A 72,089-nucleotide genomic window follows, 5' to 3' on the forward strand; every position below is an offset into this window, starting at 1 on the left:
GTTGGGGGAGATTTGTAATTTTTTTTACAGGTAAAAGAGCTGATTACTTTGGGGCAATGCCCCACAAAAGACCCTTTTAAGGGCTATTTGTAATTTAGTGTAGGTTAGGGCTTTTTTATTTTGGGGGGCTTTTTATTTTGTTAGGGGGATTAGATTAGGTGTAATTAGTTTAAAAATCTTGTAATTTGTTTATTATTTTCTGTAATTTAGTGGGGGGTTTTTGGTACTTTAGCTAATTTTATTTAATTGTATTTTATTGTATTTAATTTAGGGAATTAATTTAATTATAGTGTAGTGTTAGGTGTAATTGTAACTTAGGTTAGGTTTTATTTTACAGGTACTTTTGTATTTATTTTAGCTAGGTAGTTATTAAATAGTAATTAAATATTTAGTAACTATTCTACCTAGTTAAAATAAATACAAACTTGCTGTAAAATAAAAATAAATCCTAAAATACAGGGAGTGCAGAATTATTAGGCAAGTTGTATTTTTGAGGATTAATTTTATTATTGAACAACAACCATGTTCTCAATGAACCCAAAAAACTCATTAATATCAAAGCTGAATAGTTTTGGAAGTAGTTTTTAGTTTGTTTTTAGTTATAGATATTTTAGGGGGATATCTGTGTGTGCAGGTGACTATTACTGTGCATAATTATTAGGCAACTTAACCAAAAACAAATATATACCCATTTCAATTATTTATTTTTACCAGTGAAACCAATATAACATCTCAACATTCACAAATATACATTTCTGACATTCAAAAACAAAACAAAAACAAATCAGTGACCAATATAGCCACCTTTCTTTGCAAGGACACTCAAAAGCCTGCCATCCATGGATTCTGTCAGTGTTTTGATCTGTTCACCATCAACATTGCGTGCAGCAGCAACCACAGCCTCCCAGACACTGTTCAGAGAGGTGTACTGTTTTCCCTCCTTGTAAATCTCACATTTGATGATGGACCACAGGTTCTCAATGGGGTTCAGATCAGGTGAACAAGGAGGCCATGTCATTAGATTTTCTTCTTTTATACCCTTTCTTGCCAGCCTCGCTGTGGAGTACTTGGACGCGTGTGATGGAGCATTGTCCTGCATGAAAATCATGTTTTTCTTGAAGGATGCAGACTTCTTCCTGTACCACTGCTTGAAGAAGGTGTCTTCCAGAAACTGGCAGTAGGACTGGGAGTTGAGCTTGACTCCATCCTCAACCCGAAAAGGCCCCACAAGCTCATCTTTGATGATACCAGCCCAAACCAGTACTCCACCTCCACCTTGCTGGCGTCTGAGTCGGGCTGGAGCTCTCTGCCCTTTACCAATCCAGCCACGGGCCCATCCATCTGGCCCATCAAGACTCACTCTCATTTCATCAGTCCATAAAACCTTAGAAAAATCAGTCTTTAGATATTTCTTGGCCCAGTCTTGACATTTCAGCTTGTGTGTCTTGTTCAGTGGTGGTCATCTTTCAGCCTTTCTTACCTTGGCCATGTCTCTGAGTATTGCACACCTTGTGCTTTTGGGCACTCCAGTGATGTTGCAGCTCTGAAATATGGCCAAACTGGTGGCAAGTGGCATCTTGGCAGCTGCACGCTTGACTTTTCTCAGTTCATGGGCAGTTATTTTGCGCCTTGGTTTTTCCACACGCTTCTTGCGACCCTGTTGACTATTTTGAATGAAACGCTTGATTGTTCGATGATCACGCTTCAGAAGCTTTGCAATTTTAAGAGTGCTGCATCCCTCTGCAAGATATCTCACTATTTTTGACTTTTCTGAGCCTGTCAAGTCCTTCTTTTGACCCATTTTGCCAAAGGAAAGGAAGTTGCCTAATAATTATGCACACCTGATATAGGGTGTTGATGTCATTAGACCACACCCTTTTTCATTAAAGAGATGCACATCACCTAATATGCTTAATTGGTAGTAGGCTTTCGAGCCTATACAGCTTGGAGTAAGACAACATGCATAAAGAGGATGATGTGGTCAAAATACTCATTTGCCTAATAATTCTGCACTCCCTGTAGCTACAATGTAACTATTAGTTTTATTGTATCTAGCTTAGGGTTTATTTTATAGGTAAGTATTTAGTTTTAAATAGGAATAATTTAGTTAATGATAGGAATATTTATTTCGATTTCTTTTAATTATATTTAAGTTAGGGGGTGTTAGGTTTAGGGTTAGACTTAGGTTTAGGGGTTAATAACTTTAATATAGTGGCGGCGACGTTGGGGCGGCAGATTAGGGGTTAATAAATGTAGGTAGGTGGCGGCGATGTTAGGGCCGTCAGATTAGGGGTTAATAATATTTAACTAATGTTTGCGAGGCGGGAGTGCGGCAGTTTAGGGGTTAATATGTTTATTATAGTGGAGCGACGTTGGAGGCATCAGATTAGGGGTTAATAAGTGTAAGATTAGGGGTGTTTAGACTCTGGGTTCATGTTAGAGTGTTAGGTGTAGACTTTTATTTCCCCATAGGAATCAATGGGGCTACGTTAAGGAGTTTTACGCTGCTTTTTTGCAGGTGTTAGACTCTTTTTCAGCCGGCTCTCCCCATTGATTCCTATGGGGAAATCGTGCACGAGCACGTTACACCGACTGACTTAAGCAGCGCTGGTATTGGAGTGAGATTTGGAGAAAAATTTTGCTCAACACTCACTTTTTGTCTTTTAACGACAAGTTTCTAAAAACTTGTAATACCAGCGCTGAAGGTAAGTGAGCGGTGAGGTAAAACTGTTGGTTACCACTGCACAGCCTCTAATGCAAAACTCATAATCTAGCCGATAGTATTGCATTGTACGATACATGTAAATGAAACATTGCATGTACATGTATTGGCATCGCTGCTATAGTTTTAATATAAGGTTTTTTTGTCCTTATTAGGTATATTACAGACATGACATAGATGTAGGCATTTGAGTGGCATTTGGTGGGAGCCGCCATCTCTTGTTTACATATTTTTCTACACAGAATACAGCATTATTCATATTTTCATTATAGGTGGTGGTTTCAACAGGCAGCTATTTAAAATGACAAAATAAAAGTAAAGGAGTTATTTATAAACAATTGAGTAGACACTAGCAGGTAAAATGGGTCATTGGGAGCACACTAAAAGTGAAACAATGTATAGTACAATGTCCCTTTAAGCCTGTTTATACACAACAATATGGGCTAGATTACAAGTGATGTGCAAAATTACGCCCGCATTAAATTAGGTGCGTATTACAAGTTGAAAGTAAACATGATCACACAAGCAAAAAATAAATTTGTGCTTGCCGGTTTAGCTTGACTGAAATCCTTGCGTAAAAGGTTCGGGCTAAATAAAAAGTTACACCAAACACAAAATAAATACAGGTGGCCCTCATTTTACAACGGTTCAATTTACACCGTTTCAGAATAACAACCTTTTTTTCCAGTCATGTGACTGCTATTGAAAAGCATTGAGAAGCAGTGCATTTATTAAAATAGCCAGTAGGTGGAGCTGTCCGCTTGTGTTGCAGCAAAGTCAAGCAAGCTGAAATTAATCAGTTTAACCTGAGCTATCGAGCAGATTTCAAAGGAACAAGATCTTCCTGTCTATAAATCAGTCCAGATTGGAATGCATAGAAAGAACTATTTGCAGAAAAATACAAGTGAAGTCTGTTATGTGATTATTTTATTAGATTTATAATGCTGTTTAGCAAATGTTTTTGTTCATTTAACTTAGTTTAATTATATATTCTGTGTTGTGTGATTATTTAATTAGGTTTATAATGCTGTCTAGCATTTAAAGTCTTCATTTCAAAGCTTTAAAAATAATGTATTAGGTATTACTTTTGACAATATTGAGAGGGGCCTGGAACCTATCTAACTCACTTCCCATTGACTAACATTATAAACTGGGTTTCAATTTACAACAGTTTCGATTTACACCCATTCCTTCTGGAACCTAACCCTGGCGTAAACTGAGGGCTACCTGTACATTAAAATAAATTGTTACACTTATACATACACTATCTAATAGAAAATATTCATAGAAATATTATAAAAAAGGGTTCAAAGGTATGTAACGAACACACACACACACACACACATATATATATATATATATATATATATATATACAGGGAGTGCAGAATTATTAGGCAAATGAGTATTTTGACCACATCATCCTCTTTATGCGTGTTGTCTTACTCCAAGCTGTATAGGCTCGAAAGCCTACTACCAATTAAGCATATTAGGTGATGTGCATCTCTGTAATGAGAAGGGGTGTGGTCTAATGACATCAACACCCTATATCAGGTGTGCATAATTATTAGGCAACTTCCTTTCCTTTGGCAAAATGGGTCAAAAGAAGGACTTGACAGGCTCAGAAAAGTCAAAAATAGTGAGATATCTTGCAGAGGGATGCAGCACTCTTAAAATTGAAAAGCTTCTGAAGCGTGATCATCGAACAATCAAGCGTTTCATTCAAAATAGTCAACAGGGTCGCAAGAAGCGTGTGGAAAAACCAAGGTGCAAAATAACTGCCCATGAACTGAGAAAAGTCAAGCGTGCAGCTGCCAAGATGCCACTTGCCACCAGTTTGGCCATATTTCAGAGCTGCAACATCACTGGAGTGCCCAAAAGCACAAGGTGTGCAATACTCAGAGACATGGCCAAGGTAAGAAAGGCTGAAAGACGACCACCACTGAACAAGACACACAAGCTGAAACGTCAAGACTGGGCCAAGAAATATCTCAAGACTGATTTTTCTAAGGTTTTATGGACTGATGAAATGAGAGTGAGTCTTGATGGGCCAGATGGATGGGCCCGTGGCTAGATTGGTAAAGGGCAGAGAGCTCCAGTCCGACTCAGATGCCAGCAAGGTGGAGGTGGAGTACTGGTTTGGGCTGGTATCATCAAAGATGAGCTTGTGGGGCCTTTTCGGGTTGAGGATGGAGTCAAGCTCAACTCCCAGTCCTACTGCCAGTTACTGGAAGACACCTTCTTCAAGCAGTGGTACAGGAAGAAGTCTGCATCCTTCAAGAAAAACATGATTTTCATGCAGGACAATGCTCCATCACACGCGTCCAAGTACTCCACAGTGTGGCTGGCAAGAAAGGGTATAAAAGAAGAAAATCTAATGACATGGCCTCCTTGTTCACCTGATCTGAACCCCATTGAGAACCTGTGGTCCATCATCAAATGTGAGATTTACAAGGAGGGAAAACAGTACACCTCTCTGAACAGTGTCTGGGAGGCTGTGGTTGCTGCTGCATGCAATGTTGATAGTGAATAGATCAAAACACTGACAGAATGCATGGATGGCAGGCTTTTGAGTGTCCTTGCAAAGAAAGGTGGCTATATTGGTCACTGATTTGTTTTTGTTTTGTTTTTGAATGTCAGAAATGTATATTTGTGAATGTTGAGATGTTATATTGGTTTCACTGGTAAAAATAAATAATTGAAATGGGTATATATTTGTTTTTTGTTAAGTTGCCTAATAATTATGAACAGTAATAGTCACCTGCACACACAGATATCCCCCTAAAATAGCTAAAACTAAAAACAAACTAAAAACTACTTCCAAAAATATTCAGCTTTGATATTAATGAGTTTTTTGGGTTCATTGAGAACATGGTTGTTGTTCAACAATAAAATTAATCCTCAAAAATACAACTTGCCTAATAATTCTGCACTCCCTGTATATATATATATATATATATATATATATATATATATATATATATATATATATATATATATATATATATATATATATACATACATACATATATATGTTTAAATATGTGTATGTATGTATCTATACATATGTATATATGTCTATACATGTGTATTTATGTTTATATGTGTATACATATATATATACATTCATATATACATATGTATATATACTTTGGAGCCCTTTCCACTCAAATATCTAGTGTAGTGTTGGGTTAGTGCTCTCCATTGAAGTCAATGGGGAGAAGAATTTAACCTGATTGTAATATCTGAAGTCCTACAGTTAGCGCACGTAGGGTTTCACTCGCGTGACAACTTTTCACTTTTAACTTGTAATGTGTGTGCTACCCCGTGTGCATTACAAGTTTACTTTCATCGGTATTTGAGCTCAAGCATGAGCTCTAAATACTGCTCCACTTGTAATCTGGCTCTATGTGTTTCATTCAATTTACTGAATTTCTAACATTTGTTCAATAGCACCTATAAATGAAAATACAGACATAAGAAAAAAAATGGGCACCTGTGTTTCAGTTTGCATTATATTATATATTGTATATAGTATAATATTTTTGTAATTTTATTTTAAAAACTGTAAAATTTCAGACACTATGAAATGTGTGAAATCTATTTAAATGTCCAAATCAATTAACATTGTAAAAGAGGTTTTACTAAACACGGAAAAATGAATTGCACACTTCTTTTTCTAATGTATATCAAGCAGTGTCTTCCCTTCCTTTAGTGTGTTTAATTAGGTAACTTTTATATTGGATTAGCAATAATTGATTGCACAAGTAATTAAGAAAGTTATAAACAACTCTCACTGCTTAATGAAATGCTATAGCCTAAAGTTATATTTTTATATTCAGCAATCGCTCTTCAACCTAGATGCTAATACATAGACTAGTAAAGACTCTGTAACCCATTTTGTAAGGGCTTCAGGCAATTAACTTGATTTTCCTGCAGTGAAGCAGAGGAGTTTTACCTAGTATATGTCTATGATGATTTGTAATCAATCAAAAATTCATTCCTTTACAGCTTATTGCTGCAGAAAAAAATAACACTCAGAAACATTAGACAAAAATATTAAAGTTTAAAAAAAAAATCTCCAGCAGGTAAGATGAATCATTGTGAACACATTAAAGATAACAGCATTTTACAGTACAATGTGCCTTTAACATGATGTTTTCCCCAGAGAGGGAAGTACAGGGGCCACCTCAAGTTCTCATATACCATCTGTTGCTCCTTTGTAAATAAAATGAAAGGCTGAAGTATCAATCTCTTCTTTCCACAGTAAGACAACTAAGATCAAGAAACTCCAGATTCCTATCCTCACACCCAATGCAGACACGGTACAGATAAGAAGTGATGTCGCGATTAGTTCGCCGGCGAATAGTTCCCGGCGAACATAGCTTGTTCGCGTTCACAACGGCAGGCGAACATATACGATGTTCGATCCGCCCCTATTCGTCATCATTGAGTAAACTTTGACCCTGCAGACACATTCCAGCCAATCAGCAGAAGACCCTCCCTCCCAGCTCCTGGACAGCAGCCATTTTAGATTCATTCGGAAGCTGCATTGTTAGTGAGAGGAGGGACAGTGTAGCTGCTGGTGATTTAATAGGGAAATTGATAGCTAGGCTAGTGTATTCATTGTCCACTACAGTCCTGAAGGACTCATCTGATCTCTGCTGTACGGATAGAACCCCAAAAAGCCCTTTTTAGGGCTAGAACATAATTTTTTATTTTTTTTCCCTGTGTAATCTAATTGCAGTTGCCTGCCTGCCAAGCCACTTGTGTAAATTTAAAAAAAAATAACTTTTTTGACTGTGAAACATCAGTCTGCTGTTGTAAACTAATTGCAGTTGCCTGCCTGCCAGCCTGTGCACCAGGCCCACTTGCCCAGTGCCACTACTCATATCTGGTGTAACAGTAGTGTAAATTTAAAAAAAAAAATGTTTTTGACTGTGAAACATCAGTCTGCTTGTGTAATCTAATTGCAGTTGCCTGCCTGCCAGCGTGTGTGCCAGGCCCACTTGCCCAGTGCCACCACTCATATCTGGTTTAACAGTAGTGTAAATTTAAAAAAAAAAACTTTTTTGACTGTGAAACATCAGTCTGCTAGTGTAATCTAATTGCAGTTGCCTGCCTGCCAGCGTGTGTGCCAGGCCCACAGCGTATACTGTGCCCAGTTGCCCAGTGCCACCACTCATATCTGGTGTAACAGTAGTGTAAATTTTTTAAAAAAAACTTTTTTGACTGTGAAACATCAGTCTGCTAGTGTTATCTAATTGCAGTTGCCTGCCTGCCAGCGTGTGTGCCAGGCCCACTTGCCCAGTGCCCCCACTCATATCTGGTGTAACAGTAGTGTAAATTTAAAAAAAAAACTTTTTTGACTGTGAAACATCAGTCTGCTTGTGTAATTTAATTGCAGTTGCCTGCCTGCCAGCATGTGTGCCAGGCTCACAGCGTATACTGTGCCCACTTGCCCAGTGCCACCACTCATATCTGGTGTAACAGAACATCAGAAACAGAAACAGAAACATCAGTCTGCTTTTTTGTGTCAGGCTCACAGTGTATACTGTGCCCACTTGCCCAGTGCCACCACTCATATCTTGTTTAATAGTAGTGTAAGTGTACATTTAAAAAAAAAAAAACTTTTTGGACTGTGAAACATCAGTCTGCTTTTTTTGTGTCAGGCTCACAGCATATACTGTGCCCACTTGCCCAGTGCCACCACTCATATCTTGTTTAATAGTAGCGTAAGTGTACATTTAAAAAAATAAAAACTTTTTGGACTGTGAAACATCAGTCTGCTTTTTTGTGTCAGGCTCACAGCGTATACTGTGCCCACTTGCCCAGTGCCACCACTCATATCTTGTTTAATAGTAGTGTAAGTGTACATTTAAAAACAAAAAAAAATGTTTTGCACTGTGAAACATCAGTCTGCTTTTTTGTGTCAGGCTCACAGCTTATACTGGGCCCACTTGCCCAGTGCCACCACTCATATCTTGTTTAATAGTAGTGTAAGTGTACATTTAAAAAAATAAAAACTTTTTGGACTGTGAAACATCAGTCTGCTTTTTTGTGTCAGGCTCACAGTGTATACTGTGCCCACTTGCCCAGTGCCACCACTCATATCTTGTTTAATAATAGTGAAAGTGTACATTTAAAAAAATAAAAACTTTTTGGACTGTGAAACATCAGTCTGCTTTTTTGTGTCAGGCTCACAGCGTATACTGTGCCCACTTGCCCAGTGCCACCACTCATATCTTGTTTAATAGTAGTGTAAGAGTACATTTAAAAACAAAAAAAACTTTTTGGACTATGAAACATCAGTCTGCTTTTTTGTTTCAGGCTCACAGCTTATACTGGGCCCACTTGCCCAGTGCCACCACTCATATCTTGTTTAATAGTGGTGTAAGTGTACATTTAAAAAAATAAAAACTTTTTGGACTGTGAAACATCAGCTCACAGCGTATACTGTGCCCACTTGCCCAGTGCCACCACTAATACCTTGTTTAATAGTAGTGTAAGTGTACATTTAAAAAAATAAAAACTTTTTGGACTGTGAAACATCAGTCTGCTTTTTTGTGTCAGGCTCACAGAGTATACTGTGCCCACTTGCCTAGTGCCACCACTCATATCTTGTTTAATAGTAGTTTAAGTGTACATTTAAAAAAATTAAAACTTTTTGGACTGTGAAACATCAGTCTGCTTTTTTGTTTCAGGCTCACAGCTTATACTGGGCCCACTTGCCCAGTGCCACCACTCATATCTTGTTTAATAGTAGTGTAAGTGTACATTTAAAAAAATAAAAACTTTTTGGACTGTGAAACATCAGTCTGCTTTTTTGTGTCAGGCTCACAGCGTATACTGTGCCCACTTGCCCAGTGCCACCACTCATATCTTGTTTAATAGTAGTGTAAGTGTACATTTAAAAAAATAAAAACTTTTTGGACTGTGAAACATCAGTCTGCTTTTTTGTGTCAGGCTCACAGCGTTTACTGTGCCCACTTGCCCAGTGCCACCACTCATATCTTGTTTAATAGTAGTGTAAGTGTACATTTAAAAAAATAAAAACTTTTTGGACTGTGAAACATCAGTCTGCTTTTTTGTGTCAGGCTCACAGTGTATACTGTGCCCACTTGCCCAGTGCCACCACTCATATCTTGTTTAATAGTAGTGTAAGTGTACATTTAAAAACAAAAAAAACTTTTTGGACTGTGAAACATCAGTCTGCTTTTTTGTGTCAGGCTCACAGCGTATACTGTGCCCACTTGCCCAGTGGCATCACTCATATCTTGTTTAATAGTAGTGTAAGTGTACATTTAAAAATAAATGACAGGCAGAGGCAGGCCACCCCGCAGGTGCCGTCGTGGTCGTGGTGCTGTGATTCCCTTTGGCCCTAGAATAATGCCCAGTGTTCAGAGGCCACGTCCCATGAACTCGAAAAGTTCTGAGGAAATAGTTGACTTTTTAACACAGGACAACCAATCTTCTATAGCTTCCGCTCCGAACCTTGACGCACCATCCTCCTCCAGCTTATCTTCGGGCACCTCTCAAGTTACCACTCGCCCGCCTGCCGCAACCACCAACACTAGCACCACAGCCTCTTCACTTGATCTGTCAGAGGAGTTATTTACACATCAGTTGGAAGAAATGAGTGATGCGCAACCATCATTGACAGAGGATGTAGATAACAGTGATATGTCTCAGTCAGGCAGCATTACAGACATGGACGTACGGTGTGATGATGATGATGTTGTACCCGCTGCTGCTTCTGTTGTTTATTTATCAGATACAAGTGAAGCGGTTGATGATGACGATGCGTCCGTGGATGTCACGTGGGTGCCCGCTAGAAGAGAAGAAGAACAGGGGGAAAGTTCAGATGGGGAGACAGAGAGGAGGAGGAGGAGACAAGTTGGAAGCAGGGGGAGGTTGTTGCAAGGAGCTAGTGGCACAGTCAGACAGCATGCATCGGCACCCAGGGTCAGCCAGACAGCACGCTAATCAACGCATGCTGTTGCCACCACCAGAATGCCGTCATCGCAGAGTTTAGCAGTGTGGCATTTTTTTGTGTGTCTGCCTCTGACAACAGTGATGCCATTTGCAACCTGTGCCAAAAGAAGAGTCGTGGGAAGTCCAACACCCACATAGGTACAACTGCTTTGCGAAAGCACATGATCGCACATCACAAACGCCTATGAGATCAACACATGAGTAGAAGCAGCACACAAACTCAAAGCCGCCATCCTCCTCCTGGTCCAGCATCTTCAGCCACGTCAACCACTGCTGTCCTCCTTGCCCCCTCTCAACCATCCGCCACTCCGTATATTTTCCGGAGCAGTTCCTGCTCATCTGCTCACAGTCAGGTGTCTGTCAAGGACATGTTTGAGCGTAAGAAGCTAATGTCACAAAGTCACCCCCTTGCCCGGCATCTGACAGCTGGCTTGTCGGAACTCTTAGCCCGCCAGCTTTTACCATACAATCTGGTGGAGTCTGAGGCATTCAAAAAATTTGTAGCTATTGGGACACCGCAGTGGAAGGTACCCGGCCGAAATTTCTTTGCACAAAAGGCAATCCCCAACCTGTACTCGATTGTGCGAAAGGAAGTAATGGCATGTCTGGCACACAGTGTTGGGGCAAGGGTCCATCTGAATACTAATAGCTGGTCTGCAAAGCATGGTCAGGGCAGGTATATCACCTACACTGCGCATTGGGTAAACCTGCTGACGGCTGCCAAGCATGGAATGCGTGACTCTGCAGAGGAGTTGGTGACACCGCCATGACTTGCAGGCAGGCCTACTGCCACCTTCTCTACTCCTCCTACTCCATCCTCTTCCATAACCTCCTCGGCTGAGTCCTCTTCTGATGCTGCGTCTTGCTCCACATCAACGGCAACCCCCCCCCCCCCAGCTCCCCATGTACTATTCCACATCCCGGATACGGCAGTCACGCCGTCTTGGAGTTGACTTGCCTGAAAGCAGAGAGTCACACCGGACCAGCACTCCTGTCTGAACTGAACACACAGGTGGATCAGTGGCTGACTCCGCACCAACTGGAGATCAGCAAAGTGGTTTCTGACAACGGAAATAATTTGGTGGCGGCATTGAAATTGGGCAAGTTGAAAGAGAGGTATAGAGAGGAGCGCCAGTGAAGTCAAGGTCTGGTGTGTGTATGTGAGAATTGTTTTCACACTAAAATAGAATAAAATAAATACAACCCTTTGTGAGGGCTGAGTACCTATGGTAGGCCACAGAGGCTAATATGATAGTAAGACAATTGTAGATACATATAAAGGATACGATACAATTTATTACAAACACAAATTAAATCTAAAGACATGGATCCATGGTACATAAAAATGTATAAAAACAATTTAAAATAGTTATCCGTAGAATTCAAAGGGGGATATATCCCTCCAAGGACAAAATGTCCCCAAGATGGTATACAAAGATTGGTAGAAGTTGTTAAACTAGACTACCCTCTGCTTCATATGGTTATACAAACATTAGTTAAACAAACATTAGTTAAACAGATTTGTGGGATAGTGTCCACCAATATGGGAAATACAGTCTTAGGTAAATTAAAAAGTAGCTGAGTAATGATAAATCATATGTGAATCGAGACACAGTGAGGAAAAAAGTGATCAAAAAGTGTGATCAAAACATAATAAACTAGTGTGTACACAATCTAGTGTAAAAAACGGGATCTCAAAAATGATAACATAAAAATGGTGTGTTGCAAATCACATAACAAACGATGTGTGGTGGAGAAAAAATGAATAAAAATCTATCAGAAGGAAGCAAAATAGTGAATATCTGAATGATGTAAAAATTTAGAGTGAGTGGATAGTTATAAAAGCATGAACAGTATATTACAAAGTGTCACAAATATAAAATATAAGATACAGCGTGTAATCACATAAATGTCCATAAAAAATAGGATAGTAATGACGTTATGGCAATCCTGATGGAAAAGTGTATCCAAAAGTAATACTGAAGGTAAGTTATTCCAATAAATGTTCCTTATCCTCCAAAGAATCCTAATACTCCAGTTAAAAATAGTGAAAAACAGTTCCAAAGCCTCCGTATCAAGGCAAAAATTAAAAACAAAAATAACAATATAAAAGCTGGGAAATCCTCAAAACCTAAGGATAGAGAAAAAAAATAACATAGTATAATACTGTTAAAGTGTAGATAAATCACGAAATATAGCTCACCATATAGTTGTCAACGCGTTTCGGCCCACAGCTTGGGCCTTTCTCAAGACTAGTATATAGTGGTGTGAGCATGGTCTTTTATGTCTGTGTGTGGCCAATCAAATTTTACTTCAAATGGCGCCAAAAAATACCGCAATTGGCACCGGAAGTGCTACACCGGAAGTGTTAATTTCATACCGGATGTAGTATCCTTGGTTATAGTCGCAAAACTATATATCACCATAATGTGTATTTGTATTTATTGTAGCTAAATTTGTTATCAACTGTGTGTGTAGTGTGTCTCCTAATGGCCTTTTGCAACTGTTATCCCCCATGTAAGTCTCTCTTGGTCTTACCGGGTGTTTGGCTAAACCGGATGTTTATCCATATCCTCCAGTTCCGGCTTGGGACTTTTCCTCCAAACCGGAAGTCGAGGTTCATGGGACCGGAAGTCTTGGTTCCTCTACTTCCGGTTTGGGATGTTACGCCAAACCGGAAGTCAGGATGCATGAAATCGGATGTCTACTGTTTCACTGGGTTTATTTATTCTAAGGCTCAGACATCATCCGTTATACCACCTAAGTGGCAATAGGAATTGTCTTGGAAATTTCTTAATATCCGTTATAGAAGTAGTTATATTAAATTGTATAGGTTAGTGTTGCGATAGATACAATTCTCACATACTTGGATGTTATGCATAAAGGGTCCATTAAAACAAATGTGTGGTCTATAAAAACATTAAATGCCTAAAAACATGTGTGGTTCTCCTTCTTCCATTCTCTTACCCCATTTATTACTACATATTGGTATACCTGGGGGATGAATGGGGAAATTTGGGATATGGGAGACATGGAGATATGAAGATATGAGGGGAGCTTAACTAGGTTTCGTCGAAGTGTGAAATAGTGAGTGGCTTGATTTGTATTTGAAATTACTAGTGGGACTTCTATAGTAGTTAGGGGATGTCAGGAGATAGAGATCTATTAATCGGAATGTTACTGAACTGTACAATAGGCTTGTATTGGTTCTTAGTAGTGTGTTCACTCTAATATGTCATAGGGGGTGGTCAATATCACACATACACTGGAGTCCGTGTATTATATTTAGGTGAATGGGCCATACTTGTCCTCTGTTGCTTTTAAATTGGTCTATACTGTGCACTAATCTTGAAGTGCCCTCATGTTACTGGGTGGTACATATATTTGGGTGACGTGCCCTGATCTTAAAATGTGTCTTTTCTAACAGTCTCAAGTGTAGAAAGTTGGTGTATAGCAAATTGCCCCATGTAGTCTTCTAATGGTCTCAAGTTGAGGGAATTTGGAAATTGCCCCATATAGGGAGACTAAATGCATTATAGGTTGCTTCGTGTGTCTCTTATGGATTATGATAGTTATATTGAGCATGAGCATTATGTGGCTCATCATATCACTAGTCTCAATGTAACAGTTAGTTCAGATTCAATAGGTGGGAAAGGTCTTCCTTGTTGTTTAGACCTCTGGGATAAAGACAATCTAGTTCAAATATCCATCTCGACTCTGATGTCAGTAGTTGCTTCTCATAGTCTCCTCCCCTCCAATTGGGTTTTACTTTTTGGATCCCATAGAAGCTAAGATCTTTCATGTTGCCTTTATGTTGAAATGCAAAATGCCTGTATAATGCAGTTTCTGTGCTGCCATGTTCAATTTGTAATAGGTGTTCCCGAATCCTATCTTTCAGGCACCTAGATGTCTGGCCCACATACTGGAGACCGCAGCTGCACTGCACTATGTAAATAACTCCCTTGTTGCTGCATCTGATCAGGTCTCTGATGACATGTTTCTTGGTGGAATAGTGGGAGAGGAAGTGTTTTGTCTTCAGGCCTCTCTTGCATGCCTTACAACTGGGGCACGGAAAAAAACCTTGGATGTGTTTGCCTGATATGTCTCTCTCCTCTGTTGTTCCTAGACGTGGGATGCTTGGAGACAGTATGGTCTTTAGGTTGTTGGATTTCCTATAGATAAATCTGGGTTTATCCATGAGGGTCTCTCCTATGATGTCATCGTTTTTGAGTATATGCCAATGACTTTCTATTATTCTCTCTATAGATCGCCTATTTTCGCTATACTTAGTGATAAAAGCGACATCTATGGAGTTGGTGTTGATTTCGATCGCTTTTTCCTTATTCTTGTATTCAAGTAGTTCTTTGTGATCTCTTCTCCTAACTTCTTCTATATCCTTGTTAATTTTGTCTTCTCCATATCCTCTTTCTAGAAATCTTGACTTTAGTTCTTCTGCCTGTATTTCCCATAGGTTAGGGTCTGTTTTTAAGAACTTAGAAAGTCTACTAATACAAGAAGTCAAATACAAGGCGGAAATCAGTTTCCTAAGAAAATGCCTGGAGCTAAATATTATCCCGAAGGGGCTAATAATCAAGAAAGAGTGTACATTTCAATCAGATAACCCAGATTTCACTACACAATGGTGTAATATACTTATAACAGCATCAAGGTAACTTATGGAAGCCATCATTGAACATAGAGAGTCCATTCTGAAACAAGTAGATATAGAGATCAAAACCAATGAGGATGATCTGATCGGGCCAGAGGGTCACCCGATAGACACCAAGGAAATAACTGAGAAAAAAGAAAGTTTGGAAAGGAGGGTATCTAAGATTAGAGAAGATATCATTAATAAGAAAAGCAAGAAACTAAACAGAGAACTCAATCTCATTAAGAACAGTGATGTAGGTCACGCCACCGAAGACACAGAGACAGAAGCCCCACATCCAAATAACTCGGAGGGAAGACCACCCGCTGATGAAGAATGGACAAAAGTCACTTATAAGAAGAATAGACCCAAACCAAGATTTCAGAACAGAGGTGATCAAGTTTATAGTCAAGAACCCAATACCCCGAGAGAAAGACACCACCAATTTGAACACAGACAATATCAGAACCAATCTAGGTGGGAAAGGGAAGGACCACCACATGTGTTCAACCATTGAAACCAGTGGGGTCATCAGCGACATCCTGGTGGGGCAATGTATAGGAGGAACCACTACAATGAGGACTTCCACACCAATAGGGAATCGAACAGTCACTTCTCCCACAGACCATACCACCACAGGGAAAGTTTCTATTCCCCACGCTGGAATCCAGACGAGAGATTCACGTATGGATATAACCAACATCCGAGATGGAGGAATAGTGACAGACCCGTGTATGGGAGTAACTATACCCGACCAAATGAGAGAAGATATTTCTATACTAGACCCGATGAAACACCTTACTCACCTAACAGATCTAATCAACATCAATATCAGAATAATCACTATCAGCACTCCAATTACTCCAATAATAGGAGAGAATACCAGGGTTATAGGAATACACCCAATGGTAACCAACCGAGATCTATGGATACACAAAATCGGGTGACCATACAGCAAGACTCTAGACCCATGACTGGTACACCAAAAAACATGGTAATGAATGGAAAACCAAGCACAACTCTTACTAACCCAACTTCAGGACATCATTTTTTAGAAGAACACCAGATCACAACCAAGGAATTAGAAAGGACTTCAACAAAAAGGAAAAATCCAAGTGCAGACGACTTCCAACATCCTATGGAGAAAAGAAAAGTCACAGAGGAAAGAGGGGCGGAAGGAGAATGAATGCCAATAAGAAAAAACCAGAGCTTAAAAGTCCTGAGAAGAAGAATACCACCAAAGGAATCTTTAATCTCAGCACCATTGCTCTAACAGACAAAGAAAATTCGGTTTTAAACTATGGGCTCTCCTTCGCCCCCTCCAAAAGTCTCAACAAGTTTGATACATTTGTTAATATAAAACAGTTTATAAGGAAACTGACACTAAAACGACACTTCATGAAATCTCCCCTCGAATATGGTAGCAGATCCCTAGAATCAAGATCTAGTACCCAACCAGGTCCAGATCCATATCAACATTCCGACCTCAAACCCAGGTCATCTTTTTACCCTATTCAAAGCAAGGGCGGTGCTATAGAAGCCTTCGAGACTATAGTATGCAGTGACCTAAAGAACATCAGCCAAAACCAACTGAATAAGTACAAACACAACCTCACGAAGAGCCAAATGCAAACTATAAGATCACTAGAGAAGAATAAGAACCTGGTGATCAAACCCGCAGACAAAGGCGGCGGAATTGTAGTCCTGAACAAAGAGGACTACAGCACCGAATGCAGAAGGATTCTATCGGATAAGGAGACGTATGAGGTCCTGAGAAACAATCCTGTAGCAGGATATAAAGATGAATTAGAAGGCATATTAGGGGAAGCACATGAAAATGAAATCCTTAACATCAAGGAATACAGGTATATTAGCATCAAACACCCTATTACCCCTGTCTTCTACTACCTCCCTAAAATTCACAAGACACTCATCAACCCCCCGGGAAGACCCATAATATCAGGGATTGGGTCCTTGACCAGCAACCTGTCCGAATACCTAGACAGGAATCTACAGAAATATGTGTTACAACTACCTTCTTACATAAGAGATTCCACTCAAGTTTTAAACATCTTGGAGAATATAGAATGGATGGAAGAGTATCTACTAGTCACCTGTGACGTCACCGCCTTGTACACAAGTATACCACATGAAGGAGGTCGGGAGGCGATAGAATACTTTCTAAAGAAAGATAACACAGTACCGGAGCTTCAAAAGAGATTTATCTTGGAGGGAATAAGCTACATACTTACACACAACTATTTTAACCATGAAGGGAAGTTCTTTAGACAGCTGTGTGGTACAGCCATGGGGACCAGGTTCGCGCCGAGCTATGCGAATCTTTATATGGGCAGATGGGAACACATTTTTTGGGAGTCCTGTTCAGCCGGCGCGGACCTGGTATCCTATCACAGGTACATAGATGACATCCTGATGATATGGAAAGGCTCCAAAGAAGATCTGGAACACACCATCAAGGTCATGAATGATAACATCTGCAACCTGAGATTCACCCATGAGATCAGTAGCACTGAGATTACCTTTCTGGATTTGAAGATAACAGTAGAAGATGGGAAACTTAAGACCTCCACATACTTTAAACCTGTGGATTGTAACAATTACATCCACAGTGATAGCTGCCACCACGCAAGATGGAAGGAGAACATACCCAAGGGACAGTTACTGAGACTCAAAAAGAACTGCTCAGACCCTAACCTATGGGAAATACAGGCAGAAGAACTAAAGTCAAGATTTCTAGAAAGAGGATATGGAGAAGACAAAATTAACAAGGATATAGAAGAAGTGAGGAGAAGAGATCGCAAAGAACTACTTGAATACAAGAATAAGGAAAACGCGATCGAAAACAACACCAACTCCATAGATGTCGCTTTTATCACTAAGTATAGCGAAAATAGGCGATCAATAGAGAGAATAATAGAAAGTCATTGGCATATACTCAAAAACGATGACATCATAGGAGAGACCCTCATGGATAAACCCAGTTTTATCTATAGGAAATCCAACAACCTAAAGACCATACTGTCTCCAAGCATCCCACGTCTAGGAACAACAGAGGAGAGAGACATATCAGGCAAACACATCCAAGGTTTTTTTCCGTGCCCCAGTTATAAGGCATGCAAGAGAGGCCTGAAGACAAAACACTTCCTCTCCCACTATTCCACCAAGAAACATGTCATCAGAGACCTGATCAGATGCAGCAACAAGGGAGTTATTTACATAGTGCAGTGCAGCTGCGGTCTCCAGTATGTGGGCCAGACATCTAGGTGCCTGAAAGATAGGATTCGGGAACACCTATTACAAATTGAACATGGCAGCACAGAAACTGCGTTATACAGGCATTTTGCATTTCAACATAAAGGCAACATGAAAGATCTTAGCTTCTATGGGATCCAAAAAGTAAAACCCAATTGGAGGGGAGGAGACTATGAGAAGCAACTACTGACATCAGAGTCGAGATGGATATTTGAACTAGATTGTCTTTATCCCAGAGGTCTAAACAACAAGGAAGACCTTTCCCACCTATTGAATCTGAGCTAACTGTTACATTGAGACTAGTGATATGATGAGCCACATAATGCTCATGCTCAATATAACTATCATAATCCATAAGAGACACACAAAGCAACCTATAATGCATTTAGTCTCCCTATATGGGGCAATTTCCAAATTCCCTCAACTTGAGACCATTAGAAGACTACATGGGGCAATTTGCTATACACCAACTTTCTACACTTGAGACTGTTAGAAAAGACACATTTTAAGATCAGGGCACGTCACCCAAATATATGTACCACCCAGTAACATGAGGGCACTTCAAGATTAGTGCACAGTATAGACCAATGTAGAAGCAACAGAGGACAAGTATGGCCCATTCACCTAAATATAATACACGGACTCCAGTGTATGTGTGATATTGACCACCCCCTATGACATATTAGAGTGAACACACTACTAAGCACCAATACAAGCCTATTGTACAGTTCAGTAACATTCCGATTAATAGATCTCTATCTCCTGACATCCCCTAACTACTATAGAAGTCCCACTAGTAATTTTAAATACAAATCAATCCACTCACTATTTCACACTTCGACGAAACCTAGTTAAGCTCCCCTCATATCTTCATATCTCCATTTCTCCCATATCCCAAATTCCCCCATTCATCCCCCAGGTATCCCAATATGTAGTAATAAATGGGGTAAGACAATGGAAGAAGGAGAACCACACATGTTTTTAGGCATTTAATGTTTTTATAGACCACACATTTGTTTTAATGGACCCTTTATGCATAACATCCAAGTATGTGAGAATTGTATCTATCGCAACACTAACCTATACAATTTAATATAACTACTTCTATGATATCGGATATTAAGAAATTTCCAAGACAATTCCTATTGCCACTTAGGTGGTATAACGGATGATGTCTGAGCCTTAGAATAAATAAACCCAGTGAAACAGTAGACATCCGATTTCATGCATCCTGACTTCCGGTTTGGCGTAACATCCCAAACCGGAAGTAGAGGAACCAAGACTTCCGGTCCCATGAACCTCGACTTCCGGTTTGGAGGAAAAGTCCCAAGCCGGAACCGGAGGATATGGATAAACATTCGGTTTAGCCAAACACCCGGTAAGACCAAGAGAGACTTACATGGGGGATAACAGTTGCAAAAGGCCATTAGGAGACACACTACACACACAGTTGATAACAAATTTGGCTACAATAAATACAAATACACATTATGGTGATATATAGTTTTGTGACTATAACCAATGATACTACATCCGGTATGAAATTAACACTTCCGGTGTAGCACTTCCGGTGCCAATTGCGGTATTTTTTGGCGCCATTTGAAGTAAAATTTGATTGGCCACACACAGACATAAAAGACCATGCTCACACCACTATATACTAGTCTTGAGAAAGGCCCAAGCTGTGGGCCGAAACGCGTTGACAACTATATGGTGAGCTATATTTCGTGATTTATCTACACTTTAACAGTATTATACTATGTTATTTTTTTTCTCTATCCTTAGGTTTTGAGGATTTCCCAGCTTTTATATTGTTATTTTGTTTTTAATTTTTGCCTTGATACGGAGGCTTTGGAACTGTTTTTCACTATTTTTAACTGGAGTATTAGGATTCTTTGGAGGATAAGGAACGTTTATTGGAATAACTTACCTTCAGTATTACTTTTGGATACACTTTTCCATCAGGATTGCCATAACGTCATTACTATCCTATTTTTTATGGACATTTATGTGATTACACGCTGTATCTTATATTTTATATTTGTGACACTTTGTAATATACTGTTCACGCTTTTATAATTATCCACTCACTCTAAATTTTTACATCATTCAGATATTCACTATTTTGCTTCCTTCTGATAGATTTTTATTCATTTTTTCTCCACCACACATCGTTTGTTATGTGATTTGCAACACACCATTTTTATGTTATCATTTTTGAGATCTTGTTTTTTACACTAGATTGTGTACACACTAGTTTATTATGTTTTGATCACACTTTTTGATCACTTTTTTCCTCACTGTGTCTCAATTCACATATGATTTATCGTTACTCAGCTGCTTTTTAATTTACCTAAGACTGTATTTCCCATATTGGTGGACACTATCCCACAAATCTGTTTAACTAATGTTTGTTTAACTAATGTTTGTATAACCATATGAAGCAGAGGGTAGTCTAGTTTAACAACTTCTACCAATCTTTGTATACCATCTTGGGGACATTTTGTCCTTGGAGGGATATATCCCCCTTTGAATTCTACGGATAACTATTTTAAATTGTTTTTATACATTTTTATGTACCATGGATCCATGTCTTTAGATTTAATTTGTGTTTGTAATAAATTGTATTGTATCCTTTATATCTATCTACAATTGTCTTACTATCATATTAGCCTCTGTGGCCTACCATAGGTACTCAGCCCTCACAAAGGGTTGTATTTATTTTATTCTATTTTAGTGTGAAAACAATTCTCACATACACACACCAGACCTTGACTTCACTGGCGCTCCTCTCTATACCTCTCTTTCAACAGTATTTCCAGGCTTACAGGACGTCCTGAAGCAGGCCAGGAAGGTGTGTGGCCATTTGAGGCGTTCCTAGACGGCCATGGCGCACTTTTCCGATATCCAGCGGCGAAACAACAATCCAGTTGAGGATTTGCGACAGCCCGACATGTTTGACCACCTGCTCCAACAAGAAAAAGCCGTTAACGAGTATTTGTTTGACCGGGGTGCTAGGACAGCCTCTGGGAATTTTTTTGCCACGTTACTGGACGCTCATGCGCAATGCCTGTAGGCTCATGCGTCTTTTTGAGGAGGTGACAAACCTAGTCAGTCGCACCGAAGGCACCATCAGCAACATCATACCATTTGGTTTCTTCCTGGAGCGTGCCCTGCGAAGAGTGCTGGATCAGGCAGTAGATGAGCATGAAGAGGAAGAGGTTGTGGTCACCATCACCACCAGAAACAGCGTTATCAGCATCGCTTGCTGGACCAGCGGCAATGCTGGAAGAGGATTGTGAGGAAGAGGAGTCAGAGGAGGAATATGGCTTTGAGGAGGAGGAGGAAGACCAAACACAACAGGCATCCCAGGGTGCTCGTTGTCACCTATCTGGTACCCGTGGTGTTGTACGTGGCTGGGGAGAAGTAGATACCTTCAGTGAGATCACTGAGGACAAGGAACGGGACATGAGTAGCTCGGCATCCAACCTTGTGCAAATGGGGTCTTTCATGCTGTTGTGCCTGTTGAGGGACCCTCGTATAAAAAAGCTGAAGGAGAACGACCTGTACTGGGTGTCCACGCTACTAGACCCCCGGTATAAGCATAAAGTGCCTGAAATGTTACAGAATTACCGCAAGTCAGAAAGGTTGCAGCAGTTCCAAAATAAATTAAAAAGTATGCTTTACACAGCGTATAAGGGTGATGTCACAGCACAACGGGAATCTAACAGGGGAAGAGGTGAAAGTAATACTCCGACTCCCACAACCACACCGGCAAGGACAGGATGCTTTACAGACGTGTTGTTGATGTAGGACATGCAGAGCTTTTTAAGTCCTATGCATCGCCACAGCCCTTCGGGGTCCACCCCTCGACCGACAGGTAGCAGACTACCTCGCCTTAACTGCAGATCTCGACACTCTGAGGAGCGATGAACCCCTTGACTACTGGGTGTGCAGGCTTGACCTGTGGCCTGAGCTATCCCAATTTTTGATAGAACTTCTGGCCTGCCCCGCTTCAAGTGTCCTGTCAGAAAGGAAGAGGTATTGTCACTGAGAAGAGAAGTCACCTAGGTCAAAAAAGTCTCGATTACCTCACCTTTATTAAAATGAATGAGGGATGGATCCTGAAGGGACTGACATTGGGCGATACATTCGAGTAAAAAAGGCCTGATGAGATGAGCTGCCTTGGGCTAAAAATGGTCCACACGCTGCTGTATTTTATCTTCGAATGCCGGATGACTTGCGTGACTTATCCACCACCAACTAGGGTTAAAGCCGCAATGTTTTAGGGCACTTTCTGCCTGGGAAACAAACATCAATTTTTCTGGCTGCTGCTACAGCAGCGGCTGCAACAATACCTCATTTTTCAGGCATTTGTACATGCCAAATTTTTCTGGCCTCTGGTGCTGCATTGTGGCTTCAAAAACCAAACCAAAAAAAAGGCACGTAACAGGGATTAAACTGATAGGAATAGTACTACTTAACACATCACTCCTATCTGGTGGCACATTAGATTGCACTCGCAGTGCCCCAAATTTGAAGTAGGAGGACCGACCAAGCATCTTTTTCCATCTCCCGGTTCCTAAAATCCATGCCATATATACGTCCCCTAATAGGGGACGTAACAGGGATTAAACTGATAAGAATAGTACTACTTAACACACCACTCATATCTGGTGGCACAGTAGATTGCACGCGCAGTGCCCTAAATTTGAAGTAGGAGGACCGACCAAGCATCTTTTTCCATCTCCCGGTTCCTAAAATCCATGCCATATACACGTCCCCTGGCGCCACAACTGCCTCTGGGAACCTTACCATGGGTCCCAGACGGCACGTCTTGTAATTCTCTGTCTGGGAAATTATCTATCTATCAAATCTATCTATTTATCTATCAAATCTATCTATCGTATCTATCAAATGTATCTATTGCATCTATTGATCTATCTATCTAATCTATGTATCTATCAAATCTATCTCGTGGCCGGACTGTTATCTGACAGCCACTTGTGTTTCGGGCCAAATGTCCGTTGGCCAAATGTCCGTCTGCCAAATGTCCATCGGCTAAAAGTCCGGCCACGATTGCACGCGCAGTGCCCCAAATTTGAAGTAGGAGGACGGACCAAGCATCTTTTTCCATCTCCCGGTTCCTAAAATCCATGCCATATACACGTCCCCTGATAGGGGACGTAACAGGGATTAAACTGATAAGAATAGTACTACTTAACACACCACTCATATCTGATGGCACAGTAGATTGCATGCGCAGTGCCCCAAATTTGAAGTAGGAGGACCGACCAAGCATCTTTTTCTATCTCCCGGTTCCTAAAATCCATGCCATATACACGTCCCCTGATAGGGGACGTAACAGGGATTAAACTGATAAGAATAGTACTACTTAACACACCACTCATATCTGGTGGCACAGTAGATTGCACGCGCAGTGCCCCAAATTTGAAGTAGGAGGACCAACCAAGCATCTTTTTCCATCTCCCGGTTCCTAAAATCTATGCCATATACACGTCCCCTGGCGCCGCAACTGCCTCTGGGAACCTTACCATGGGTCTCAGACCACACGTCTTGTAATTCTCTGTCTGGGAAATTATCTATCTATCAAATCTATCTATTTATCTATCAAATCTATCTATCTATCTATCTATTGTATATCTATCAAATGTATCTATTGCATGTATTGATCCATCTATCTAATCTATGTATCTATCTATCTATCTATCAAATCTATCTCGTGGCCGGACTGTTATCTGACAGCCACTTGTGTTTCGGCCAAATGTCCATTGGCCAAATGTCCATCTGCCAAATGTCCATCGGCTAAAAGTCCGGCCACGATTGCATGCGCAGTGCCCCAAATTTGAAGTAGGAGGACTGACCAAGCATCTTTTTCCATCTCCCGGTTCCTAAAATCCATGCCATATACACGTCCCCTGATAGGGGACGTAACAGGGATTAAACTGATAAGAATAGTACTACTTAACACACCACTCATATCTGGTGGCACAGTAGATTGCATGCGCGGTGCCCCAAACAACTGCCTCTGGGAACCTTACCATGTGTCCCAGACCGCACGTCTTGTAATTCTCTGTCTGGGAAATTATCTATCTATCAAATCTATCTATTTATCTATCAAATCTATCTATCGTATCTATCAAATGTATCTATTGCACCTATTGATCTATCTATCTAATCTATGTATCTATCTATCTATCTATCAAATCTATCTATCTCGTGGCCGGACTGTTATCTGACAGCCACTTGTGTTTTGGACAAATGTCCATCGGCCAAATGTCCGTCTGCCAAATGTCCATCGGCTAAAAGTCCGGCCACGATTGCACGCGCAGTGCCCCAAATTTGAAGTAGGAGGACCGACCAAGCATCTTTTTCCATCTCCCGGTTCCTAAAATCCATGCCATATACACGTCCCCTGACGGGACGGAACAGGGATTAAACTGATAGGAATAGTACTACTTAACACACCTTATAATAACGCAGAGAGAGGCAACGCAGAGAGAGGAGTCTGAAGAAAAGGAGTCAGAGGAGTAAGGTGGCTTTGAGGAGGTGGAAGACCAAACACAGCAGGCATCCCAGGGGGCTTGTTGTCACCGTTCGGGGAACCTTTGTGTTGTACGTGGCTGGGTGGAGGAAGAGACCTTCAATGACATCAGTGAGGACAAGAAACGGGACATGGCTAGCTTGGTATTCAACCTTGTACAAATGGGGAGTTTGCGGTTGTGCAAATGGACTGTTTGCGGTTGTTTGCGGTGCGTTAAACGGGGAGTTTGGTCTGTCACTGTGAAGCGGGCGTAACCCTTACACTACCTGATTGATACAACATCATACCTGATGTTTTAAAGCACGTTATTCCAAACAATTTAGGAATGTTAGGTGATTTATGCCCTTTATGGATTAAAACCAGACTCTGCATCAACTATGTAATTTTACGTGGGAGTTTTGCCATGGATCCCCCTCCGGCATGCCACAGTCCAGGTGTTAGTACCCTTGAAACAACTTTTCCATCACTATTGTGGCCAAAAAAGAGTCCCTGTGGGTTTTAAAATTCGCCTGCCTATTGAAGTGAATGGCGGTTCGCCCGGTTTGCCCGTTTGCGAACAGTTGCAGAAGTTTGCGTTCGCCGTTCGCGAATGGAAAATTTTAAGTTCACGACATCACTACAGATAAGACTTCCTTCTCTTTTTCGTCCCACAAAAGTTAGGCAGGCTTTTTATAGAAAATGTAAATTACCATCTATCAAGGCCCTCTTCCCAGTTCTTCTCATTACAAAGCTTAACAGAGATTGAAGGCTTCTGATATCCATTCAGGTCATTCCTATTCTATTGCAATTCCTCTCTCCAAACAGACAAGAGCAGACAGAAATTTTTGCCTAGGATTTTGATTCAATCAGATGACTGCCTGTTTGGATGGTGGAGGTATGCTCAGGTTCTCAAGTAGGAAAAGATCACTGGCCTTAGGTGGAGGAGAATATCTATATTAACTTATTACAAGTTCCATTACAGTCAAATTAATATTAAGATGTCTTGGGCCCCTTGTTTTTCTCTCTCTATACATCCTCCCTTGGAAAACTTATAGCCTCCTTTGGATTTCAGTACCACTTATATGCTGATGATACCCAAATCTATCTTTCCTCTTTTGATATCTCTCCCTCTTTACTCAACCAGATTTCCAACTGCCTCTCTCCAATTTCCTCTTGGATGTCTTCACACTACCTCCAACTCAATCTGTCCAAAACTGAGCTGCTTCTTATTCCCGGAAGGGTAAATCAGTAAAGAACTGAAGCACAAAGTACAAATATAGCACTCACAACGTTTGGTTGGTATATAATTTTGTATCATGCAAGAAAACACAAAAGAAAAAGAAAACTTAACTTTTAATGGATAGTTTAAATATTAAGAACAAGGGTCTGGGAAATACTTTAAAATAACAAATTGCTTACTATATGCATGGAGATTGGACCTAAATAATCGATAGTGGGTTTTGACCAGCTGGTCTAATGTTGGTCACAATCTAAGTTAGATATAAGGAATACAAGAGATAGGTGGCCTCTGGGGTTAGGATTTAAAAGGTACTGCCGTATATATACCTGTATACTTTGGATAATGCTGGATGTTATATTGGTATATATTGACGGCATGAATAATCTTCCGAAAAGAAGGGAATATTCCTGCTATACCATTTATGCATAAATGTATGCCATACTTAAATATCAGCCCAGTAGTTGGAGAATATACCTTTTGATACCGTTAGTGTATCCCCAGATGTATGAGTGAAAACGGTAGGTATATTCCCAGAGTGGAGAAATATACTTATCTGGGTCGTATGTGTATCTCTAGATCCCCAAATTGGGGGAGATATACCTTTTAATACCGTCTGTATGGCTCCAAAATTTGGGGAAATATACCTTGTAATACCGTGTGTGTATCCCCAGATTGGGAAGGTATACCTAGTAATACTGTGGGTGTATTCCCAGAGTGGGGAGATATGTCTCAAATATGGTTTGTATATCCCCAAAATGAGAAAATATATACCTTTTAATACCGTTTGGATATCTTTAGTACCATATGGATGGCCTCCAGAGTGGAGAAAAAAGTATACCTATTAATACCGTTAGTACATGTATATTGGGAAGATGTACCTTTTAATACCGCATGTGTATCTTTAATTAGGTGAGATATACCTTGATGCCATAAGTATGTCCCCGAATTGGGGAGATATACCTTTAAATACCATTTGTATAGAGGCGTGGCTAACAGTCAGAGGAGCAAGACGTGTAATCTGTGAGCTCCGGAGACTTTACAGATATTAACTGTTGATGCAAATTTATTTCCATTGGATTCTACATATTGGAAAGAGTGGACACTTCACAGCACGACATTTGAGATTGGGTGACCTGTCTCCTTTGCAGCTTTGGATCGCAACACCTATTACCAAACAGACAGGCTCCGGATACCAATCTGATTGCCGGAGGGTTGGGGCTCCACTCCGGCGGCTTGAAAGACCAATCCACCTGCAGTTTTATTTACCTACAGACCAACAGACACTCGGATAACCAGACAAACCCCCACGCAGGTAAAACAAACTATCTGCATATAAAAGACATGGCACATGCGCCATTAGGCGGCCTGGTCCGCTCTGAGTTGCAATTCACTTACTTCAACTCACACGATTACCGCAACACACAAATAAATTGTAAGAAAGTGTTGGGGACTTTAAAGTTATATTCCATATCGGCTGAATGAACTGAACATAATGGTGTGATACTTTATTCTTTTGCTTGGTGGGAAAAGACGCCATTTTCAGCCCACTTCCATTCATTCAGGAGACCCTTCTCCATTAATTAACAATAGTGTGCGTGTCTTTGGGGTGCACCTACAGGGACAATACACTGCTTAACTGGTATGGGATGACTTATTAGTCACCTTGCACTAAATTTATTTGCTCCTATTGAGACCTAACAACTTTAAAAAGAGACACGTTCAGTATCCCCTTTAGCCCGATTAGGAGAACTGCCTTACTCCTCGTTGGGAGCTGACTAAAGAATCTGTTGATACGCCTCACTATATTACCATGAAGATATGCTGGTAAATGTTTGGGTGTGACGAATGGGGCAATCACTCTCTTGTGCCTGGGTACAATGAGAGCCTAATACAATTTTCCATGTAGCAGCTGGACATCTTAGCATTTTGCATCATTTTCCTAACTCCTGAGTTAACCCTCTGCATGATATTTACACCACATATTTACACCATTTTTTATTATACTCCTCCCAGACAAGATGAAAAATAAAACACAGACAGTTAAGGAATGTCTGAGTAAATCACAACAAAAACAAAAACAACATGAGTTAAGCAGTCTCAATCCTACTGAAAATGTTCAATCAATTATCTCTGACACCGCTGGCTCTAGCATAACGGATTCTCAGAACACTGCACTGCTCTTGCAAATAAAATCCCTATTCCAGGAGGAGCTTAAAATTGCTCTTTCTGATTTGAGACAGGATATTAGAGACATAGGTAGCCGCACAGCGGAACTTGAAGAGAAAACAGACAACATCTCAGAGGAGATCCCAATAATTCATGCAGCTTTATCAGAACAAGCCAACTATATCACTAAATTAGAAGAACAGATTGAAGATCTAGAAAACAGATCTCGTAGATCCAATCTTCGTGTTAGAAATCTTCCAGAATCCTATAAGGACTTACAGGTTACCATGGTGAATCTTTTCAAGCAGCTTGTTCCTGAGGTGGAACCTGACCTTAAATAAGCACCAACAATTTTCAACAAGGGATATCATTCTTAAGCCTCATTATTACCATGTTAAGGAATTTATCCTCAACGCAGCTAGAACACAACAGAACCTTTCATTTGAAAGCCATCCTATCCATATTTTTGCAGACATAACCCCTATCACTTTGAGGAAGCGCAGGGAGCTCAGGCCAATCACTGCGGCTCTGTCAAAAGCGCAAACCAAATACCGCTGGAACTTTCCTTTCAGACTTTTTTTTTTCTCAACAAATGTTAACCATTCCTGCACCACTTTTGAAGAAGGAGCGACTATCCTACAACGTATTCAAGTCCTGATTGACCTACCCCCTACTCCTTCAACCTCTAGCCCTCAAAAGAAATCCTTCCAGCGGGAGTGGACACCGGTGGGCAAGCCCAGAAAAGCTAAGACGTCTAAGGCAAATCCTAGCACCAGCAATGACGTTGCTATCCCCCTGGGGGATGTATCGCCTCCACCCTGAACAGCTGAGACTTTTTGCTGAATTCTCTGTTTCAGTTATTGGTATCACCTAATGAAACATTTGGGTGAGCTGTGCCCTATGGATAGCCTACTCACTCATTATGATCACATTTACTGTGTTCCTTGTTTATTAACCGTTATTAATCTGTTCTAAATGTTTACGCAGTTTTAAGCTGGTTGGTGTTTGTATTAATACAAAACTTATATTGTTACTCAGGAGTTACCCCTTTATACCTCTAAATCCTCTACCCTCCTCCTTCATATCCCCCGCCCTCTCCTCTTCCCTCCCCTCAACCTATTCCTTCTCTCTCCTTCCCAATTTCCCCTCTTACTTCCCCACCATACCTGCTCTTTAAATGCTTAATATGCTGCTAGATTGCATGACATCCATCAGAAGTATGCTAACGGAGGACTTTCCTCCCTTCTTATTTGAAATTGTGATGGTCATAACTATATGATGCCCCGCTCGGGCACCCAGACTAGAAATGTTATTATTATTATGTACAGCTTAGTACATCTCTTTATTCTATTTTATTTAAACCAGTTGGTTCCAGTTTTGAAATTGTTGGAATTGTTAACACTCTATTATTGTCTCCAGGTAAAAGAAGTCACACTTAAAGGTGAGGTTGGTATTCTTTCGCAATTGTTTAGGATAAACTTGGTGAGAGGGTCCTAGCTTTTCGGACACTCTACTCTTGGGGTAAGTCTCGGCTCTCCACCGCACAAACCTCTGAGGTCTATATTATTGCCTTTATGGCATTGTTGTTTATAGTATCAGATTGCTTACTCCATTTTTCCATATGTTTAAATGTCTATAACCATATTGTTGCATAATGCTAGGGGCCTAAACTCTAATATTAAAAGGAAAAAAGCGTTATCTACTTATAAGTCCCAGAGGGCTCAGATTGTCCTGATTCAAGGGACACATTTTACCAAATCATTTACACCAAAATATTGGGACAAGGCATACCTAATTCAGTATCATGCAGTTTGTAATAAAAAAAAGGCAGGGGTCACGATCCTGATCCACTCATCCTTAAACTTTAAAGAGGAAGAGGTGATAATTGATAAAGATGGGAGGTACATCCTTTTAAGAGGACTAATTCAAAACACACCAATTATTATAATAAATGTTTACGCACTTAATGAACATCAGGCAGCTTACATGACCAAAATAAGCAAATTATTAACCTTGTGGAGGAAATATAAAGCTATTATAAGGGGAGACTTTAATCTTACATTAGATCAGAGAATGGATTGCACAACTCAGGGAGTAAGCCTACCTAGAACCCGGCCTTCACACGTTATTCTAAAAGACTTTACAGCAGATCACAATCTTATTGACAGCTGGAGAACCTTACACACTAATATCAAGGATTACACTTATCACTCGCCTATGCACAATACCCACTCCAGGTTAGATTATATTTTTATAAGCCAAATATTAATGCCTCTCTTAGTACAGTCCTCCATAATAAATTGCCCTTGGTCAGATCATTCTATGGTCGAAACCACTCTATCTGGTGTACTGAACCCCAATAGAGTAAAGTCATGGACTCTGAATGCTGGACTGTTACAGGACAAAATACTGTTACAGAGACTCTCCCAACAGATGACTGAATTTGTCTTGATAAATGAGAATAGTACTGATAATCCTCTTTTTGCTTGGGGAGCTTTAAAAGCTTACATTAGATGTTTTTTAATCTCAGAAGTGGGTAAGAAGAATAAACAAGAAAAACTTAGGTTATCACAGTTACAACATGATGCAAGCCTGCTAAGAGACCTTACAACAGCACACCCTAGCAAAAAGAATATTAAACAAATCCGAGCTAAAAATGACGAGATTAACCAACTGCTTGACAAGGAGGCATGTAGATCTATTAAAGTCATAGACACTCATTATTATATCCATAGCAATAAATCGGATAGGATGTTAGCCAACAAACTTAAGGAATTAACTAGAATTTCCACAGTCCCGCAGTTGCAGGAGCAGAATGGCACGTTTACTAATGACCCCCAATGCATTGCCGATAAGTTTGCCGAATTCTATAATCGCCTCTACGATCTCCCCAACCCAGATAGAGGTAAAGACAAATCAGCAGACCTAGACAATTTTTTGGGGCATTGTAGATTAGCACAAGTTTCTGACGAGGAGCGTGACTCTTTGAACTCCCCAATCACCCAGATGGAAGTAAAGGCTTCCATTAAAAGCCTTAAATCCTCCAAAACACCAGGTCCTGATGGATATTCTGGGATTTTTACAAGTCATTACAAGATGTTCTTGTTCCTCAGCTAACCAACATTTTTAATTCTATTATGAAAGGTAATCCCATACCCAAAGAGATGCTAATGGCTAGAATCGCTGTTATACCAAAACCAGGAAAAAATAAACAACATTGCCAAAATTACAGGCCAATTTCCCTCATAAACCAAGATATTAAGATTTTAACTAAAATTCTTGCCAACCGCCTAAACCCCATTCTTAAACGATTAATACATACTGATCAAGTCGGCTTTATCCAACACAGGGAAGCCCCAGATAATACTCGCAAAATTATTAATTTAATTAATATAGCCACTATCTCCGCAAAGCCTTCTCTGTTCCTATCTTTGGATGCAGAGAAGGCGTTCGATAGAGTGGGGTGGGATTACATGTTTGCTGTTTTGAGCAGAACTGGAATTAAGGGCGAATTCTGTAGGGCCCTGTCTACCCATTACTCCTGCCCCTCTGGCTTTGTCAAACTTGCGGGCTACCAGTCCAACCCGATACAAATCAAAAACGGTACCAGACAGGGATGTCCCCTCTCACCCCTCCTATTTGCCTTGTGCATAGAGCCCCTGGTGGTTAAAGTTAGAGAGGATACAAATGTTTCCGGAATTAGAGCAGGACATAAGGAATACAAAATTTAGCTCTTTGCGGACGATGTTATTTTATCTTTAACTAAACCCCTGTTGTCATTACCACCTTTATATGCCACGATACAAGATTTTGGAAACCTGTCAGGATACAAGATAAATCAAGATAAATGCGAGGCTTTTGGTATCAAATTACCCCTACACACAAAAAAACTCCTAGAACTAAATTTCTCATTTAAATGGGTTCCCAAAACACTTAAATACCTAGGGATTAATCTCCCATTTGATATTTACACGTTATACCAGGCTAATTATGTCCCTATGGTAAAACACGTCAGAGGCCTTATTGCAAAATGGTCTAAATTTAAAATTTCCTTGTTTGGTAGAATGGTATCTACAAAAATGACTTTGCTGCCAAAGCTACTGTATTTGTTCTGATCCCTACCAGTCATGATACCATTATCAGAATTAAACGCCCTACAGGGAGACATACTACGGTTCATTTGGCAAGTCAGAAAATTTAGAATAACTAAAAAGAACCTATGCACTCATAGGGGCTGTGGAGGTGGAGGTGTTCCAGATCTGGTTGCTTACTATCAGGCTGCTAGACTGGCTCAAACTTCAAAATGGTTTAGGAATGATTAGAGAGCACCGTGGGTAAATATTGAAGCCGATGTCTTAGACACTGTTCATATACCAAGCATAATGTGGGCTCCCAAGACCTTTAAGCACCCGTTACAAAGTAAACTAATAACAATTTCTCATACTCTATATATTTGGAAAATGCTGAATGCAAAATATAAGCTTATTCATGATAGATCCAGGACTACCCCGTTAGTTATGCCACAGTCCCCTATTAGCTCAATTGTACAGCTGAAGTGGGCCAACAAGGGCCTTTATAGAATAGCGGATGTATTAATAGACAATAAAGTAATGTCCTACCTACAGTACAGGGAGTGCAGAATTATTAGGCAAGTTGTATTTTTGAGGATTAATTTTATTATTGAACAACAACCATGTTCTCAATGAACCCAAAAAACTCATTAATATCAAAGCTGAATAGTTTTGGAAGTAGTTTTTAGTTTGTTTTTAGTTATAGCTATTTTAGGGGGATATCTGTGTGTGCAGGTGACTATTACTGTGCATAATTATTAGGCAACTTAACAAAAAACAAATATATACCCATTTCAATTATTTATTTTTACCAGTGAAACCAATATAACATCTCAACATTCACAAATATACATTTCTGACATTCAAAAACAAAACAAAAACAAATCAGTGACCAATATAGCCACCTTTCTTTGCAAGGACACTCAAAAGCCTGCCATCCATGGATTCTGTCAGTGTTTTGATCTGTTCACCATCAACATTGCGTGCAGCAGCAACCACAGCCTCCCAGACACTGTTCAGAGAGGTGTACTGTTTTCCCTCCTTGTAAATCTCACATTTGATGATGGACCACAGGTTCTCAATGGGGTTCAGATCAGGTGAACAAGGAGGCCATGTCATTAGATTTTCTTCTTTTATACCCTTTCTTGCCAGCCACGCTGTGGAGTACTTGGACGCGTGTGATGGAGCATTGTCCTGCATGAAAATCATGTTTTTCTTGAAGGATGCAGACTTCTTCCTGTACCACAGCTTGAAGAAGGTGTCTTCCAGACACTGGAAGTAGGACTGGGAGTTGAGCTTGACTCCATCCTCAACCCGAAAAGGCCCCACAAGCTCATCTTTGATGATACCAGCCCAAACCAGTACTGCACCTCCACCTTGCTGGCGTCTGAGTCGGACTGAAGCTCTCTGCCCTTTACCAATCCAGCCACGAGCCCATCCATCTGGCCCATCAAGACTCACTCTCATTTCATCAGTCCATAAAACCTTAGAAAAATCAGTCTTGAGATATTTCTTGGCCCAGTCTTGACGTTTCAGCTTGTGTGTCTTGTTCAGTGGTGGTTGTCTTTCAGCCTTTCTTACCTTGGCCATGTCTCTGAGTATTGCACACCTTGTGCTTTTGGGCACTCCAGTGATGTTGCAGCTCTGAAATATGGCCAAACTGGTGGCAAGTGGCATCTTGGCAGCTGCACGCTTGACTTTTCTCAGTTCATGGACAGTTATTTTGCACCTTGGTTTTTCCACACGCTTCTTGCGACCCTGTTGACTATTTTGAATGAAACGCTTGATTGTTCGATGATCACGCTTCAGAAGCTTTGCAATTTTAAGAGTGCTGCATCCCTCTGCAAGATATCTAACTATTTTTGACTTTTCTGAGCCTGTCAAGTCCTTCTTTTGACCCATTTTGCCAAAGGAAAGGAAGTTGCCTAATAATTATGTACACCTGATATAGGGTGTTGATGTCATTAGACCACACCCCTTCTCATTACAGAGATGCACATCACCTAATATGCTTAATTGGTAGTAGGCTTTCGAGCCTATACAGCTTGGAGTAAGACAACATGCATAAAGAGGATGATGTGGTCAAAATACTCATTTGCCTAATAATTCTGCACTCCCTGTATAAGGAGATAGACCCAGAGGATAGGAATCTTTGGTTCCATTACCTGCAGCTAAAATCAAGTCCAAGAAATTTCTTGTAATTTTAGGTTCCCGCCCACTAATCCTTTTGAATCATTATGTCTAAATAGAGAGTACACCTCAGACTTCGCAGCTATATACAATAAAATAACATATCACTATAATATGGCAAGTATGGTTGCTGAATCCCTAGACTCTAGAGATAGCTTTATCGCACAATGGGAACCATTTATTATGTACCATGAGAGCAGAGGTAGAAGAGGAACCTAATCTATATTGTCCAATGACTTCTACCTTTGTAGAAGTTGCGGTGGGGGGCTGAGACCCGAGAGACTTTTTTAGAAAAACTTTTTTTTTTTTAGAAAAAGTGTAGCTTACTCATACGCAATGGATGTAAGGTTTGCATTGTTTAATGTTGTGTGCTGACATTAAGAATCCATATAATTGATGTAATTGATTCTAACAACTTGTGTGCTAATTTAAACTGGTAATTATTTGCTGTAATTTGACTAACTGGAAAAACTTCAATAAAAATATTTTCAACTAAATACCGTTTGTATAACCATATATGGAGGAGATATACCTTAGAGTACCGTATATGTATCCCCAGGTGGGAGAGATATAAATTTTAATACCGTTGATGTATCCCCAAATTGGGGGAGATGTACCTTTTAATACCGTTTGTATGGTTCCAAAATTTGGGGAGATATACCTTGTAATACCGTATGTGTATCCCCAGATTGGGGAGGTATACCTAGTAATACCTTTGGTGTATCCCCATAGTGGGGAGATATGTCTCAAATATCGTTTGTATATCCCCAAAGTGAGGAAATGTATACCTTTTAATACCGTTTGGATATCTTAAGTACCATTTAGACAGCCTCCAAAGTGGAGAAAAAAATATACCTATTAATACCGTTGAGAATTGGATACCTTTTAATTCCGTAAGTACATGTATACCTTTTAATACCGTTTGTACATCCCCCAGAGTGAAGAAATGTCAGTCCCCAAATTGGGGAAAAATACCTTATAATACCATTAATGTATCCCCAAAGTAGGAAGGTCTATCTGTTAGTGCAGCCTCCAAAGTGAAGACAAATATACCTATTAATACTGTGGGGAAATGGTTACCTTTTAATACCAAAAGTACATCCCCCAAAGTGGAGAATTGTATACCTTTTAATACCGTTTAGCCATAAGTAAGCAAATGCTGGTTTAAAAAAGGGGGAGAGGGAGCAGGGATGCCTCTTATTAACTATTTAATAGCTATTGTACCTGGTTAAAATAAATACAAAGTTGCCTGTAAAATAAATATTAATCCTAAAATAGCTGCTGTTAGGGGCAGCAGATTAGGGGTACATAGGGATAATGTAGGTTGCGGCGGTGTATAGTCGGCAGATTAGGGGTTAAAAAATTTAATTATAGTAGCGGCGATGTGGGGGGACCTCGGTTTAGGGGTACATAGGTAGTTTATGGGTGTTAGTTTACTTTAGAGCACAGTAGTTAAGAGCTTTATAAACCGGCGTTAGCCCATAAAGCTCTTAACTCCTGCCTTTTTTCTGCGGCTGGAGTCTTGTCGTTAGAGTTCTAACGCTCACTTCAGCCAAGACTTTAAATACCAGCGTTAGAAAGATCTCATTGAAAAGATAGGATACGCAATTGATGTAAAGGGATCTGCGGTATGGAAAAGTCGTGGCTGGGAAGTGAGCGTTAGACCCTTTCCTGACTGACTCTATATACCAGCGGGCGGCCAAAACCAGCGTTAGGACCCCCTAACACTGGTTTGGACGGCTAACGCAGAACTCTAAATCTAGGTGTTATACTTTACCAGCACCAGTTGAGGGTTCAATATCCAAATATGTCTATTGTCATATTTTTTAGGGGAATTATGCACAATTGGAAGATAATTAATCCTGATAATCTCTTATTTACAAAGACTGTCCCAACAAATTTGTCTTAAAGAAAACTGTGTTCACACACTCTTGTCTCTCTGTAAGCAAAAATGGCAGCAAGCAGGATTGCAACAGTCACCAAAAAAAAAATTCTGAAAAAACGCCCTATTCTCTTTGTGCAAGGAGTTTTTGTCTGAGACCAAACTCCTCCCCATTTCTTAATCATTCAATAGACTTGGATACGCCCTTTTTTTGAAGCTTGTCTTTAATTGGTTATTTGGAAACACCTCTCTGAGCAGCCAAATGCCTTTTGGTTGCAATACCATTTTTATTCCATCGGGGGCAGCAGACATAGAAAAACAGTTTAATTATCAAATACTGCTAACAGTTTAATATATATATTTTAAAGTGTTCATTAAAATGCACTTATAATTTCCAGTATTTAATAAACTATATGTTCCATACATGGCCCATTTAGTCTGACTGAGCACATAATTATAAATCCAAACATGAGTATTCCACCTATAATATTTTAGAAGCTGCATATTGTCATCTTTTCCAGTGATTATAAATATTGTATACTTGTGGAAATAATTTTAATATTCAGTGTCTGGACTTATGTTTATGACCAATATTCATAGGACATCTTGTTGGTTTATTACATGTCTGAAAAATAAAGAAACAGATGTTATTTTGAAATAAGTCAAACATTTATAAATACCAATGCAGTTATTTAATTTTAATTCATTGTATCCAACACAGTATGTAACATGTGATGTATCTCTTAGATCATTATATATATTATTCAGGCAGTGTGCGGTACACATTAATTTATCTAAGAATTATATAGATATTTTAATATCTTAACTCTCAGGCTTTCAACTTACCATATTACCCTCCTTAGGCATAGACAATCTTCTAGGTTCATATATATATATATATATTCCAAAAGTAATGGTCGCACTCTCAGGTCTTTTAGTGAAAAAACGTAGTTAATTTTAATGAAACGTTTTCGGGGTAATCTACCCCATCATCAGCATAAACATACAGTGCATCAAACAAACTTAAATAGAAGCATGTTGCTCATTAAACAAATCAAAAATAAATCAAAAATACCTGTGTGTGTAAATTTCTCAGTGTGGTGACGCCAAACAGTGTGTGTGTGGACCGCATATTTTGCGTTCCACTGTGAGGACCGGAAGTGTAAAGTGTAGTATTATATCCGGTATCCTCGATTTTATAAAGGACTTATAGTGTTATTAAATACATACAAAAATACTGTGTTACTTATTTTAAGTTACTAAATGTGTAATAATGTTTCAATCTCTGTGTCGTTATTGACAGTGTATCACACTATTAGTGTATTGTTGCATTTGCGTACATTTATTTAGCCAGTGCCTTATACACTGCTCCTAGGCTCATATATACATATGTACATTACTTCCTGTTATCTAAATTACATCTCCCTTACTCGCGTGTTACTACTGCCTGTTGCGATAATCTGCGTGACAGGTTCGATAGAACTTGCTGTCATATTATAGTTGTCATAGTAACCATTTGTTGTGCCAGTTCTACTTAGGCGGATTGATCTGTTGGTTTACCTATCTCAGATTACACGTTATCCTATAGCCGGTACATATTGCCTTCATGTCTCACTATTAACCTGGTTTTCATACATCTACATATCTCTTATGCTTGTCCTAGAGTGTGTTAGTTAAAGGCATATATAGGGGCTAAACAGTATTCTCTGGCTCTTATTGTATATAGTATCTATATATTATCTCGAGTATGGTACATGTATTTCTAAAGCTGGCTTTGTGGATTATGTGGTAGGTCCCCACAATTGGACCTAGATAACAGTGAAGAAAAATAGTGAAGAAAAATAAAAGCATCAAACCATCTAACATGGATAGAAGATACAAAAATACAAAAATAACTAGTAAATAAACAGATAAATAGCAGCCTCTTTGTTGCTGCTGCATTGCACACTTAACTTTAGTAATGTATAGTTGGTTTTGATCTTGTTGTAAATTATACTATATCTATCTCTCTTGTGCCTGTATACACTTTACATCTAATACACACATCTTAGCTCTCTTAATGTATAATAAAGAAAGCTATTGTTGCCTTATAAGTCCATATAGTTGCTCCGTGTCATATTGCTTATATAGTGATGTCCATCCTTAATGCAACCATTGGTTTCATCGTAGTTAGATAATCCTAGTACAGTGTCCCTATTTCATGATGTAGGCACAACCTGACCCTAGGGTGTATGGGGTATCATCCTTAGTTGCATGGTTGGTGTCATCTCTTGTCATGGTTATATGCCCATGGTTCCTCGGCCTATGGCTTTTCTGATGTTCCTATCGGTTATTCTCCGCACCTTGAGATTGTCACCTTAGATTGGTGTTGATGGATGATCTCTATGTGATTGCCATGGATGTAAAGAAAGCTCAGTGTTTTAAGACTGCATGAGAACTTGTTGGCTATAGGCATTAATATACCGAGTATTGTTGCATTGGAGGAATCATTACCATGGCTCCCCCAACACCAGATAGTGCACCCTGCATTGAGTGGTCTACCCCCCAAGAGACGACACAGAGATTGAAACATTATTACACATTTAGTAACTTAAAATAAGTAACACAGTATTTTTGTATGTATTTAATAACACTATAAGTCCTTTATAAAATCGAGGATACCGGATATAATACTACACTTTACACTTCCGGTCCTCACAGTGGAACGCAAAATATGCGGTCCACACACACACTGTTTGGCGTCACCACACTGAGAAATTTACACACACAGGTATTTTTGATTTATTTTTGATTTGTTTAATGAGCAACATGCTTCTATTTAAGTTTGTTTGATGCACTGTATGTTTATGCTGATGATGGGGTAGATTACCCCGAAAACGTTTCATTAAAATTAACTACGTTTTTTCACTAAAAGACCTGAGAGTGCGACCATTACTTTTGGAATATTGATTACATGTTGGCACCCGGGCGGATGACCATTGGAGGGTAACACTGTGTAACTGATGGGTTTTGATATTTCTATACAAGTGTACCCCCTCAGCCTGATTTTTTCACTCAGTGAACTATAGCTTTGGAGTTGGCATTGAACCTCTCTGTCAGTGCATACACTACAATATATTGGGATTCACGCTGAACACTTCTACAACTTACAGCAAGTGCAGATATGGAACCGGTTCCCCTTACTTCCTTGACCCTTCCTCCCATTGGGACAACTACCATTGAACAAGACCCGGATGCAGGAGCACAAGCCCGTGGGGCCCAGATCGGCACAGTCACATACACCCCAGATGATGCGGCAAGAATCTTGTTCGCCCCTATCAGCAGAGCAACGACTGGTGAGACCCCTGTTAATATATACCATAACCTATTGAAACTCAAAAAGCGAGAAACAGACCTAACACTACACGGTAGCTATCTCTCAGAATATCACAGGTTGAATCATATCCCTAGGGGGTTTAGTGTAAAAAATATCCCTACAATAGGTCGTGATAATCCTGAATTTAGAAGGAAATGGTGTCATATATTAAATAAGTGCTCCCTAGATCTTATCTTACTAGTAATAGAGGAAGTCACTACAATACTCAATAAGGTCAAAAATGAGATAGTGGCATTTGAACAAATACATAATGAAACACTTGCAGCAGATCAGCAAGAGAACTGGCTCACCAAACTACAGCAACAAGTTGATAAATATAAAACTGAATTAGCAGTATTTAAAAATAGAAAGCTTGAGTCAGTGAAAGCAGACTACAGTAATGGTAGAGTCTATAAGTGGTTAACTAGTTCCTCAGAAGGTAGAGCCAGGAGACCCTTCCGACCTAGGAGAGTACAATTTACAACGGTTGACACCAGCGGTGCTGATTCATCTGAAACAGACACTAGCACTACAAGACATACACCCACGTCACCAAATACATACCAGACGCAACCCCCATACCATCCCCCATACACACATAGGGGACAATCCACCCCAGACCATCATTTTTTAGGGGTTACCACGAGGTCACGCAGAGGAGGGGGAGGCATTCTAGACCACACATCAGGAGGGCAAGGGGGCAGACACAGACCCACACGCCGCAACAGACAGAGGACATAGTGATCAATCTTAGTAGGCATGCTCTCACAGCAGCAGAGAGTTCCATGCTGAATAAAGGTCTATCATTTATACCTAGTCACACGACCAATGAAATGGACCTTAAACTAGACTTGTATAAGTTAAATCGTACAATGAAAATTAAAGAATACTTTCAAAACGCCCCAATTAGACCAGAACTTACTGATCCTATCCATAAGTGCAAAAAGCCCAGTACATTTGAGCCAACAAACAGTAGTGCTAGCACCAAGACCTTTATGAGGCTAGTAGCACAGGATATGGAAACACAGAGCAAGTCCAATAAATGGAGACACAACCTCACAGACACAGAAAGAGCAGCTATTAAAACTTTACAAAATGACCATGCTCTGGTCATCCGCCCTGCGGACAAAGGCGGGGCAATAGTCCTAATGAATTATGAGGATTATAAAGAGGACATACTTATGCAATTGACTGACAACAACACCTATAGTAAGCTACTAGGTGACCCTACGGTCAAATACAAGAAAGAACTGGATAGTATCCTTAAATTAGGATTTGAACAAGGATACCTAACGGAACAACTCTTTGAATACTGCACTACAACACATCCAAGAATCCCAATACTATACACCACCCCAAAAATACACAAAACCCTACACCACCCACCAGGGCGGCCCATAGTCTCCGCGGTACAATCACTCACACAGCCAGTGGCACAAGTAATAGACATTTTTCTTCAACCCATTGTCAAGACTGTCAGATCATTCATTTCAGACACCAATGACCTTATTAGGAAGATGAGGGATGTGCGTGTGGAGACTGGGGACATCCTGGTCACCCTGGATGTCAACAGTCTCTACACTATCATCCCACACGACACAGGACTCTTGGCTACTAAACAACACCTCATAGACAGTACACTATATGAGGGACCCCCTATTGACTACTTTTTGACACTAATGGAATACTGCCTCACTAGGAACTACTTTCGCTTTGAGACATCTTTTTATTTGCAACTCACAGGCACTGCGATGGGGTCTAATATGGCCCCATCGTATGCCAACATATATATGTCTCAATTTGAGAATCAATTCCTATGGAGCACTGACACATCGCAGGTTGTTTACTACGCAAGATACATCGATGATGTGTTCATGGTGTGGCGTGGCGGACAACAGGCGCTGCTAGAATGGTTTATGAAATGGAACAATACCCCTACACCAGTGAGATTCAAGATCACGCACCACCATAAGGAGATACAGTTCCTAGACCTCACTATTTACATAGATGGAAATTCCCTAGGCACCACACTCTACAGTAAGCCTACTGATAAAAATTCCATTTTAAGTGCAACAAGCTGTCACCCCCCAGCCCTATTAAAAGGGATAGTCAAATCACAGATGACTAGAGTAGTGCGCAATAATTCAAACAGAGCCACAGGGGTCTCACAGCTGCAGCTCATGCGGGACAAATTCTTACAGCGGGGATACAAGCAACAGATACTTGATAGTACCCTAAGAGAAGTCCTTCCACACACACAGGACAGTCTGATATATAAGGGGACTCTGACAGAGAAGCTGAATAAATTGATAATGGCAACAACGTTTTCACCAAGCACCACACAAGCTGGTAACATATTAAGAGAACACTGGCCAATAGTACAGTCTGACCCTAAATTGACCTTCACGCACAACCTGACACCAATGGTAGCATACCGGAGGGGAAGTAACCTCAAGGACAGCTTGGTACGCACAGACCCTAAATCAAGCTACATGGATACTGCCCATACTAACATCAAAGGCTCATACAGATGCCTAGGGTGCACAACATGTAATGGACTCATAACAACTAAAACCTTTCACCATCCTCATACGAATAAAGTATTTAAGATCAAGCACTCAATATCCTGTACTACAACATTTGTAGTCTACCTATTATTCTGTCCATGTGCCCGGTTCTATGTGGGCAAGACGAGCGGAACACTCCGCGATAGGATGGCTAACCACAGACGGGCAATACGATTGGCATTAGAACAAGGAGGATCGGATCAACCAGTGGCCAGTGCCTATAGCCAACAAGTTCTCATGCAGTCTTAAAACACTGAGCTTTCTTTACATCCATGGCAATCACATAGAGATCATCCATCAACACCAATCTAAGGTGACAATCTCAAGGTGCGGAGAATAACCGATAGGAACATCAGAAAAGCCATAGGCCGAGGAACCATGGGCATATAACCATGACAAGAGATGACACCAACCATGCAACTAAGGATGATACCCCATACACCCTAGGGTCAGGTTGTGCCTACATCATGAAATAGGGACACTGTACTAGGATTATCTAACTACGATGAAACCAATGGTTGCATTAAGGATGGACATCACTATATAAGCAATATGACACGGAGCAACTATATGGACTTATAAGGCAACAATAGCTTTCTTTATTATACATTAAGAGAGCTAAGATGTGTGTATTAGATGTAAAGTGTATACAGGCACAAGAGAGATAGATATAGTATAATTTACAACAAGATCAAAACCAACTATACATTACTAAAGTTAAGTGTGCAATGCAGCAGCAACAAAGAGGCTGCTATTTATCTGTTTATTTACTAGTTATTTTTGTATTTTTGTATCTTCTATCCATGTTAGATGGTTTGATGCTTTTATTTTTCTTCACTATTTTTCTTCACTGTTATCTAGGTCCAAGTGTGGGGACCTACCACATAATCCACAAAGCCAGCTTTAGAAATACATGTACCATACTCGAGATAATATATAGATACTATATACAATAAGAGCCAGAGAATACTGTTTAGCCCCTATATATGCCTTTAACTAACACACTCTAGGACAAGCATAAGAGATATGTAGATGTATGAAAACCAGGTTAATAGTGAGACATGAAGGCAATATGTACCGGCTATAGGATAACGTGTAATCTGAGATAGGTAAACCAACAGATCAATCCGCCTAAGTAGAACTGGCACAACAAATGGTTACTATGACAACTATAATATGACAGCAAGTTCTATCGAACCTGTCACGCAGATTATCGCAACAGGCAGTAGTAACACGCGAGTAAGGGAGATGTAATTTAGATAACAGGAAGTAATGTACATATGTATATATGAGCCTAGGAGCAGTGTATAAGGCACTGGCTAAATAAATGTACGCAAATGCAACAATACACTAATAGTGTGATACACTGTCAATAACGACACAGAGATTGAAACATTATTACACATTTAGTAACTTAAAATAAGTAACACAGTATTTTTGTATGTATTTAATAACACTATAAGTCCTTTATAAAATCGAGGATACCGGATATAATACTACACTTTACACTTCCGGTCCTCACAGTGGAACGCAAAATATGCGGTCCACACACACACTGTTTGGCGTCACCACACTGAGAAATTTACACACACAGGTATTTTTGATTTATTTTTGATTTGTTTAATGAGCAACATGCTTCTATTTAAGTTTGTTTGATGCACTGTATGTTTATGCTGATGATGGGGTAGATTACCCCGAAAACGTTTCATTAAAATTAACTACGTTTTTTCACTAAAAGACCTGAGAGTGCGACCATTACTTTTGGAATATTGATTACATGTTGGCACCCGGGCGGATGACCATTGGAGGGTAACACTGTGTAACTGATGGGTTTTTATATATATATATATATATATATATATATATATAAATATATATATATATATATATATATATATATATATATATATATATATGTTATTTGAGTATTTTAAATACATTTGAAAACTATAACAATTCATTTCAAATTACTCTTTTAAAGTTTCAACTTTATGCTTTCAATCATACATATGTTTCAAATTAGATTTTTTTGCTATCCCATGGAAACGTAACATCTGAACTTCATGTATTTGAACTCAGTATGGGACAATTTAATACCTAGATGATAAGAGCTACATCACCTAAGAATGTTTGTATATTCCATTATCCTTGCAGACAGAACGTCTGCTCCTTCAGATAGGAAAACTCCTTATAAAGGCTTCATTTGAAGTGGATAATTGAGACATCCTGGCCTATAATGTGTATCTGGTCACAGCAGGCAGCATGTGTATTGAGTGTAGAAAGGGATTTTGGGCTAACAATTCTGATCTTAGAATTGTACTTACATTAGCCAGAGTTTAATTTACAAATTAATTATTTTATCTTATCATATATAGGTATGTGTGTGTGTATATATACATATATATATATATATATATATATATATATATATATATATATATATATATATATATATATTAGAAAATGGAGATAAGGGAGCCATTTACCAATATTTTAGCTCTGTGTAGTAATATCAAGCTAGAGGTGCAGACCCTATATAAGTATTGCAAACTATTAAATCTTGGTCCAATATTAAAACCTACAGAAATATCTGGGAATCCATTTGCCCAAGTTATACCAATGCCAGCAACTAATCTGCGCTCATTTTCAATAGTGGCATGGTAAGAACAAACATCAACATATATTCAAGGTAATGTTTGACAATGTTTCCCCATGATCCTTAGCAGTACAGTCATGGAGCTCAGCAAGCCCCTGATTTTTTTTTCTTTTGCTTGTAGCGAATTTCTAAAGGCAAGCCTTGTAAAGTCCAAGCTGTTATGCGGCTATTGGACAGGTTCCCATAAATTATTTTCTCACTTTGCAGATATAGCAAAGGCTGGTGGGCCGTTTCTACAATAATTTTCTCGCCATGTATATAGCTGCGGAAATTTTGTAGAGCCCATACAGTTGATAAGACGGCTTTTTCGCAATCACTAAATTTTATTTCTACTGGGAATAATGTTTTGCTTGCATAAGCAATGACTTTGCTTAAATTACCATGCTTCTGGTATAAAACAGCACTCATGCCTTTATCTGTGTAACCTGTCTCTAAGTAGAAAGGTTTACCCCCATCAGGGTACGCTAAGCGTGAGTTTTCTCTTCAGCTCTCTGATGGCTGTCTCTTGAACCTCACTCCAGTGCCATTTCACATCCTTCTTTAGAAGATGTAGCAGTGGTTTAGCTAATTCTGCATAATTATCAATACATTTGTGAGAATAATTTGTCATTCCCAGGAATGATCTTAATTCCTTTAAGTTAGTTGGGTTCTTAGAATTTATAGCTTCCACCTTTTTCTTCTGAGGATTTAAACCTTCAGAAGTAACTTCGTGTCCCAAGAAGTTTTTACGAGTGCGGCACCATTGAGCTTTTTGTAGGGATAATTTTACGCCTGCCCTTTTAAGTTGGCTGAGGACATGTTTAAGCTCTGTGATGTGTCTTTCAAAGTCTGTGATTTTGATTAACACATCATCAACGTAAGATAAGGTCCCCCTTTCCAGTGCATCAGGCATACCCTTATGCATGAATACAGCAAATTCATGTCCTGAATTAATGTATCCAAACAAGAGTCTTTGGAATGAATATTGGACTTTTTGGAAGGAGAATGCAAGCTTATACTGGTCCTCCTCATGTACCTTTATGGTCCAATATCCCTGTGCACAATCAATGGTAGTGAATATTTTGGATCCCTGCATCTGGTCAATATATGGCACAGGCCAGCCAGACATGTACACTCGATTGTTTAGCTGTCTTAAGTCAGCATACAAACGTCATTGTCCATTGGGCTTAAGAACACCTAGAATAGCATTGTTATAAGAGTTGTGCACCTGTCTGATGATACCCCTTTTTTCCAGGTTCCTTATGATTTCTGCAAGAGAATCATATGAGGCTAAAAGAACTCTGTATTGTTTAACAAAGACAGATGGTGTATTGGGATCTGTTTGAATTCTTGCAATGTGCAGGTCTGTAGTCCCACAGTCATACAAATCCCTAGCAAAAATAAAATTGTACTCCATCAGAAGTTCTCGTAGCTGTCGGCATTCATCATCAATGGAACAGCCATTAGCTAAGGAGATTTGCTCTTTGACTATTTGCTGAAATAGTCCTATTTCAGCAAATAATGGCTGTCCTATCTCATAGGCTTCTTCCAACCTAGAGGTAAGATCCCCTTGATTATAATTTACATTGCCCTCATGATTCTGGGTATTGGGGTATTCTTGCTCTTTGATCGGCTGATCAAATACTTGGGAGGCTTCTTCAATTTTACAGATGCCTTCCTCTGAGCTGAAGGGATAAATAGACTGAAATGTAAATGATCCCTCTGGTATAGATGCAAAGGATTGTTCTATTAACTGTTCTTCAGTTAAGTATCCTTCAGGTATTAGCCCAATTATATTATTCTAAAATCCAAAAGTGTAGTAACTGGATTCTAGAGCATATCCTATAGTAGTTCCCTTGGACAAGGTGATAACCTGTGGGGTCATGTTATGCACAATAACATGTATTGGAATAGTTCCAATATTTACCATAGGAGTATGGGTCATTGTTATACCCAGATTGTGCATTCTATGGGAGATGTATATTAGAGTTTCAGAAGTTTTTAAATTCTGACCCCTTTTTACCTATAAGGATAAGAGGAATTTATCAGCCCCAGCAGGGATTACGATATCACTAGATACCTGCATATTCACAGCATATGGCAATTGTTGATTTGATTTCAGGGTCGCGTTTTCATCCTGAAATATTTCAGGGTCCCCCTTTAACCTTTTCTAGAGGCAAAGGTTAATCAAATCTATTTGTATGGCATATCTGTGTAAGAGATCATTTCCAATATATATTTGATTATGGGAAGTATTTAAAACTAAAAACAGGTGCTTCGCTGATTTATTTCCTATAGAAATAGATAATAAACATTTAGCTGTGATGTTATAGCTTTCTGAGTTGTCCTCCAGGTCATGGACCCAGAGATCTTGGGGGGGAGATATTTAATCACTTTAGGTTCAGCGATCTGCGCTAATAAGCCTTCGCTTATGTAGCTAGCTTCCTGTTTTAAGTTTAATTTAGCATACTTGTTTTTTCCAAGGTCATGCACTTGCATAGGGATAAATAGATCATCTTTAACTTTCTCAATTTCTGTGAGGAATTGAGAGTGATCTCCCCCTTTAGGGGACTTAGGGTTCCCCTTGTGGAGAGATATGGGTAATACATCACCGTCTAGGGAAATATTGGCTATCTTTCCCGGCAAAATTTTAAAAGTATTACCATCAGTGCCACTTAGGGGAGTCTGATCATCTATTTGTAGGATAGTTATCTTAGGTGCAGAGCTATTCCTAAAATGAATCTCCACAGCATCTGGCTTCTCTTCCACCATGTGATAGTTATGTCTGGTGGGAGGTATGCTGGACCGCTCATAATTAATAGGTCTTTTTACTTTTGCCCAAATTACATTATTTATGCAATCAATTATGGTACTTAATCGCTTAAACGGACACTGAACCCAATTTTTTTCTTTCGTGATTCAGATAGCTCATGAAATTTTAAGCAACTATCTAATTTACTCCTATTATCAAATTTTCTTCATTCTCTTGGTATATTTATTTGAAATGTAAGAATGTAAGTTTAGATGCCGGCCCATTTTTGGTGAACAACCTGGGTTGTCCTTGCTGACTGGTGGATAAATTCATCCACCAATAAAAAAAATGCTGTCCAGAGGTCTGAACCAAAAAAAAAGCTTAGATGCCTTCTTTTTCAAACAAAGATAGCAAGAGAACAAAAAAAATTCAGCCAGATTACAAGTTTTGCGTTAGGAGCTGTGCGGTACTAATGAGCAGTTTTTTCTCACCGCTCACTTACCTGCAGAGCTGGTATTAAGGGTTTTTGCAACCTCAGCGTTAAAAGGCAAGAAGTGAGCGTAGAGCAAAATTGTGCTTCATACCGCACTCCAATACCAGCGCTGCTTAAGTCAGCTTTGAGCTGGTCGTACGTGCTCGTGCACGATTTCCCCATAGACATCAATGGGGAGAGCCGGCTGAGAAAAAGTCTAACACCTGCAATAAAGCAGCGTAAAACTCAGTAACGCAGCCCCATTGATTCCTAAGGGGAAACACATTTTATGTTTACACCTAACACCCTAACATGAACCCCGAGTCTAAACACCCCTAATCTTACACTTATTAACCCCTAATCTGCCGCCTCCGACATTGGCGCCACCTACATTATTCTTATTAACCCCTAATCTGCCGCTCCGGACACGGCCGCCATCTACAATATACTTATTAACCCCTAATCTGCTGCTCCCAACATCACTGCCACCTACACTGCCCTTCTAATAGTCTAGATCTATTTGAGGTCACCAAGGACTTACATCTTTTTGCGAGAAAACTCGCTTTAAAAAAGATAATGACGCCAAAAATACAAGTAGATCTGGCCTGTAGAAAAGAGAGAGATACTCTGGATTGTCTGGAGACTCTTCTCTACGAACAGAGTAATGAAATTACAGATATCCTTCCAAAAACAGATTTAAAGAAAAAATCTACTTACATGCCCTCTTTTTCTTCCATTCCAAATATTTCGGTTTTTGTTCAAAATGTCTCCCAGGAGTTGACACAAATTCAAACCACAAAGATTGTCAATGATAATCTTACTAAATCTGAACGCAGAGCCCTTAAAGAACTGATTAATCATCAGGAATTGGTCATAAAACCGGCCGACAAGGGGGGTAATGTTGTCATTCTTACTCAAGAATACTACATCAAAGAGGCAATGCGGCAATTACTTGATGAAACACAATATGCCAAATCTTCTTTTGAAGAATTTCATAGATCTCACAATGAACTTCTTTTTTTACTAAATGAAGCACGTAGAAATAATTTGATTACAAGCCAAGAGTTTGGCTTCCTGTATAGTCACAAACCAAAAACACCAGTTTTCTACTGGATACCAAAGTTACATAAATCCATTAAAAATCCACCTGGACGCCCCATCATCTCTGGAATGGGGGGCCCCACTGAAGGAATAAGTAACTATGTTGATAGGTTTTTACAGCCGTTTGTAAATGACTTACGTACCTTTGTCCAAGATTCAACAGATGTTATTAAAAAACTCGATGGAATCAATGTTTCTGACAAGACCATTTTGGTCTCGTTGGATGTTGAATCCTTATATTCTTCAATTCCACACTCTATTGGAATTGCAACTTGTGAAAAATTTCTCAATACAAGAGGAGTGGGCTATAGCAAACATTCTAAATTTGTAAGTAAACTTTTGAAATTTGTTCTGGAAAACAATATTTTTATTTTTGATGGCAAATATTATAAACAGAAACAAGGGACAGCAATGGGGGCTACATGCGCCCCAACATATGCCTGTTTACACCTTGGTGGATGGGAAGATCAAATTGTTTTTGGTGAGCATTCTGACATAGTTGAGGCGCATGTAGCCCTCTGGATCAGATATGTGGATGATATCCTCCTGCTATGGGATGGCAGTGAGGAGGATCTACTTAAATTTGGTTCCCTCCTGAATAAGAATAATTTAAATATCTTCTTAACTTGTAGTTATGATTCTACTACCATCAATTTTTTGGACTTAAAAATTAGTAAGAACGAAGGCAAAATTGAAACAGAAGTGTTTCGAAAGCCGACTGCAACTAATAGCCATCTTTTGGGAACGAGTCATCATCCTGAAAATCTTAAGAGGGGTATTCCCTATGGGCAATTTCTGCGCCTTCGCAGAATTTGCTCTGGAGATCAAACCTTTAAACAACAGGCCAAAGATATGGCGACTCGTTTCCTTGAGAGAGGCTATTCAAAAAGATGTGTAAAAAGAGCACTCTATAAAGCATCTCAGCATCAAAGAAAAGATCTTCTGTACAAAAATAATACCAAAAGTGAGAATGTGGAAGACACTAAAATCAGATTTATTACTAAATATAATGCCCATTGGAGTAAAGTTAAAAGTATTCTTAACAATAACTGGCATTTGCTGACTAATGACTCTACATTACATCAACATGTGGGGGACTATCCCCTAATGACAGCAAGGAGACCTAACAATTTGAAAGATCTCCTTGTTAAGAGTGAATTTAACAAAGTGCCTACATCTAACTGGTTAGAACGCAATGCCCAAAAAATAGTCGGCAGTTCCCCCTGTAATCACTGTGTCTGCTGTCAATTTGTGCAGAAAACTAAGACTTTTAGCACGAATACAGGTGTTACATATAAAATCAATTCTTTTATTAATTGTTCCACAAAAGGAGTCATATATCTTCTCTATTGCTCGTGTAAATGCTTTTATGTGGGTAAAACTTTTAGAGAATTACGCTCCCGCATTACAGAACATAGAGACGATATAAAGGACTTCAATATTGACAGCCCAGTGGCGAGACATTTTGCTCAATTTCACGAATCAAAAATTGACGAACTTCACTTCATTGGAATAGAATCAGTCAAACTGAGCATGCGCGGGGGGGACATTGATAAAATTCTTTTACAAAAAGAAACAAGATGGATGTACAAACTAAACACTCTATCTCCTAATGGCTTAAATGAAAAATTGGAATTTGCTTCCTTTTTAGGCTAATTCCTTATACCTTACTTTATCTGCACATCTCCTTTTATTTCCATATGTGTATGGATAGTGGGTTCTCAAAATTAATAAAATAAATCAAAAGTGTAAATATATACTATGATGAGCTAAAATGCACTTATTTGCTGTTAGAATAATTTGACACACATAACATTATAATTAAGTATTGTCTTTTAAATATTGCACAATGGTGTATTAAAATAAAACTGTTTTTAGCATATTTTGTATATATGAGTTGTTGCGGATGTGTGTGTGAGTGAGTATTTGAATCATTTAATTGTATACAACCAACTTCTGCTATTGAATACCTCACCTTGGTTACTTGTGAAGCCCTTAATTTAGCTGTATTTTAAAAGTAACAATTGCAAAGACATTGCAACAACGGCTAATTGTGATTGACATAAATTTCATCAAATTGAAAGGACTCTGGAAACCGGTATCCAATAAAAAGGAAGGTAATCAAGGTGTCGTTAGCACCTGGAAGAAGCTCCATGCTGCACTGACTGAAGGAGCGAAACGAGCATTTGGACTCGTCGTGCTTGGCAGCCCTTACAGCAGATCCCCTGCTCATCGTGACTTACCCCTGATGTCTGGACACTCCATGTACAAGGCAGCTAGGAGGAGCGACCGCGTGAACAAATACAGGTAGAATATGTTATACGAATCTGTACACCGAATATCACTGTCTTAAAGGAATACAGCACCTGTGAATAAAGACGCGTGTTTTTATTGCTCCTCCTATGCTATGTCTTTTAAGCACCAACCGACTCAGTAACTCTGGGGGTTCAAGTCTGAAGTAACTGGTTTTTATACACCGGGGACTGTATAACTGCATCCATTTCTTGCATTAACGCTGCACTTATTGGATTACAAATACCTGCAAAGTTTAAATGGACTGTTTTTGGTCTATTTCCCCTGGTGCACCAGATAATAATTTTTTGGCCAGTACTTCATTAATACTGCTTTGTGTGGGATCCCCTGTATGAATGTGAATGTGTGTATTGTGCATTTGTTTAATAAATATTTACATTGTTTTTGACATACAAGCTTTTTGTAGCGTTTTTATTCAATTTTACAGTTGTGCTGGATTTACCTAGACTTTTGGGAATTTCTTATTGTGAAATCCCCACTTCCTTTTCTATGTTGTTCTCATATATTTATTAACCCCTAATCTGCTGCCCCCAATGTCGCCGCAACCTAACTACACTTATTAACCCCTAATCTGCCGCCTCCAACGTCGCCGCCACTATACTAAATGTATTAACCCCTAAACCTAAGTCTAACCCTAACACCCCCTAACTTAAATATAATTTAAATAAATATAAATAAAATTACTATCATTAACTACATTATTCCTATTTAAAACTAAATTGTTACCTATAAAATAAACCCTAAGATAGCTACAATATAACTAATAGTTACATTGTATCTAGCTAAGGGTTTATTTTTATTTTACAGGCAAGTTTGTATTTATTTTAACTAGGTAGAAAAGTTATTAAATAGTTATTAACTATTTAATAACTACCTAACTAAAATAAATACAAATTTACCTGTAAAATAAAAGCTAACCGAAGTTACACTAACACCTAACACTACACTACACTACAATTAAATAAATTAACTAAATTAAATACAATTAAATAAATTAAATTAAATGAGCTTAATTAAAAAAACAAACACTAAATTACAGAAAATAAAAAACAATTTACAGATCTTTAAACTAATTACACCTAATCTAATAGACCTATCAAAATAAAAAAGCCCCCCCAAAATAAAAAAAACCCTAGCCTAAACTAAATCAATAGCCCTTAAAAGGGCCTTTTGTGGGGCATTGCCCCAAAGTAATCAGCTCTTTTACCTGTAAAAAAAATACAAACAACCCCCCCAACAGTAAAACCCACCACCCACACAACCAACCTCCCAAATAAAATACTAACTAAAAAAATCCTAAGATCCCTATTGCCCTGAAAAGGGCATTTGGATGGGCATTACCCTTAAAAGGGCATTTAGCTCTTTTGCAGGCCCAAAGCCCTAACCTAAAAAATAAACCCACCCAATACACCCTTAAAATAATCCTAATACTAACCCCCGAAGATTCACTTACCGGGAGAAGTCTTCATCCAAGCGGCAAGATGTCTTCAACGTAGCCGGCAGAAGTTGTCCTCCAGATGGGCAGAAGTGGTCCTCCAAATGGGCAGAAGTCTTCATCCAGATGACATCATCTATCTTCATCCTTCCGGCGCGGAGCAGGTCCATCTTCAAGACATCCGACGCGGAGCATCCTCTCGACGGCTTCTTGATGAATGAAGGTTCCTTTAAATGACATCATCGAAGATGGCCTCCCTTAGATTCCGATTGGCTGATAGAATTCTATCAGCCAATCGGAATTAAGGTAGAAAAAATCCTATTGGCTGATTGGATCAGCCAATAGGATTGAACTTCAATCCTATTGGCTGATCCAATCATCCAATAGGATTGAGCTTGCCTTCTATTGGCTGATTGGAACAGCCAATAGAATGCAAGCTCAATCCTATTGGCTGATTGCATCAGCCAATAGGATTTTTTCTACCTTAATTCCATTTGACTGGTAGAATTCTATCAGCCAATCGGAATCTAAGGGACACCATCTTGGATGACGTCACTTAAAGAGATATTCATTACGAAGAAGCAGTCGTTTGAAGAGGATGCTCCGCGACGGATGTCTTGAAGATGTACCCGCTCCACGCCAGAAGGATGTAGATAGAAGATGCCGTCTGGATGAAGACTTCTGCCCGTCTGAAGGACCACTTCTGCCGGCTTCGTTGAAGACATCTTGCCGCTTGGATGAAGACTTCTCCCGGTAAGTGAATCTTCGGGGGTTAGTGTTAGGATTTTTTAAGGGTGTATTGGGTGGGTTTAATTTTTAGGTTAGGGCTTTGGGCAGCAATAGAGCTAAATGCCCTTTTAAGGGCAATGCCCATCCAAATGCCCTTTTCAGGGCAATGGGGAGCTTAGGTTTTTTTAGGTAGTATTTTATTTGGGGGGTTGGTTGTGTGGGTGGTGGGTTTTACAGGTAACAGAGCTGATTACTTTGGGGCAATGCCCTGCAAAAGGCCCTTTTAATGGCTATTGATAGTTTAGTTTAGGCTAGGGTCTTTTTTTATTTTGGGGGCTTTTTTTTATTTTGATAGGGCTGTTAGATTAGGTGTAATTAGTTTTTTATTTTTTGTAATTTAGTGGGGGGGGTTTGTAATTTATTTAATTGTATTTAATTTAGTTAATTTATTTAATTGTAGTGTAGTGTTAGGTGTTATTGTAACTTAGGTTAGGTTTTATTTTACATGTCAATTTGTATTTATTTTAGCTAGGTAGTTATTAAATAGTTAATAACTATTTAATAACTATTCTACCTAGTTAAAATAAATACAAACTTGCCTGTAAAATAAAAATAAAACCTAAGCTAGCTACAATGTAACTATTAGTTATTATATTGTAGCTAGCTTAGGGTTTATTTTATAGGTAAGTATTTAGTTTTAAATAGAAATAATTTAGTTAATTATAGTCATTTTATTTAGATTTATTTAAATTAAATTTAAGTTAGGGGGTGTTAGGGTTAGACTTAGATTTAAGGGTTAATACATTTAATATAGTGGCGGCAACGTTGGGGACGGCAGATTAGGGGTTAATAAGTATAATGTAGTTGGCGGCGATGTTAGGGGCGGCAGATTAGGGGTTAATAATATTTAACTAGTGTTTGCGAGGCAGGAGTGCGGTGGTTTAGGGGTTAAAATTTTTATTATAGTGTTTGCGATGCGGTAGAACCTCGGTTTAGTGGTTAATAGGTAGTTTATGGGTGTTAGTGTACTTTTTAGCACTTTAGTTATGAGTTTTATGCTACACGTTGTAGTGTAAAACTCATAACTACTGACTTTAGAATGCGTTACGAATCTTGGAGGTAGAGGGTGTACCGCTCACTTTTTGGCCTCCCAGGACAGACTCGTAATACCAGCGCTATGGAAGTCCCATAGAAAAAAGGGTTTACAAAGTTTACGTAAGTCGTTTTGCGGTAAGGCCAAAAAAGTGTGCGGGGCCCCTAAACCTGCAAGACTCATAATAGCAGCGGGCATAAAAACGCAGCGTTAGGACCTCTTAACACTGCTTTTTTACTTTAATGCACAACTCGTAATCTAGCCAATTGATAATAGGAGTAAATTAGAAAGTTGCTTTAAATTGCATGCTCTATCTGAATCACAAAAGAAAAAAATTGGGTTCAGTGTCCCTTTAAGAAGGTCAATACCAATGATTAAACAATCAGTCGGCAGATCCACTATAATGACAGGGTGTCTTATTACCCTGTTCCCCAGCTTTAGCTTTAACCATGCAGTACCGTAGACTTTGAGAGAGTCAACCCCAACACCTATTAGTGAACCATCAAATTCCTTTAGTTTAGGTTTGTGGGGTGTTAGCTCATTTAGCTGTGTGTAGTACCTGTGGGATAAAATAGTTGCCGGAGATCCAGTATCAATTAATCCCATTATAGGGTTAGTAACTAAATCCTGGAGCTCAGCACATACATAATATCTTCCTGCAGTTTCTACCATTTAACACATAAAATTAGCATGATTACACATCTGTGGGCTTCGCCACGAGTTACCTGAATCCGCCACGTTACCTGATGCAGAAGAATTTTCATTCTTACTAGTCACTTCCTCTATAATAGGGCTGACAGGGTTCCTGTGTACTGCATCTGTGGGAATAAGGTTAGGGGACAACTGCAAAAGAAGAGATTTGTTAAAGCTTCCAGGCTGAGGCTGCCTGTCATCACAGCTAGGCCGTTCGTTTCTGGGCTGTAGGGAGAGAACATGATTACTACCATTATTGAAGTTGATTATTTCATTTATTATATCTCCCCCCTCTCTCATGTAATACAAGAGTATTTATGACTGTGCCTGTGGTCCACTGCTGGCCACTGGCTGTACCACTAAAAAAGGATTATTAGGGTGCTAAGCTGTCAAAGCTTGACTCATATCAGTGAACAGCGTACATAATTTATTTAACTGCGTACTATGTTAGACCACTTGACTGTACAAGCTATTTCTACCTCTGGACCTATCTTTTGAGGCCTCAGAGTAGTGATTCCTGGACTGTTGGGAACCCTCAGAATTATAGCTATCATTTCTATTTTTGAGTTTCAAAAACTTTTATTAATGCAAAGATAATGATCTGATATTAAATCAGTATAAACAAAGGTACAAGGGGCACGCAGGCCCCTAAAACTCAAGTATGTGAACTATACAGGTAATAAATGAGTGCCACATATATGTTATACATAGTGATAAATTCTTATGATATTTTAGGAAAGTTCGGGAAGTCGGGAGAGGTAGGGGTGCAGGGATGGAATGGGAAAGACAGGAAGGAGAGGGGAGAAATCCAAAAAAGGTAGGGGGGGTAAATCTTAATTTATGGCTTCATGAGTTAGTCGTGACATTAGGTGTCCAGGTAGTGTCATATCGCATGCTCCAGTCTGCCCAAGTGAGTTTGATTAAGTCTGATTTATTTAGAGTGTATAATATACTTTTTTCCATTGTGTAAATGTACGCGATCGAATTCAGAATCATGGGCCAGCTTGGAGGGGATGTGTTTTTCCATGCCTTGGCTATTGCCGCTTTGATTTCCATTAGGAGGTATATACATAAATATGCTTGGTGTTTAGGTAAAGTGTGGGTACCAATGTGAAGGAGGGCATTGGAGGGGGATTTGGGGAGTGTTATACCTAGGCCCGATAAAACTCGAAAGCATGTATTCCACAGGGGAGAAAGTTTGGGACATTCCCACCATATGTGTAAAGTGTCTCCTATCCGCCCACAGTTACGCCAGCACATAGGCGAGGTAGACCCATACATTTTAGCAAGTCTAGTAGGAATATAAAACCAATGAGTCAACAACTTATAATATGTTTCAAATAACATGATACAGTTTAGGGCCTTCTTGGGTAAAGGCGAGTTGCCAGATTTGCGGGGAAATGGTAGTGTCTAGGTATAATTCCCATTTAACCTCTTAAGGACATATGACGGAATTTTTCCGTCATAAAACAATTGAGCAAACTGAAAGCTGTGTCCTTAAAGGGTTAAGTAGATGAGGTAATTTGTTTTTGCTGTCTGTATTGCCTATAAGGGAATAATGTAGGGAGAGAGGTTTACGTAGTCTGTTGCCCTGTAGCCATATGGTTTGCCATAGTGTGTGGGAACGAAGCAATTCAGGTTTAAAACCTCAACTGGTCAGGAAACTCATCAGTCTAGTGTACTCAAATGTCATATATTGAGGCATTAGAGAGTCGGCTTTTAAATCTTCTAGAGTATAAAGACGCAGGTGCGAGGGGGAAGACCAAAGGTCGGAATCCACTTGTACAGCTAGTTGGGCCCACCTCTGGGGGTGGGAATCGGGCAGTTCCAGAAGCAAGACAGCCAGGGAAGTGGCTGAGGAGGGGTGTGGAGCTATGTGAGGATAATGCCTGATTTTGTCCCACATCGCGAGACAAATAATAGGGTTAACAATGTTCAGGGTTTGACGTTAATGGGGGGGAATCCAGATTAATTCTGGTAGATAAGTGTGGTGTGGTAGTGAGGCTTGTTCTATAACTTTCCATTTGCTGAGAGATTTTGTTGCCCCCCACTGTGAAACGTGTGTTAGCATTGCCCCCTCATAGTAACGAAAGATAGAAGGGGAGGCTATCCCTCCACAGTGTAGGCGGCTCTGTAGAATTTTGTGGGTCACTCTGGGGGGTTTGTATTGCCAAATATATTTAGTGAATTCGCTTTGAAACTGGTGGAGCAGGTATCTAGGAATTCTAATTGGGAGGCACCTAAAGAGGTATGTTATTTTGGGCAAAAATTACATTTTGAGGGCTGTGAGTCTACCTATCCATGATATGTATGTGTAATCCCATCTATTTTTTTAGGTGTGCAATTCAGACAGCAGGGGTAGGTAATTATCTTTTATCATCTGTGATATATTATTTGATATCTTAACCCCAAAGTGTGAGACAAAGTTGTCAAAGCAATTAACTTTATATTGGGTTTTAAGGCGCTCAATAGCAGTTTTGGGTAAACCCCATGTAAAGATTTCGGTTTATCAAAATTTAATTTATAGAGGGACTTATGTCCAAAGGATTCTAGAGTATTTTGTAGCTTGGGGAATGAGGATACTGGGTCAAAGGAGAGAATTGTGACATCATCAGTGAATAGGGCTATTTTATGGTTTGTGCCATGTAGGGTAACACCATCTATCTGTTTATCCGATCTGATTTTTTCTGCAAGTGGCTCAATTGCTAGGGCGAATAGCAAAGGTGAGAGGGGACATCCCTGCCTGGTGCCATTGGAGATTGGGAAAGGGAGTGAGTGGAAACCTAGACCCTTAACCGTCACTGTGGGGGTAGAGTATAATGCTTGGATAGCTGTCAGGGTTTGTTCTGGGAAACCAAAGGTCTTAAGGACCTCCCATAGGTAACCCCATCAAATGTGATCAAAGGCTTTGTCTGTATTGAGAAAGATGACATAGAATGGCCTATTCAGTCTGGTGGATTCCGCAAAAAAGTTGAGTAGACGCCTGGTGTTGTCAGGGCCTTCACGGTTGGGTATAAACACTACCTGATCTGAGTCGATAAGGTGAGGGAGCAATGTGGATATGCGGTGAGCTAGTAATTTGGCATAGAGTTCATTTTAGAGACTTAGGTTGATGGGAGTTGGGGAGATAGATGGACACTAGCATGTAGCTGACATGATCTAGTTTACAAACTAAAATTAAGAACCTGGCTTGGGGGTCTTTTAGGACCTGAATTTGTTCGTAAGCTATTCTTTTATGGATCAGGATTGCGGTACCTCTGGCTTTCTTTGAAAGTGTATTCTAACACTGCATAGTCCTTTGATATTATGTGGTCGGAGTTTTCGGGTGTCCAATGTGTCTCCTGTAGGAAGACCACATCAGGGTTGTGGTGTTTAAGTGACCTGGTCAATAGGCTACGCTTATGTGGGGAGTTTAAACCCCTAATATTGTGTGTCAAAATCCTGAGAGAGGACATAGAAATCGGTAATAGGAGGTGTGGTTCAGGGAAGGGGGGTTAGTGGACAGTGAAGTGGGGTGGGAAGAATCAATGATGGAGGGGGAAAGGAGTTGACGGAAATAGTCCGCCTCAGTGGAACCCTAGCGTGGGCTTCTGTTGTGGGGGGAGAGAACAACAATGGAGAGCAGAAGTCAACCCTGTTAACCCTGCTCCGCAGACATAGCTTCATTTGTCATATAAAAGAAACAGTGCAATAAGGATAACAAAAAGTTAGTAGTGCAAAATTTAAACTCGTACAAAGTAAGTTTTGTAAAGTGTATATCAACTTATAAATCAACATTAACTTTAGGTATACATTTCAATAAGTAGATCTAATACCCAAGTCTGTGACTACAATTAAAAATAGAGAGTCAGGGGTAATAAAGCTCAAGTTAAACCCTGAGGTGGGCTGGTTTTTGGCCTTTTTGATCTTTGCCCTTAATAGACTATTCGGGGGCCGAAGCTCTCAATTTCAGATTGACAGTCTGTGGTGGAGGAGAAAGTCCTGAGTGAAGACCCCAAGAAGTGAGGAGTGCGAGACCCTGATGAAGAGTGGAGATTGCGTGGGTTTGGTTATCTTTTGCGACCACCAGATTCGTAGGGTGCCCCCAGCGGTATTTAATGTTAGCTTTTCAAAGAGCTGAAGTGACCGGTTTTGCGATATTGTAGAGTATGTACAGAGAGATCAGGTAAGATTAGGATGTCACAGAATTTCTCTGATAAGGGAAGTTTCTTGAAGGCGGCCTGCATCATCCTATCTTTGTAGATGTAACTATGGAAGCAGACTATTACATCTCATGGTTTTTCCATGGGTACAGATCTAGATCTCAGAGCTCTATGGGCTCTCTCCATAGTGTCCACCAGGCCTTCTGGGGAGCCCACCAATTCCACATAGAGCTCTCTTAAGAAGGCTTGTAGGTCAGGTGTCCCAACACTCTCCGGGATCCTGCTGAATCATATGTTGTTTCTACAGGATCTATCTTCAATGTCGGTCATTTTAAACTCCAATTGGGTTAGCTGTTCCACCAGATTTTCAGTGTCGGATTGTAAGCTGGTCTGGTTGACCGCCATATCGTCTTGTTTATGCTCAAGTGCATCCACCCTCTCTCCTATCTCAGAGATATATTTTTTCAATTCTACAGAACACTGAATCTCTTGTGTGAGAGAGCATGTCTGGTTAGCAAGCATACTCTATTGAGATCCTGCATCCAATTACTCAGGGTCACTAAGCTCTGTGCTTGGATCAGTGATGGGTTCCTTTCCAGATTGAGTAAAGTGATCATATACTGTCTTTTTAGCCACAATAGGGGTCTTCACGTGTCTCCTAGAGGTATGAGGCATCTTGCAGAGATTTTGAGGTCTAGTTCCTGGTGAGGAAGGAAGTTATGCAAAGGCACTGTAGGATTACCCTGTAAATAGAAAGTACACCTATCTAGAGCAGGTTGTTTCAATTTACATAGCTTCGCTGCGGAGCAGGGGTATGTGACATCCCCTCGGGCTCTAGAGCATGTTGGTTACAACAGTGGTTAAGTGGCAAGCTTTCCAACTTCGGGAGAAAGGGAAATTACATAAGGTCTACGTGGAGTCAGGTAGGGGAGGGAGGAAGCTTCTGAAGTAGGGTTGTGTGAGTTACGAGATTTCAAATAATTCTCTTAAGCACTAAGTATTATAGACTCAATGAGGAAGGCTAAAAGGGACAGTCCAGGGCTAAAAGGTATGGATTTCACTTATGGGGCATACAGGGAGTGCAGAATTATTAGGCAAGTTGTATTTTTGAGGATTTATTTTATTATTGAACAACAACCATGTTCTCAATGAACCCAAAAAACTCATTAATATCAAAGCTGAATAGTTTTGGAAGTAGTTTTTAGTTTGTTTTTAGTTATAGCTATTTTAGGGGGATATCTGTGTCTGCAGGTGACTATTACTGTGCATAATTATTAGGCAACTTAACAAAAAACAAATATATACCCATTTCAATTATTTATTTTTACCAGTGAAACCAATATAACATCTCAACATTCACAAATATACATTTCTGACATTCAAAAACAAAACAAAAACAAATCAGTGACCAATATAGCCACCTTTCTTTGCAAGGACACTCAAAAGCCTGCCATCCATGGATTCTGTCAGTGTTTTGATCTGTTCACCATCAACATTGCGTGCAGCAGCAACCACAGCCTCCCAGACACTGTTCAGAGAGGTGTACTGTTTTCCCTCCTTGTAAATCTCACATTTGATGATGGACCACAGGTTCTCAATGGGGTTCAGATCAGGTGAACAAGGAGGCCATGTCATTAGATTTTCTTCTTTTATACCCTTTCTTGCCAGCCACACTGTGGAGTACTTGGAGGCGTGTGATGGAGCATTGTCCTGCATGAAAATCATGTTTTTCTTGAAGGATGCAGACTTCTTCCTGTACCACTGCTTGAAGAAGGTGTCTTCCAGAAACTGGCAGTAGGACTGGGAGTTGAGCTTGACTCCATCCTCAACCCGAAAAGGCCCCACAAGCTCATCTTTGATGATACCAGCCCAAACCAGTACTCCACCTCCACCTTGCTGGCGTCTGAGTCGGACTGGAGCTCTCTGCCCTTTACCAATCCAGCCACGGGCCCATCCATCTGGCCCATCAAGACTCACTCTCATTTCATCAGTCCATAAAACCTTAGAAAAATTAGTCTTGAGATATTTCTTGGCCCAGTCTTGACGTTTCAGCTTGTGTGTCTTGTTCAGTGGTGGTCGTCTTTCAGCCTTTCTTACCTTGGCCATGTCTCTGAGTATTGCACACCTTGTGCTTTTGGGCACTCCAGTGATGTTGCAGCTCTGAAATATGGCCAAACTGTTGGCAAGTGGCATCTTGGCAGCTGCACGCTTGACTTTTCTCAGTTCATGGGCAGTTATTTTGCGCCTTGGTTTTTCCACACGCTTCTTGCGACCCTGTTGACTATTTTGAATGAAACGCTTGATTGTTCGATGATCACGCTTCAGAAGCTTTGCAATTTTAAGAGTGCTGCATCCCTCTGCAAGATATCTCACTATTTTTGACTTTTCTGAGCCTGTCAAGTCCTTCTTTTGACCCATTTTTCCAAAGGAAAGGAAGTTGCCTAATAATTATGCACACCTGATATAGGGTGTTGATGTCCTTAGACCACACCCCTTCTCATTACAGAGATGCACATCACCTAATATGCTTAATTGGTAGTAGGCTTTCGAGCCTATACAGCTTGGAGTAAGACAACATGCATAAAGAGGATGATGTGGTCAAAATACTCATTTGCCTAATAATTCTGCACTCCCTGTAGGGGACCCCACTTGCCCCGCTGTGTCTTATGGTGAGGGCTTTATCAGTCTAGGGCATTGTAAGGCCGTCTCTATTGTAAATCTCTCTCCTCAGGGAACAGTGGGAATACAACCCTAAGGGGGGGAGGGGAAGGCGACACGCCTAGGAGGACTAGGCGGGAGGGGGAGAGTAGAGAGAAATAGGGCCTGACTCCTAGGGAAAAATGTCAGGGGTTACAACTGAGGGGTATTACCCTCTAAGGGACTGCAGAGTTATGAAGCAAAACAACCTTCAAACATTAAAATTCCTGTGCGGCAGATAGAATTGGTCTTAATAGACAGGCCAGCACCTTGTCAGGCAAATTATACCGCTAGAGATTCAGTACACCAAGTATGTGTCAGCATGCAAAAAACTCACCACTCCTTAATCAGAAGAGGACCCCCTTTCATCTCAGGAACTGAGGGATACGACCCGAAGGAAGGGGAAAAGGGAGGGGAGGTGACCAGCTCAAACAAGCTGAGCCAGAAAGGGGAGACTCAAGGGGGACCCCTGCCAAACAAAATCACAGATGCACCTTGCAATAAAACAATGTGGCAAACAGAGTATATAACATTTGGCTCAAAATATCTATGTGTGATGTAGATAACCTGTGGGGGCAAGTTTGAGTTAGACAGTAATATTACACTCCACTTTGAGCTAGGGGCCCAAAGATACATAAGCTGGTGCAGCAGCTAACAACATGAGTCCAGAAAAAGTGAGGCAGGATGGTTGCAAAAATCAACAAATGTGGTGGCTGCAGTTCCTGACTAAAAATATTATGGAGACAGCGTGGGTAAATCAGTCCAGAGTCAATTCTGGGGGGCAAGGGGATGTAGAAGTTAATCCCAAGCACAGACCTGGTGTCACCAATAGTAGTGGGGCAGAATAAAGTAGGGAGGAGGAAATCTTGTTGGCCCCTTATGCTGTTAGACTGAGCTGATGGTGATCAAGTAAGGGGGAAGAGAACCATATAAGGTAGGTGAAACTGATCTTCTATGGCCCAGTGTGTCTAGGGTCTATGTGAGGAGGACTGCCTGTTATATGCGTGTTATATGCGTGGTGTAGGAAATAAATAGGGGGTATAGCGATCTTACCCAGGTTCCTGCTCTGTCCCAGTATTCGGGTCACCGGTACAGGCACGGGAAGTCTCTGGAGGTACTCGTAATAGGTGTGGTTGGATCCATTTGCTGCGCTTGTGTCTCCTTCACACAGTAATTTCAGGTGAGCCTTTTTACTGCAATGTCTCCCTCCAGAGGTCTCAAAATGGCCGCAGTTTGCGCCGAAACTTTAGGAGAGAAACTACAGCAGTCCCTCCTGGAAGCTTCCCTCTCCAGGTCTCCCTCTCCTCTGTGTCAAATCCTTAGCCCCCAGTAAAAGGGGCTCCCTTTTTTTCACTTCTCTCTGCACACGATTGCTCTGGAGCGGATCCCCGACCCTCCGCAGCGTATCAGTTGAAGTGCGGTCTGCCGTAAAAGTGGTCTGTGTGGCTCCCTGTGGTGAGACTGTGCTGCTGTCTTGGGCTGAATATAGGGTAGGAATAAAGTAAATAAATGATATACCCTCTAGGCTGGTAAAGTTACTTAGAAATTGAAGTAATTTAACTTTTATGAAGTGTTAGGTCAGGAGCTCTATGTCTGCATGTCTGCTCAGCACAGTGGCTATCTCCGCCCCTCCGCTATCATTTCTATTTTGACAAGGTTATCTTTGGAGTTCAACTTGTTCAGCATTAATATCTTGGGGAACACTATTTATTTGGGGTGTCTGCTTACCCTTAGAGTATTTTCGCCACTTTTGGTATTTATTTTTACGGGGATACCGATTACCTTGTGGGTATTCATCTCTTTGGGGATGATAACTATTTGTCTAGGTATGCTCCCCATTTTGAGTATATTCTCTATGCACCTCAGCCCTTGGTGGGGGAGGGACAGAGTTAAAACTTTGTGGGGAAGGCCTGTTTTCTCGGGCCACTTCCGCATAAGTTTTCTTTTTGGATTCTAAATTTAGGGCGCTAGGTGACACCCTAGTTTCTGCCACAATTTTAGGGTTGGGCCTTGGTTCCCTTTTAACCCCCTGCTCGCCAGACTGCTGAATAGAGTATAACTTTGTACTCTCTTTGATCAGCCAGTCCAATGAGCAGTTCTCATCAAAATCTCTAGCCAAAATAATTTTGATAAAATATAAAACATAAAATAAATTCACAAATTCTGAGCTTTCAAATATGGGGTAGTCTATGGCTATACTGTACGCACTTTTTAGTGCAGAAAGGAATTCTATAGGGCTTTGATTGGCGCCACATTTCAAACCATATACGGCTATTTTAGTGGCTGTTTTTGTGCGATAAAAACCAAACTCATTTTTGCACTGTCGCTTTGTTTCACTCCAGGAATGAATATTCATATCTTTAGTGAAGCAAATAATTTGTGATATTTACCTTCAAATACCCAGGCAGAAATTTAATTTTTGACTGCTCACTATTAACATTCATTATGGATAAAGCATTATCATAGGCCTCTAAGTGGTCAATTATGGAAGTGGTTCCCTCTTTGGAAAATCTAGGTACTGCACCACTTAAAAGGTAATTATTTTAGGGGTGTCATATACCTTATTAGATGTATCTTGGGCCTTCCTAGGGACCCTATTTTTGGGGCTGGAGCACCCTACTGCACTGCCCTACTTTTACTATGGGGAGACCACCTATTTGTATATTAGTATTATATGGGCTATCTAGGTAACTGGCTCTGCCCTCTGACTCACTATTAGAGCTGCCCTCCCCCTCTGAAGTATAGCAGTTCCCTGAATTTAAAACATGAGGTAACTGTCTATGTGGGAAGTTTACCTCTGACCCAATAGGGGTCCTTTGTTTAAATTCTTCCCTGATACTCTGCAGTTCATTTCTCATAAATTAATTTAGGGTTTTTTAAAATACCTGCATTATCCTCATTATTTTCATTGCTAATAGAGGGGGTTTTATTATTTTTAAACTGCTTTTTTGGTCCACTTACCTCTTTCTGGCTCTCTGTGAGTTGTTTATTAAACTTTCTATTTGGGCTAGTAATTTTTGGTTATGCTCTTGGAAGGTGGCCAGGTAACAATTTCTTTTTTAGCTATGTCTAAATTTTCTTTGCATTTGCGTGATGAGTGAATTTAATCTTCTAGCTCCTGTTATTGCAATTACTTTTCTATAAGATGAGTGGACATTTTTTTCAATAATGCATATTACAAGGGGCCAGGATTTTAGTATTAGCTCATCCCATTTTTTAAAATGTTTGCATTGATAATTTTTTAATAATTCCTGGAATAACTCACTTTTTTCATTCCACATTCCATTATCAATAGCAATGTTTTTGGCCTTAATTGCAAGCATATAAATATAATTATTTAAATCACCCGCAATATTACATTTATTTTTAATGTGGCCTATAGCGTCCATTTTAGGGACGTCGTCCTTAGTAAGGGGCAAATCTTGGGGACACATTTCGATATAGATTCAATTGATTCACTTCTAGCAACAGACATTATTATTTTTGCTTAGTATTTGGTTAACTTAAAACGATAATAAAATTTTGACCAACGGGAAAAAAATAATAATTTTAAAATATTACAAAAACATTTTTTTTTTTTTTTTTAGATAATAATTTTTAAATTTAATACAAAATATGTTATATCAACGTGATAATGATAATAATCTTTCAGCTGTGCCTCCAATAAAATGTTGGTGTACTTATCTCAGCAGTTGCCAACCAATAAATGTTGTAAACATCTTGTAATTATGAATATTAAAAATTAATAATTAATCCTTTGTTCTTGATTAGTTATCTTTATAGACACCTTGAATTATATTTATGTAAAAACTAGATTATGAATCAATTATACATGCTTATTCTGTTACAATTTTCTATACAAAACAGATTATAAAATATATCTCTAAAGATTAACCTTACTCACAATTCTAATTTACTGCCACTACATAAACCTATAAGTTAAAATGCTGAACTTATAACAATCAGATAAATTGTATATTATTAACATAATAAGCAGTTTATATGCAATTTCTAAGAGATTTCACAATAAGTAAGACTGACTTATAAATACCAATATACAAATTATTTTTCCTAGCAATTAAATAACTTAGCAGCAATATAATTATTTCTAAGCTAAACTGGCCAATGGGACATACATTTAGAGTACAACATACCCTTTTAAATCACAGCTACAATTTAACTATAGCTATAGAATACCTTTGATTCAAATATTAAATATACTTAACAATCGCGTATACTTTACCAGCTCCAGATGAGGGTTCAATATCCAAATTTGTCTATTGTCATATTTTTTAGGGGAATTATGCACAACTGGAAAAGAATTAATCCTGATAATCTCTTATCCACAAAGACTGTCCCAACAAATTTGTCTTACAGAAAACTGTGTTCGCACACTCTTATCTCTCTGTAAGCAAAAATAGCAGCAAGCAAGATTGCAACAGTCACCAAAACAATTTCCAGCAAAAAGGCCCTATTCTATTTGTGCAAGGAGTTTTTGTTTCAGACCAAACTCCTCCCCATTTCTTAACCATTCAATAGACTTGGATATGCCCTTTTTCAGAGCTTGTCTTTAATTGGTTATTTGGAAACGCCTCTCTGAGCAGCCAAATGCCTTTTGGTTGCAATACCAGTTTTATTCCATCGGGTGCAGCAGGCATAGAAAAACAGTTTCATGATCAAATACTGCTAACAGTTTAATATATATATTTTAAAGTGTTCATTAAAATGCACTTATAATTTCCAGTATTTAATAAACTATATGTTCCATACATGGCCCATTTAGTCTGATCGAGCACGTAATTATAAATCCAAACATGAGTATTCCACCCATAATATTTTAGAAGATGCATATTGTCATCTTTTCCAGTTATTATAAATATTGTATACTTGTGGATATCATTTTAATATTCAGTGTCTGGACTTATGTCTAAGACCAATATTCATAGGACATCTTGTTAGTTTATTACAATATAAATAAAGAAACAGATGTTATTTTGAAATAAGTAAAAAAAAAATATAAGTACCAATACAGTTATTTATTTTTAATTCATTATATCCAGCACAGTATGTAACATGTGATGTATCTCTTAGATCAGTATATATATTATTCAGGCAGCCTGCAGTACACAATAATTTATCTAAGAACTATATAGATAATGTGTTTAAACTTTAAATCTTCAAGACTCCTATGCTTCCAAAAATGCATAGGTTAAGATATTTTAAAATCTTAACTCTAAGGCTTTCAACTTCCCATATTACCCTCCTTAGGCATAGACAATCTTCTAGGTTCATATATGTATATGTTATTTGAGTATTTTAAATACATTTGAAAATTATAACAATTCATTTCAAATGACTCTTTTAAAGTTTTAACCTTATGCTTTCAACCATACATATGTTTCAAAGTAGATTTCTTTGCTATCCCATGGAGATGTAACATCTGAACTTCATGTATTTGAACTCAGTATGGAACAATTTAACACCAAGATGATACATCTCCTGAGAATGTTTGTATATTCCATTATCCTTGCAGACAGACTGTCCACTCCTTCAGATAGGAAAACTCCTTATAAAGGCTTCCTTTGAAGTGGATAATTGAGACATCCTTGCATGTATTGTGTATCTGGTCACAGCAGGCAGTCTGTGTATTGAGTGTAGAGAGGGTTTTAGTCTGACAATTCTGATCTTAGAATTTAACTTACATTAGCCAGAGTTTCATCTACAAATACATTATTTTATCTTATCATATATAGGTATTTGTGAATATATACCTGTATATCTAATGTCCCTCAGCAATAGACTGACAATTCCTCATCCGAACCAAACTAATACATGAACTGCCTGACTCACTGCTGCAACTACAACCAATGTGACAAGCTACCCCAACCTTATGTCTCTGCACCCTAAACCTGTAGACTGTGAGCTCTCCAGAGCAAGGCCCTCTTCCTCCTGTACTAGATTTGTTTAGTTTTGTTATGTTTTGTATTTTATCACAAATCCTTGTCATTGTATACCCCTATCATTGTACCCAGCGCAACAGAATTTGGCGGCGCTATACAAATAAATGATAATAATAATAATAATTTCAAGTTGGACAATATCTCAGCTGTTCATTATATCAATCACTCAGAAGCAGTAAGAAAACCTTTTCTGACCTAACAAAACATTTTTAAAATTAATACCTCACTGATTTTTCACACTGTTATAGCAGATTGGTTCCCCATACGTCAGGGAGGTCTGGAAGTCTGTAAACTAAACTCACAAGTTTTCTTAAACATACTGGTTTAATCTGGGCCTTTGTATTTACATATTTAATTATAAAATCAAAGGTTATTTCATTTGGCACCATTATCTTTGCAGGGTGTCAACAGATGCCTTTCTACACCCTTGGTCCCAGGATGGATCACACATGTTCTCTTCTTTCTTATTCTCCAACATTTCCAGGGGTGTATATTTTTTTGTCAGCAATAACATTGGAACCTCCACTCATTTCTACTATTTTTCTGATCCTCTTCTCCTCATCATTTTCAAAACAAGTGTTATATTCATGTCTGGGGTTTTTATCCAGTCCTTTTAGCTTTGGAATTGGATAAGTGAAAAATGGTCCCAGGGGTGGACTGAGACCAACCAGGGCCTCCAGGCAAAAGTGTGACAGTGTCCCCAACCCCCTCTTTACTCTACCTACCTACCTCCTCTGCCCCTCCTCCACCATATTGCCCCTCCCATCTGATGTGCCCCTCCCAGCTCCCTTTCCCCCGCCCACTTCATATGCCCCTCCCCTATCACATTTTAATTGCCATATAAAGAGACAATTGTTTCCTTAAATATTTTTAATAAGAACTAAATATTGTAAATTAGCAAGTGCTTATGGGGAAAAAATATCCCCATGCCTATATGCACTACAGTATGGAGCAGAAAGTAATGAGGGGCAGACAAGAGGGTAAATCACTTGTTACTGGCAGATAAAGAGGTAAAATCATTCATTTGTATTTATATATTTCCTTTAAATAAGAGATGCATGATCCTATAAGTAGGTGTCTATACTAAATAAAGATAAAAAAAACTATCTCCATTTTAACTGAAACCAGGGCAGGTTTAGAGAAATCAATTTTAAAGTGAGAGTAAAGTCAAAATGAAACTTTAAATGGATGTTAGCGCTGCGGAATCTGTTGGCGCTCTACAAATAAACGATAATAATAATAATGAAACCCAAAAAATTATTTCATGATTTAGGTAGAACATACAATTTAAAAAAAAAATTCAGTTTACTTCTATTATCAAATTTGCTTCGTTCTCTTGGTATCATTTGTTGAAGGAGCAGCAAAGCACTACAGGTTTCTAACTGAACACATGGGTGAGCCACTGACAATCGGTATATATATATATATATATATGCAGCCACCAACCAGCAGCTAGAACCTAGGCTCTTTGCTGCTCCTGAGCTTACCTAGACCTTTCAGCAAAAGAAAACAAGAGAAGGAAGCACATTAAATAATAGAAGTAAATTGGAACGTTGCTTAAAATGTTATTCTCAGTCTTTTAAGTCGCCGGGTCCAGATGGCTTCCCAGCCCATTTTTACAAAGTTTTTATTAAGGAGCTCTCTCCCTTATTACTTAAGCTCTATAATCTAGCTAGAGAGGAAGGCTGCTTCCAGAAAGAATTCCTTGAAGCCACCATAGATACCATTTTGAAGCCAAACAAGGACCCCTCTCTCTGCGCCAGTTATAGGCTGATCTCCTTGATTAATACTGACATAAAGTTTTATTCTAAGATCTTGGCTAACCGGCTCACGAACTTACTACCGTCTCTCATCAACCCGGACCAGGTGGGATTTGTTCCCCAAAGAGAGGGCCCAGACAACACCAGGAGGTTACTCAATATCCTTACCCTCTCCTCCCAGCTAAATAAGCCACTCTCGGTTATCTCCCTCGATGCCGAGAAGGCTTTTGACCGAGTTAGGTGGCAGTATCTATGGGAGATCCTCGAACGTTTCCGTTTTCCTTGTGACATTGTAAATGCTATCAAAGCCCTTTATTCGACTCCGACTGCTTCCGTAAGTGGTTTGGGCTTCCACTCCCCTCCCTTCCCCATAACTAACGGTACTAGACAGGGCTGCCCATTGTCGCCGCTACTGTTTGTGTTGGCAATTGAGCCTCTGGCAGAACAAATAAGGGCGGGCTCTCAAATCCAAGGTGTCACTCTGTTCGGCACTTCAAACAAAATTGCATTATTCGCGGACGACATCACACTCTTCTTGTCTGAACCCGCGCAGGCCATCCCCAAACTTTTGGAGATTTCAGCTTCTTTTGGTGCTCACTCCTATTATAAGCTTAATCTCTCGAAAACAGAGGTGTACACACAGGGCTTTGCGGGTGAACAATTGGCATCTTTAAAAAGGGGCTTTAGTTTTACCTGGACGGAGAATTCTGTTCTGCATCTGGGAGTTTGATTGTCTAGCTGCCTCCCCCAGATACTCAAGGACAATTATCTCCCTCTTCTTTCTTCACTCCGCTCCCTGAAGAATGACTGGAACTTGGCTCATGTCTCTTGGCTTGGCAGGATAGCGGCATTGAAAATGTTGTTCCTCCCCAGGCTCACCTACTTGTTCAGATGCCTTCCTATCAGGATCCCTAAGCACATCCTTTTACAATTCCAGAGCGGATTCACAAAATATATCTGGCAGGACAAACCCCCTAGAGTGGCACATAGAATACTCCAACTTCCTAAAATTTCTGGAGGCATAGCTTCACCATCGGTACTTCGGTATTATGAGGGGGCAATGCTTACCCATGTGTCTCAATGGGGAGTTAAGCTCTCCCACTCCAAATGGAGATCTATTGAGCAAGCTTCCTTGCCCCACTCTGTTCTTTTACGAGACCTAGAGCTCGACGATATATTCTTCGCCAGCTCAAACCTTCTTTTTCATTCGCCCCTGTGCAATGATCGTAAAAAAGTCCCTGCGAGTTGCGAGATGGCTCCTATTAAAAGAAATGAAGCTCGCTGGATAGGGAAACTTCGCTCCTTAGTGCGAAGTTAGTATGGAGCAGGGGGAGCACTTAAAAATTAAAATCCTGCAGCCAATATAACTCACTGCTTTCTGCTTATAGCATCTTACATTCGCCTATATTTTAGTATGCATTTCTTTTTCTATTGGGGTTATAAGTGTTCGTATTGTTTTGACAAAAGCTTGCCACATTTCAGTTGGCGAGAAAAAACGGTGATATCGGCAGTGTGAAAATATTTATAGAATTACACTGGGATTAGTGAGACATTGTCATATATGCCCATGGAACGCCCAAGTTCAGCCCATTTTACGAAAAAACAACAATTATGCTTTGCATTTTGTATTTAGAAATTTAAATTTCTGTGTGGTTT

The sequence above is a fragment of the Bombina bombina genome, chromosome 1, assembly GCF_027579735.1.
Source record: "Bombina bombina isolate aBomBom1 chromosome 1, aBomBom1.pri, whole genome shotgun sequence".
Classification (NCBI taxonomy): domain Eukaryota; kingdom Metazoa; phylum Chordata; class Amphibia; order Anura; family Bombinatoridae; genus Bombina; species Bombina bombina.